Source organism: Corvus kubaryi, unplaced genomic scaffold (genome assembly GCF_017639235.1).
Source record: "Corvus kubaryi isolate FWS band 111438036 unplaced genomic scaffold, C.kubaryi_AGA036_p1.0 37398, whole genome shotgun sequence".
Classification (NCBI taxonomy): Eukaryota; Metazoa; Chordata; class Aves; order Passeriformes; family Corvidae; genus Corvus; species Corvus kubaryi.
The window spans coordinates 54,040,545-54,104,956 of record NW_024581137.1 but is presented as its reverse complement, the minus strand read 5'-3'; the positions used below and the strand labels follow the sequence as shown (position 1 = coordinate 54,104,956).

Genomic DNA, 64,412 nt, shown 5'->3' with positions numbered 1-64,412 from the left:
GAACTTTCTGATTTTAAAGTTGCTTGGAAAACTTTTTTCATTGCATGTTGTAAGGAAGCAAAAATAACAGCTGATTTCTGTTCATAACAGCTTTTTGCTATGATTATGATTTGTTTTTATTTTTATTGTGCCCAAAAGAGATGACCTCTGTTTCTGTGGTGCAGCTATCTTTAACAAAACTCAAAATCTCTCTGTGCTCCCTCTGACATGATTTCCATTCCTTGCTCTCCAGGATCTGAGACTTTGCTTTTAGGAGAGTGTTTTGGTGTCTGTGTTCATACCTCTTTGCTGTTATGTGCACAGCTGAATTTTCTGTGTTTTGTGGGATTTTCAGTGTGAACTGTGGTTTGCATTTGCTGGTTCTAATGGAGGATCATTGGCCTCGCCATGTTTGTCTCAGACTCACTTGTGGTTGGTGCTGGCTAATGGACGGTGAACGATAACCATAAACTCTGTAATTAACAGTTGTGATTTGTCTCTGTGAGAATCTTGACCTAAATTAAAACACTCAAAAAGATACTTTATATCAAATGCAACAGCATTCTTTGTCAGTGGATGACACGATCTAGTTATGGATTGTATGATCTTGTTTTGTAGGATCCATTTCTTGAAAATATGAAATATCTTTCTCAGGCTCAACTAATTTTCTTTCCAACTGTTATGGTCAAAGTTACTGGATGTTTGTAGCCTCTGAGTAAAGTGATGTTGATTTTTTCCCATTAAATTTCTGATAAATGTATTTATTTTGTCTCTGTAAAACACTTCTTTACTCAAAACTTTCTGTGCTTGTATGAATCATACATGAAGAGACTATTGAAGAGGTCAGTGTGCAAATTGCAGGATTAGATTTACAGATACATCAACTGATGACAATGACTTATTTGTTTGAAATTCTTGTTCCATTCCCTCTTCTGTCCATCTGGGATCTTGTGTCCTGCTTGTAATTTTAGCCAGTTTGAGACATAGTATCTTAATAATACACATGCATCTTGAAGGGGAATGTAGTGAAAAGGAGATTTTTGATGATCTTAATTTCAGATGTCTCACAGCAGGGGTTCCATGGTCAACGAATTATTGAGGGGAAGTCTCAGACAGGAAAAGGAAGTAAATCATGCTGAATTTGTTATATATATGTGAAATAGCTGTCTCATTCCTATAAATGGAAAAATAGGAAGAGAGACCTTGCATGAACCCTCCTCCCTCTGAGACAGAGGCATGGGTGGTGTGTCCATTATCCCACTGAACAGGAGATTTCTGGGATTGTACCACAGAGCATTTCTCAGTAGGTGGAAGCTAGTGGAAGAGGTGGCTGGATAGAATCTGAGGATAAGAGGGTCATGCAGTGTGCATGAATTGTCAGGTGCCTTGATATCTTTAATGACTGCATTTCTGATCTGTAATTTAAAGCAGTAACTAATGTTTAGAGTTATGGCACAGTTACAAGGTACATTTAATTATGCAAAAATCTGGTTTTTTCAGCTCTTGACATCTGTACCCTCTTAGTCATTAAACTAATGGTGGTGTGCTAATGCTACCAACAAGAAATGTTTGTCTTGTGCTCTGGCAATAAAAAGGAAAAATAAAAGTGCTGTACTTTTCAGTTAGTGGAGGAAACAGAGCCATGTCAAGAGCATGGTGAATAAATAAACAGTAATTTCTATAATGAATTTAATTCTAGTAATTTATATAATGAACATTATCTTTTTGTTGTTAAACTTCAGCTTTTTTATTTCCTCCATTTTCCTCCTCCTATTTCCACAGGAATAATGAATGAAAATGGGAGGAAAACTGTGTCATTACTCTGAGGCTGGTTTTCTGCCCTCTCCCCACTGTAAGAAACTGCCTTCCTAATGGGAGAAAGGAAATTTTCCACTGTAGCACGAGAAAAATAACTTGTCTAAGTGTTTTGTGGTTAGCTGCAAGTCCTAAACTGCTGGAGATAAAAAATCTTGTTCTCTGAGCTCTTGCTTTTTGGATATTAAATATTACAGTGTACGGAAGGAGTGCAATTCTTTTCGCTGTGTTGCGGTCTGTGTTTATCCCCTGTGCCCCATTTTTCACAGGGACAAATGGATGGAGAAGATACAGCAGAATAAATACATGCAGGTAGGGGTCTTTATTGCATTTAGTGGTATTAGCTGGTACAGGATTGTAAATATAGCAGTGCCTTTACAGAGTGATGGTTGAGTGATCTTTAAAATTCTGCTCTCTTAATTGAACTTGTCTTGAGAACATAATCTTGCTTTCTAGCAAAATAACTTACACTGAACTTAAAATGACTTGTTGCTGCTTGCACCACAGAACACTTAGAGTTTTATTTCTATTAAAAACATCTTCAGATGTACCTATCCAGAAAAATGTTTAATCACTGTTTGTTTCTTTGTGTGCATTAGTGCTGCCTGGCTTTTAAGGACAGCATAGTTGCTTCGGTAGAATTCTGCCAGCAAAACCCAGAGTAACTCTCTTATCATCAGGAAAGATGATAGGAAAGATTTGTGTTCTACTTAATAAAGAAAAAAATTATTTTAGACAGTAATGGGTTCTGTTGATGTAATTAAGAGGAAGAACTGTACTTAGCATTAGGGCTTACCATGATTGTGTGTGTGTTACTGTCCAATATCTGTTACTGGCAGGCTGTATGCATCACTTTTTAAAAAAATAAATATAAGTAATTTCAGATATGAGGATAAATGCTGTGATTTTCATTTTGCTCAAACAAGGTTTGTATGTGTTAATGGAAGTTATGACATAGTGTGCTACTGAATGTATTTTGGGTTCTGATCTTGTCTATAATAGATAGTATATTTGAATTTCAGATTTTGTCTGTATGAGATATAATGAACATACATCAGAGCCTGGGAATATTAAATGTAGAAATTAGGAATGAAAAATAGTAATATATACTCAAATTTCTAACCAAAAGCTTTTAATGAAAGGCAAATTTTGTGCCAATGTTTAATGCATGCCTGCATGGTTTAGAGCTTGGAATGAAATGTGAAACAGGAGACCTTTTGCTTTCTTACCATGTCACACATATATTTCCAAATGAACAAAAATCCATCTTTGCTTTTAATAAATGTAGCTATGATTTCAGCAGAAAGAAAATAATTGATTGATTTTTAGGTGATTATTCTTCAAAAGTATTGCCCAAGCACTTTTCCCTTTCTTCCAGTGTTGTTAATGAGAGCACAAAATTTCATTTACTGTTTTCAGAAAAGCAACCAAGCTCCTCCCTCCATCCCTCCCCCAGGCATCCCAATACAAGAGAAAACTTTCTGCATGGGAGCTGGCTAGGGAGAAATGATGTTGTTGGGAATGGAAAGGTAAAGGTGAGAAAATCAAGACTTTCTGTCCCCTTGGAGATAAAAGCCAGCCAACATTACCTTCAGAAATCTGTGTGAAGGCTTTTTTATTTTGAAGGGGATATTGTAAGTATTTTGGTTTTGCTAAATATTTGTACACTATGAGAAAATTCAATTGCTGATTATTTTCATTTAATTCTATGTCTATTTGATCAAAATATTTGGGAATGTATATATGTGCATGTCTATATATATAAAATATGTGCCCACATGTATTTAAGTATTAGATGTGGGTTTATTTTAGGTACAGGGAGCATCTACTTAAGAAAATCTGTCATTAATGTAGAACCACTATATTGCTGTAAACATGTAGCTCTTCCTATGATTTACATGTGTCAGTAAAACATTTTACTGCACATTGATATATTTGTCATATTATTTACTATTAATTATTGTCATATTAATTATTATCATATTAATTACTGACTGCTCTGTTTTGTTATATCACCTTATGCATAGTATTCATCAAATTGGCTGTAGTACTGCCTAATCTTAGTTACACTGAACTTGGCATACTGAAATTTCTTTAGCAACACAAATCTGGAATGTTTTTCTCACAACAAAGCTGGTGAGTGATTTTTTTCTCCAGGATGCTTCAGTAATGCACAGTCTAGCCCATTGCATATATTTCTGCTTTTGGAAGTAATGAGCATATGATATGATATGATATTGATGTTGTGAATAACTTTGTCTATTGCATGTGTTAAAAAATCAAATCAAACAGCACCAAAAAAAATCCCCAAAAAACCACCAAAACAGAAAAACCAAAAAAACCCCAACCTGAAAAACTGCACTGCTAGATATTTATCCAACCCATCCAAACACAAAACTTCTCCTTGGAATGGGGTGATGAGTGAGAAATGGAGAGTGGGGGGGACAAAGTGCTGGCCTTGTATTTAAGAAACAGCAGTGGTCCTCTAAAATGTCCAAGTTGGATTTTACTAAGGACTTAAATCTGTTAGATCTGTTCACCATCACTGGCAGTTAAATAGAAGAAAATGGTGATCAGAAACAGAAATTTTTTTTCTGCTTATTGAAACTGAATAGGTGATAGCAGAAGCTTTTGGCAAGGTACAGAACAGAAAAGAGAGAATTCCTGTCCTGTTTCATAATGTGTTGCTGTGAGCTGCTTTCTCTTTTTTTTTTCTTATTTCAGGTGAAGAGGTGAACATATCTTTATTCTTTATTCCCATGTGAAAGAATATACTAAATGCACACTAAAACAAAACTAACAGTTAGTTTACCCTTTATTTTTTCCAGATCCAGGTGGTCACAGGAAATATCAGTGGGTGGCCCTTGACAAGGGTGTTGATAGAAGTAATTTGGGACTCAGAATTGGTCATAATCCATGCTAAAACTAGATTGAAACACAAATAAGGACATTTTTATATTTATGTTCCTACTAGTCTTCCTATTTTGAGAAACTTCTCATAACTGCCCCTTACTGACTTTGATAGTATTTTACCGAGCAGTTTTATCAGTTTCAATTCTACTTTTGTGGATTGTTGGGTAAGTTACGGTCAATAGTTTGATGGCTATTACGTCGCTGCATTTAAAAGGACCTCTGTGCTTTTAGGGTTCTGAAAAGAGTTCTGAAATTCACACAAAGGGAGACAAATCAATGAGTTGTGTATAAGGCTTGAATTGGTATTTTGTTTTTCAATCTAAAAGTCTAAATTTGTTAGTTATCCTCTCTAGTGATTAGTCACTACCCCAGCAAGCATTTTGTAATCCATGTCTCTGAAACATTGCATTAATACACTCATTTTTGGCAGTTCTAGAAAATTGTCTGAAAACCCTTTGTCTTAAGAAATTTTAGTAGCAAATTGTACTTTAGCAGTTCCCAGTGCCTATTTTACTTAAAGAATCGTCGTTCATCCCTTTCTAGTACTTTACACATCATTTGTTCAGTAAATTTCATCAGTATATCTGGATATACTGATGGATATACTTGGGTTTTGACATAAAAATATTTTGTGCCATTTTCGCAGTACCCTTAAGCCAGCAAGACTAACCTCAAACAATGCCTAGCTTTGTACACTGAATGCAGTTCTCTCAAGATGAGAAAACGAAGTCATTCCCACTTTAATTTAAAATAAAAAGTTGAATTTTAAGATGTGTTTATGTATCCTTGATCCTGTAGAAAGCGGTACTTTAGTAACTGAAGGTACCAGGGCATTTGTATCTGATATTGATGGACTGGTCTCTACTACAGGACCAGAGATATGAAAACCTGTTCAACTCTTAATTGAGTTTAAATGCAAATTTCTTTCATGTGCTGCACTGGAAATTAACAGATCTGAACTGTAGCCTTGCATCTGTCTCAGCAGCATATTGACATAGTACGTATTGACATACAATTTCTTTGCACTAACTTGTAGTTACACACCCAAGTTTGTTCTGTCAGGTTCTAGAAAAAGTCTCGTGCTTAGGCTACTTCTAAGAAAACTTGTTCTGTATCTTCCCTCCCAAATTGGTTACTGGGGAAACTTCTGTGTCCCATCAAAAATTGAAATTATTTCTAAGGGTAACACTTTACCTCAGCGTCTTGCCTTGAACATTCAGCTAATTCAGCAGTATATGATGTGGTGGTTGAGTTTAGCTGAGCTTCAGGAATTCCAAGTAGTCACTCTGTCTTTTTAATATAATTTTAGTCCTTTGTATCAGAAGAATTTTTCAGTCAAATCTTCTTAGCTTCCTTTTTCCTAACCTGAGTCACAATCTATAAATACTTGGCAGTTTATCAAAGGGGAAGAAGTCTGGTGTTCCATGTGAGCACAGGTATGTTTCTGGTAGGGGTCTGCTGAAGAAATCTTCTCATTAATGTCCATGAATATTTGTCTTATTATGACTTCTGGTCACAGTTGCTGAAGGGAATGTGTTGCATCTTTTTGCTCTTGATCACTGCTTTTGTCAGATTCTTTTTTTTTAAATTCAGCTCTGAAACCCTTAGTACTAAAATGGTGTTTGTATTTGCTAAAACCATTTCGTCTGCTTCATTTCAGTCATCGTAGTTCCCTAAATGCTGAGTTTCTCTGTTGTCCTTAAAACTGCTTTGAAGATAAAATTGACCTTCTTAGAATTATTAAAAATTGAAAAAAAAATAACATCTTAATTTTCAATTTATCTTTTGAGCTTTCAATTGGAAATGGGTCTGTGTGGTTTGGCTAAGTAACAGTTCTTTGGTTATATACTTCCATTTTGTTACCATGGTAAATTCTGATCTCTGAGTTGCGGTTCCTGATCCGATCTGAACATGCTTGGGAAGTCCCAGAGGAGGAAAAAGAAACCCTCCCGAGTTCGATAAACCCCAACAAAATCATTGCATAATCATTCTTGCTTGCATATTCTTTTTAAATAAATATATCTGCATCTAAAGAAGAGAGCTGTAATTACAAGAGAGTATTGATTCTCTAACATAGTCCACATGTGAGCTCAGAAAAAGAAGTAGCACAGCCTGGACCTCAGCAGTCAAAAATGCAGACTGTCTTAAAGACTTGGCTGTGACCAAAAGTGTTTATTAAATGGGAGTAATCAGTTTTGAAATGAGGCACAAAGGACAAATCCTCCTGTAATGCGTCAAAGTTTTCTTCATCTTCTGTGGATGAGAACTGATGTCCTGTAAATTGCTGTCATCTACAGTAGTGTGGTAAATTCAGGCATTAGTAACTGAATGCTTACAGGGATTTGCCTTCAGTCACCTCAGTGCATCTCATTGCCACCCTTCCCCTTTGTCAGGGTTTTAAGCCTCAAGTAGAATAAATGAAAATGCAACTGGACACAGCCTTGAGCTGAATTCAGTGTTGGCCTTGCACAGTGGAGGGGATGGAGCTGCTGAGCCTTAGAGATGGGACATGTGGAACTAAATTCTGTTTTCAGGAAGTACAGAGGAACAGTAACTGAGGTGCAAGGCTGCTGATACTTTAATCTTCAGTAAGAAACAATTAGATGATTGTCAGGGTTCTGACAGAGATGTGATTTTGACGCTTCCAAGCTGGAAAGGCAAAGGAAAAAAGTATCTTTTCTGCAACCTGAATTGCAGAGGGTAGATCCAGATTCAGTAGTTGATCTTTATTGTGTTTGTTTTCCATTACTCTTTTTCTAAATCAATGTGCTTCTAGATGGTTTTACTTTATATCCTGGGTGCCTCAAACATAGCAGGACCAGCTGGTCAGAAGAGATGATTGTCCTGCTGTGTTCAGTGTTGGTGTGGCCTCACCTGGAGCACTGTGGGCAGTTCTGGGCCCTGCAATTTAGGAAGGATGAGAAGGTCCTTGAGTGTATCCAGAGGAGGGCAACAAAGCTGGTGAAAGGGCTGCAAGGAATGCCCTGAGAGGAGCTGTTGAGGGCTTTGGGCTTGTCTATTTTGGGGAAAAGGAGGCTGAGGGGCGACCTCATTGCTCTCTACAGCTTCCTGAGGAGAATAAGGTGCTGAGCTCTTCTCCCTGGAATCCAGTGGCAGGACATGTGGGAATGGTCCAAAGCCACACTGCAGGGGGTGTACATGGAACATGAGGAAGCGTTTCTTTGCCAAAAGGGTGCTCAAACACTGGAACAGGCTTCCTAGAGGGATGGTTGATGCCCCAGGCTTGTCAGTGTTTAAGAGGCATTTGGGCAGTGCCCAAGGCCTTAAAATGGTCAACCCTGGTCAGGCAGCTGGGCTGGATGGTCACTGTAGATTCTTTTCAATTGAAATAGTCTATTCTTATTCTACTCTATTTTAGTCTATTTTGATACGGAGTTTCGGAGAAGTAAAAAATCGTTAATAGATATTAAAGCTGGGTGTTATTTCTGGTATTTTCTAATTGTCAAGAGCTTTCTTTCTTAAGTTACCTCTAGCACTGGAAACAAACAGAAGGAAAAATGGATCCCTTGTTTTGGCCATCAGAAACTAACAGCTTCCGACGTTTCACCCCCAAGTCCTTGGCAGCAATTGAGGAAAGGATTGCCAACAAAAAAAAAGAGCAAGTCAAAGTTAAAGGAAAGGATAAGGACCAAGGAGTTGAAGAAGATAAACTTACTCCTCAACTTGATCTGAAAATCTGCAAAAAGCTGCCTTCTCTGTATGGGGACATTCCTGCAGATCTTGTTGGGGAACCCCTGGAGGATTTTGATCCATACTACAGTGATCACAAGGTTAAAGCTTCCCAAATTTTTTATTTTTGCCTGCTGAACTCTTAAGGGATAGTAAAAGCTCTATTTAGGAGATGCTGGCATTTAATGATTCTGTAGATAGACCTTTGAACTTTACTGACAGCTTTTGGGGGGAGTGCTAAGGTATGCTCTGTATTATAGAATGAAGACGTATTTTAAGTTCCAGTCAAGAATCAAAATTAGTTATGAAAACATGATACGTGATTGGTGCACTTTAATAGTAAATATATTCTGGGATAAGTGATGCTTTGTTTTCCAGAGCAGTTTCTCTGATGCCTGTGGGGCTGAACTCCCTGTTGTATAAACAGTGCCTGTTCAACAGTAGAGCATGCTGGAATGGCAGATGCTTTCACTGAATTACAAATATTATACAAATTAAGGGAGGCACATTTGAGATATTTCCAGTACTCTGTGTAGCAAATCCATGTATTTTCATTGTCTTAAATTAATTTTCTGTAACTTTATGTCTCACTGGCTTTTTTTATTGTGCCATATTTATATTGCACATACTCCATGCTATTCCAAAGTGGTTGGTGATGCTGACTATAGCAGTGTATAAAGTAAGTAAATACTTAAATTAAATGATTGCTACTGTCAAGGAGGACTTGCTCTGAAGAGCAGAAGGTTCCATCCAGTTCCAGTTCCTGTTTTAATGTATACCACAAGGTGTTGGAGTATAGTAATTTTATCAGAAAACATGCTTTAGACTTTGATCTTCCAGATATTCTTTTCTTAAAGTAATCAAAGTGATACTTTGAAGATGTAGAGAAACTAAGGTTGATTGAGTTGAAGAAATTTATATTGAAGTTAGGAATAGTGTTTAGTGTTAGGAATAGTGAATTAGTGATTTTCCTTCAAGAGATTTCATTTTTCCTGTATGGAAAAAGTGCTGAGCTGCATGGACCTTAAGGTAGCTTAGAGGCAATATACAGTGTTACTTGACAATGTAGAGATATTTCAAAATTAAAATTTTTGCTTTAACTGTCCAGGATTTTGGCAGGGCTACACAATGTGTATTTTGTAAATAATCTCTTGTAGCCTGTAAAACTGTCCAAGAGTAAGGTATTAAGACCATTTTTGCAGTGCCAGAGTAGTAATTTAATTAATTTGACTAAGTGAATATGATTACTTGCTCTTCATATTCGTTCCCATTATGGCTTCTTCCTCTCAGGCAATAAAGAACTTCTACAGAGCTGCTGTCCTTCCTTCAAAATGTGTATAATCACAGCTCCAAGTAAGAATAAAGGAAAGCTGTACTCCTAACTGTAGTTAGATATAGCTCTAGATGCAGACTTGAAAAACTGAACATTAACTTTTTGCAGAAATTTGTAATTCATTTAAATGTTTCATATACTCTGAATCCTTTTTTTTTATAGACTTTTATGGTGATAAATGAAAGGAGGACAATTTTCCGGTTTACTGCCACACCTGCCTTGTTTATATTTGATCCTTTTAATCCAGTCAGAAAAGCAGCAATTAAAATTCTGGTCCATTCATATCCTTTCACTGGTTTCCCTGATTTGAATCTTAAAATATTCTGTGCCATTTTCTGTCATTCTGTTCCTCTGTTTCTGCTTTTTCTGATTTTATTTGGAATTATTAATTAGTGGAAATAGGTCTTTTTAGGTGAACATGTCTGAACATGTTAAACATATTATGTCCCACTAGTGTCCTAACTTCCAAAACTGTCTCCACATGCAGATAATTCATTTTTATATTTAAAATATGAATTTTACCCAGCTAGGAAGGTTTGATCTTGTTGGGATTCTTAGGATGGTCCTGTGCAGGGATGGGAATTGGATTTCAGTGATCCTTCTTGGTCCCTTCCAACCCAGGATATTTTGTAATTCTGCTATAAGTTTCTTTGGAAAACACATGAAAAGTTCAGAGCATATTCAAATGAAAAGTAATTATTTGAATGCTTGTGTGGTTTTTGTGTGTGGAAATCAGCAACTTTTATGAACTTCATTTTTTATAATGTAGCAGATTTTCCTTAACTTACTATTCACATTTTTTGTTGGCATTATTACATGTACTGTGTTACTCAATTGTATGGCTATGACTGTCCCTAAGCTTCTTGAACAAGCCTACTGGACTGAGTGAGTACCTCAGGGGCCATTTGTTCACTGTTTTTCCAACGATACTAACATGCAGGCCTGAAAACTTTAAATAATGTGGTGATCTGATTCTGGGGCTTGAAAATTCTCAGATAGACCTCTGAGGAAGACTGAGGATTGTTATTATATCACAGAGTCTTTTGTGGAGCTTCAGTGCCTTTTCTTAGAGGCTCTCACCATATGCCCTTTTTTCTGTGTCGCCTAATTTTGCCATCTGGTGTAACATAGGAGGTTGGCCCATTTTTCCTTTTGAGGATTAAATCTCTTAGAGAGACTGTGCAGCAGGCTTTTAACTTAATATCTCTCATTCTACAGCAATAACCTGAATTTCTATTATAGCTGCTTCATGCAAAAGCTATAAAGGAATTAATATTCATTCTGTTCTTTCCTCCTGTTTCCTGGTAACTCTCCTAAGTCAGTTGTTCCCACGAGGAAACCATTTATTTGTAACGTCTTGCTTCCTTTTGTACTTGTGTGCTGTATCCAGTGTAACTTGAGTTAATGTTCCAGAATTAAATCTGGAAAATGTGCCTGGAGCCTCAGAAGTTCTGTAATTTAAATTCCTTTTATTTTGGGGTAAGCATGGTGATAACTTAATTTTCTGTAGGATTTCTTTCAGTTGCACTGTATTTGTCAGGATAAGTATATAAAATGTGCAAACTTTACAGGCTGAAATAAATCTTTGCTATTATCTTTCTGCCAGAATGATGAGGCTTTGAAATTTTCCAGCCTGCTTTAGAACATAAACACAGTCTTAAAAATGTTTCCTAAGGAAATGTGAGCTATCCTTCGTCCAGAAATAGCATCATATGCTCATGTGAATGTTTGTGTTTGTAGATTTACGTGGAAAATTTACTAAACTTCAGGAAGACATCTTGTCCCCATGATGCTTCTGAAAGTAATGCAACCTGTCCTATTTTGCATCACATTTTCTACCTTTATCTCCATGCAGGGACTAAATCAGAAAAAAGATAGAAATGTGCCTGAATGTGTATCAGTCTCAATAATATTTTTATTTCTGTAACTTTAATATACACTTTCCTCCTCAGATATGTTTTCAATGCCATATATACTACTGAAATATTGATAAAAATAGTAGCGAGAGGATTTGTTTGGAATGAATTTACCTTTCTTCGAGACCCATGGAACTGCTTGGATTTTTCTATTACTATTGTAATGTAAGTAAAACTCAGTTGTTCTTTTACACTCAGGGGACAAAAACACAGAGGAAATACTGTTTGGTGTTGCTGAAATTCCTTGCAGTTGTCGGCATCCTCCCTGCTAAACTGTGCTTGAATCACAATTGCATGTCTGCAATGAGAAAAACAGACTTTAAAGTAAGGCCTAAATGAAAAGCTCATGTTAGAACTGTGTGATTGTTCTCAGTTTAGTCCATATTTAAATTTTGTCAAGAGGCAATTGCATAGACAGCCCAAACCAAGCCTGCCTCTTTATGTTGTCTTAGTTGTACTCTGGGTCAGATGAAACTCATTCAAGAAGGACCCAAAATGGGTCAAAAGGTGTTGAATGACTTGGTGATAAATAACAGATGAAATCCCAGTGTCAAGTGTTGCTCAAGGAAGAACAGACCTTTCTTTACATGCAAATTAATGGGCTCTGGAATAGCTTTCACTTGTTGGGAAGATGATGTTGGAGTTTAAACAGTTTTGTAAAAGCACCACTCCAGCATGCAGTCATGGTCAGAGAAGGAGGTAGAAAATAGACATCGTGGGTAAGAAGTAAAGAAGAAGAACACACATTATTTCACTGTGTGGCCTGTATTTTAATTCAGGATTTTGTGTAGTTTTGCTCCTCACATGTCAAAACATGTCAGAATTAAAAAAGATGCAGTGAAGATGTATATCTGTAATTCCACATAACAAAAATCTAAATAGAGTAAAACTCACATGAAAGAACAATTGCAGAGCAGGAACACAGCTGAAGTGTATGGCACAAAGCCAAAAAGAGAATAAATAATATATTTTTCCTACAATGAGAGCTAAAGGCACCAAATGAAGTTGTCAGGTGGCAGAATAAAAAAAGGGAGTAGTTTGTAACACTACATGTAGGTTTTTCCTCATTTGTAAATAATAGGTTATGTACACAGGTGTCAGCACACACATCTATGTGTAGATGAACAATTATTCTTATGGGTAATGATGAACTGCTTAGGAGCTTGAATATTGTTGATCATCAGCAACTATCACTACATAGTTACTGATAGTTACAACTATCACAAGACAATTCAACAAGTGCATGAAAAATTTCATTTGGGGTCCTTCTTCCCTAGCTGCACCTCTAATTAATTTGTGTTCACCTTAACGATATAGTACCTCCACCTGTTTGTTTCCATGTCTTACAGTACAACAAAGAAAACTATTTGGAAATGAGCTCGACTGCTAACTCAAGTGTAATTATTTAGTTATTACTGAGTTGTAACTGAGGTGCTTGAGAATTATTCAATCTTACAAACCAGGCAAAGCCAATGTGCTCTGATCTGCTGCTGACAAAGTCATGCTCTGAGGGGGAGGTTGCCTTTCCAACCATTGTCTTGAATTTTGTTATTGAGACTATTTATTTTATGGAATTCTGTTACCAGTTACGACCTTGTCATGAGATGGGGCACAATTCATGTCCTTTCTGACATGAAAGAAATCTTAGAAAATATGGGGTAACCTGTTAAAGTGCAATGCTTTAAAATACTGATTTTCTGAAATTTTCTAATTGTTGAAATGCTAAAAGTGAAACCAGGTGCAATACTCAAGTTGTCACTGATTGTTAAATGTTAGAAAGACCTATGTGGTACAGAATAGATGTGTTATAAATCTGCTGTTGCTCAGCTTCCTTCTCCTGAAGTGTGTGTTTAGTTTTGAGATAGCTGCAACATATACTTTCATGAGAGAAGCCTCAGTGTGAGAGTGTGGTTATGACATTAAGGTTTTATATTTATTTGACATTTTGATGGATAAACTCTTCCAAAGTTAAAGCATCCAAATCCACACTAAGTAGGAGCTTACTGTATTTCTTTTCAGAGGCACTGCTCCAAAGCCCCATTACTTTATATCCATACCTAGAAATGGACTTAGAGTCCTAATTTTAGGTATATATCTTAGAAAATATTTGACCTATTTATTTTCTCCAGTGTATTCATTACTGCCTGCTCCATAAGGAAGTGCTCTGAAAAGCTCCATCTTTGTCATTCATTTCAGTGTGGGTTAATTTTCCAGGTACATTACTGCATTTCACAGAGTTGGCAATGTTTCAGTTCTTCGAACTTTCAGAGTACTGAGGACTTTGAAAGCTATTTCAGTAATACCAGGTAAGGAACAACACGTCTGTAGAGGGTTGGTACATAGCTGATGGATAGGCCAGCTTAAACCATGACAACACCTTACTGATATTTGCTCTGCTTAACCAGGATGCAAATTCTAATTCCACTTCTGTTCTTTTCTTCCAGTTCTCTGGTCACTTTTTGTGACCCCAAGGAATCCCAAGGTGTGACTGTTTTGCACCCTCAGCAGCATCCTAACAATTTTTTAAATCATCTTTCCTTCAAATGGTTTTGACAAAGGCAAATTTATTTTCTGCATTTTTTTAATACTATCACTGGTGTTCATTTTTATTTAGCCCAGTGCCTTTATCTCTATAATTTGTCTCCCTGGAGCAGCCCACCGTATGCTGATATTTGAACCACCATATTTCTGGTTTCGTGTTCTACCTCATTAGCTTAACCTTCTCTGGTTTGTTTCCCAGAAAGCTGATTTCACAATTTGAGAGATTTTCATTCATTTCCTTACTGACCACAGCCACTGTCTGGATTGTGTGTAATACTTTCAACAGTATGTTGCATACGCCATCCAGATATTCAATATTTTTGTAAGTCGTGTCCTTAATTAGGATACCAAAGTATGATTTCAGAGTCCAGCTGCAAAAATTCACTTGAAAAATCTATAAATTACTATGTATCTCATGGTTGTTATAGATATTAACTTTACCATTTCCATGCAATTGCAAATAGATTTTTGATTTTGCTCTGGAATTATAGCAGGAATTAAACATTGAAGTTGTTTAATTTTAGTATCAAAGCCGCACATCAATACTTTTCCTTTGTCATTAACAAACTTGGAACTGTCGTGTCTTGTCATACAGGAACATCATTGCATTCCTTTTCTCACTTTCCATGTTATTGGATCTTATTTTCCTAGGTCTGAAAGTCATCGTAAATTCACTTGTTGAGTCTGTTAAGAAACTCGGGGATGTGTTGATCCTGACTGTATTTTGCTTGAGTATATTTGCACTAATAGGCCTCCAGCTTTTTATGGGAAATTTAAAATCCAAATGTGTCCTCAATAAAACTCTGTACAATGATTCATTATGTAAGGATCCCAAGATATATGTACCAAATGATGAAGGTAAATGTTTTTCTTTTCTCCCTTTACATAATCTGTGTATCTTCCTATGTATGTCTTGATTTTTCACAGAGATGTTAAAATATAGTTTGCATGTATTCCTGCCAAGAGGGTTTGTCCTTCCATTTGCACAAATAGTAGTATGAAGTCTCTGGGAGAACTGAATTTGAGATTAGTGAATCTTGAATTTGGAGAAAGATCAGCAGTCTGTGGGGTAGAAGAGACTGAGTTTTCTACAAGCATTTTCTTTTTTATCTGTGCATTGGACAGGGATCCTAATTTTAGGGGTACTGCAGAGAGAATTATTTTTTCCATCACTTATTCTGTATTTCATGGATTTTGCCCACTTCTCATAGAGATTCTTTTTTTTTGCCAAAGATAAATAAAATCTTACATTGTTAGTTGTGCAGCAAATTGTTACTATATATTTTAAATTGTCAGACGGATCAGCTGAGAATCAGTCCCATATGCACTTCATTGGGAATGGATCTTTCACAGAGTTTTGATCCATCAGAGTGTTTATAATGTGAAGTAATGTTTGGTTTACTGTCAGAAAGTAGAAACTGACAACTTCTGATTTTATGATTCCTTGATTTTATTTTTTTTTATTAGAACTCTGCTACAGACAGAATGACTCTCCTGAAATACTGCTCTGTGGGTACAGTGTAAATCCCAAGTAAGTGAACAAAGCAGTTTTAGTACTTTCTTAATTTTTTCCTCCAGGTGTAACTCTGGTTTTATTTTTGGTGTAAAGGAACGGTGATGATTTTTCAGGAGGAAGAAATGGGTTGGTGGGTGTGTTATTAAATTAAAAGCCAGATATTTCATACCAGAGAAAGAATGAAGTACAAGGATGCAGACAATTTTATATGTACTCTGTTGCTAACCACTGGGAGTATAATGGTAAGGCAGAATGATATAAATGAGAAGGGGCACAGATCAGTAAAGACTTTTTAGATATTTATAAACTCTCCTCTCCTCATCTTGGTGAATTATCTAAAAGTAAAGGTATTTCCATTGTTCCCCTCTCTGTGTATTTGTTTGGACATATCCTACATCAGTGAGAGTTTTTGTCTAGTCCCAAACAAATGTTTCTGTCTAGTTTTTTTACTAGACAAATGGATTTCTGAGATGGTCAGATATCAATCAGCCCTTCTGGCAGGAATATTTTGGGGAATATGAAGCATAACTTCAGACAAACTGAGCAAATCTTTATTTGTTGCTGTGTATTGGATGCTTTCAGGTACAGTTGAATCTCCACATAAGTGTTGTTTAACATTTCTTTTGTGGTTAGTCATGAGTGTCCAGAAAACTACACCTGTGAGAAGATTGGGAATAATCCTGACTTTGGTTATACAAGTTTTGACCATTTTGGCTGGGCCTTCCTCTCTGTGTTCCGTCTGATGACCCAGGACAGCTGGGAGCGTCTCTACAGACAAGTGGGTACTTTGTTTACCTGCTGGAATGACTTCAGACGGGCAGTTCAGAGCTTTATGTCCACTAGAAAAATCTGTACTGGTTTTAACATTACTGACACCAATTTTATTTTAAAATCAATGTAAGTATTAAGGAAGTAGAGTCAAGTGACTGACAAGTAATGCCTTCTGCAAGTGATGTTGGATAGGAGCAGTCCTGCCATGAATGCTCATAGTTTTGTTGGAGAACACACTCGGGTTAGTGGTTAAAAGCTAAATAAGAGTTAAATACTTGTATGCAACCACCCAAGGATTGGGATATGGAGCAGATCCAGCCAAGGGGCTCCCTGCTACTGCAGGGAATATGAGGATTTGTCACGTCGTCTGTTTGTCTTCCTTTTAAGTGCTGACTCTTCACCAAACCTTTTGGCTCAAAATACTTTCATTTTTGGCAACATGGTACTAAAAAAATTGGAGCCTTTATGTTTTGATTCAGAGAGTTGAATGTAACTTTTCAATTTGGTGGTTTTTTTAAAAAAATGAGGTAAAAATGCCTGTAGAGAACTCTCTGGATCCCTTATGTCTATACAGTGCTTTTGCTAGATGGGAACAATACTCTCTGCCTTGTTCTGTACCTTTCATATTGGTCCATTTTAACTCTTTTTTCCATCAGCCTTTATTAACTGTGACTTTTTAAATGGATGCAACTTCTTTTGCCATTTGAAGGTCATGTGATTTTTAGTTTTTAATGTCTCAAAACCTAATTTTTAACCATCTCCTCTGCTACCATTTTAAAAAAGTATAAGATAATCAGTCTAAATATTGCCTCTGATTCTGTAATTAAAACATCTTTCATGTTTGTATAGATAATCCTAGCTTTCACCTTGATTACCGAGTTTCATTAATTTCTTCCACAGTCACCTTTTTATATCTTAACAGATGAAGTTATCTTCTCATAGCTTAAACTTGGAGGATCATTTGCCTGATTTGCTGGAAGATATTCATGTTAATTTTAAGGATGGATTTTGTTAATTCTTCTCTGCAGCACGTGACATTGTTATGTATAACTTATACCAGAAGCAGATCCTACTGTTGTTCATTGAAAACACTGCAGTACATTAACTTTTTGCATTGTGTAGGAAAATAAATTGTTTAAAGTTATTTTGAAATCGCTTTGTAAATGTTAGTTTGTTAAGAATTTATTACCACCTTTGCCTTTTCCTCACAGACCATCCGTACATCTGGAGTGTCCTGCATCTTTTTTTTCATGGTGGTCATCTTCTTCTGCTCATTTTATCTCTTCAATCTGATCTTGGCTGTGGTAACTATGGCATATGAAGAGGAAAATAGAGCTACTCGTGCTGAAACAGAGGCAAAAGAAAAACTACTTCAGGATGCCAGAAAAATTATAGAGAAAGAACAGGTTTGTAAATTATCATATATAATCTGTAGTTCCTTTTGTTTTCTTCTGTTTGTGAATTAGGGAAAAAATGTTTTGACTTAAACATGGGCTTCTTACAATACTTTCTGAGAAATGAGAAAGTATTAAATTTCTCTTTATATCTTTACAAATGCATGTATGCATGTATATATATATGTTTAAATACATAAACATTCCTGTGATACAAGAAACATCATGAATCCAAGTTAAAACATACTAAGTTTTAGGATTTGCAGACCTGACATTGTATAAGAATGCTTTTTGGCAAGTAAGTAACTTGTATGGTATTGCATGGGTGCTGCACTCCATGTTCTTGTACAGCACCATTATTGCTGTGCCCAAAAATTCCTTTCTCTGGGTATCCCTACTTGATATTACTGCATGAAGGAAGTATGAGTGGATAAATTTTATCTTCTACCTTTAATAAAAGATAGCCCTGATTTATTGCCAGCTGTAAGAAAAGTCAGACTTGTAAGAGATCAAACAAAGATTCCCTAGCAACTATCAAATTTTATCATTAAAGTGTGAGGCACCACCAACCAATTTACCGAGTTCCTCCTCAACAGTTGTTGACAGGTTTGTAATGTTTCTCTGCCTGACATTCCAGCTTGCCAGGCTTTGCTTAGGCTTTTCTTCCTTCTGTTTTTCTTTTTTCTTCCTTCTATTTTTCTTTCAACAGGATTAGTATTTAGGAAAGTTTAACATCTTAGGATTTAGCTTGAGCCTTTAGTCTTCTGCTCTCTTGGATTCAGTGTCCTTTTCAAAGCAAGAAAAGGAAAGTAAAAGAATAAACCGTAATATTTTGTAAATCAGATGCAAAATACAATATTTAAAGTGACGAGGGCAGACTTTAATTACAATAGCTCACAGATAACTCTGCTTTGTCTTTCAGAATTGTGAATAGCATTTGGTACTCCTGTCTTTTTATGGCAGTTTAACATTTGAAACCTAGGAATTGTCAGTGCAAATCTTTCAGACAACATAATAATTACATGTATGTGATCCTAGTCCATTTGCCTTGAATTAACAGACAGACCTTTTGCTTTTCCTGTTGCAGATGCTGGCTGCAGAAGAAAGCAGTAAGGCCTTGCATGCTGGATCTGAAATGTCAGTTGCTGACTTGAAAAATTCAGAAGGAAAAGAAAATAATAAAGAAACACCTACTTCAAGGCAAAAACTAATTTTAGATGACCAAGAAAATGAGGAGCAAATATTTCGTTCACAGCCTGGTCGCTGCCACAAGAAGCTTGTAAGTATTTGAAATAGACAATACATTCATTAGATTTGCATGTGATATGACAATTCAAGGATGAGATTTTGGGACCACAGGGAGCCAGCATTACCTGCACCTGAAAGGGAAGTTGGAAGTGTCTGTCAGTAGTACACTTATGGCAAATCATAGACCTGTGCTCTGAGAGCTGTGGTAAGATCTGTCAGCATCTTGGTTGTGCTGCAGAAATAAATGTAGAGAATTCTTAAGTTTTAGTGTTTCCCTAAAGACCTAACTATTTTTTTTTAATTTTATTTTTTAATTATTATTCTTTTCTACAGACAGCTAATTCTCTGTTCTAAATATTTAGGATAGGGTTTAGTTCAGTATGAAGACTTCTGATGTTAGGGGCATGATTCACTTCCAGACTTTAAGCATCTAGCACCAGTTTAGATGCTCTTGCATATGTTGGATGTTCTAGATATCTTTGATATCTTTGGCATATCTTCCAGCACTTTGTGGGTATCTCATAAACATTACAGCATCTCAAATGTTGCTAAATTCCTAGATTTAGGCAACTGGATTGTGTCCAGGGTTTGAATTTTTTGAGGTTTCGTAGGTTTCTACAAGTATCTTAGGTTCTAAACTCCCAGAGTCAAGAGGAGATTTAAATTTTTAGGTCACAAATTGATACCTAGGGACATTAGAGCTTTTCTAGTGTCTTACTTGGCTTTCACTTCCTCTATGGAAGGGCACAGATGTTATGTGCCATGTCTGAGACTGTGGATGTCTCAGCTACCAAATGTCTCAATAGACCATCTCAAATGGCTTCAGAAACATTTATTTATGTGAATCAAACTTATCAGAGACATACGTGTCCCATATAATGGGATTTTTAAATGAATTGCACACATGGATAAATTAAACATGGATATCTAAATGTTAGGCTGAATCTCTCACATGTTGTTTCACATCTTGTTTACAGCAGTGATTTCTGGCTCTTCTGCTGATCACTCATTTTTAAATCCATTAAGAAACTTCTGTTAAGACTTGTATTCTTCCTTTGCATAATTTTGGAGATTTTTTCCACAGTACCTTTGCCACTGACAAAATACTGTATCTTCTAGAAGACTGTCCCAACTTTAATCTTTCTCTATCTTCATTTAGATACCTTTATTTAGATACTTTAATCTTGAGCTGAATCTTTCAAAATAATTCTCAGGCAATTATCCATATTACTTAATTGTTTTCAACAATATCTAAAAAGAAAGCTTCTAATGCCCTTATACTGGTTTCATCACGTGACAGATTCTCTTTTACTTCTGGGAGAACAACAGAATTGTTTTACCCATCTCACTGAAAATGGTATTTTTCCCATAGCAGAGCTAAAAGAAATAATGTTCCAATTTACATATGTTTGAAAAGTATCCTTGTAGGGGAGTCTTTCTCAGACACATAATCCTAGCTAAAATTGATTAAATTCTCATTCTGGCAGTCAGCACAGGCAGAATTTCTTCTAAATTCCATAATCCTAGCTGTAATAAGTTAAATATTTGAGCTGAAGGAGTCCAAATCACCCACTTGGCAGCAACTGCCACCTGTCATCTCCTTTAGTAAAGTATTTGTTTATTGTAGTGTCATTAATGTTTCCCCTGCTGTGTTAAGAATATACTTCAATTTTGTGAACTAGTTTGGTTCTTCTGCACGTAAAGGAAATGCTGTGTCACAGTCCATGGTAGTGTCTTATTGTACCTATTCAGAAAACAAAAAGGTCTTTTCATAACAGGTGTCATATCTTCTGCAAGTATAAAAGTCATTTCTTATGGCTGATTACCCCTACTTAACTTTATTCTTCTAAGTCTGTCACTGTTGCAGGAGATGTCTGAGACACGAGATAAATTTGGATCGTGTGCTAGACCTTACTTCTTCAAGGCTACAAAGTCTGCAAAGATGGATGCCAAATGTAATCTGGATTTTTATATCTCAGAAATAACATCTTCAGACCTTTCCAAGGTCCCCTCCCCTCTCTGTGTCCAGGGAATGACAAAGTTCTGATACCTCTAGGAAAACCTAGAGCATGATCCAATCAGTGTGAGCTGCTCCAATGTAGACTTTTACCTTTAGCCAAATAAGTATAATCTGCAACAAACATGGCTGTTTATTTCATGTTATAGCAACTACTGGTAGTACAAGCTCTGCTGCAACTGAGGACTCCTCAAACGATGTCCTCTCTACTTTCATCATAAAAAGAGGCTAAAGGTGCTAAGTCAAAGAAAAAAAGCACATTGGATAGAAGCTTTTTGGCAGGACAGAATGAGTTTATAAACACTCGACTATTTCTTTAGGGCACATCCCTATTTTAAATCAGAGGACTTCTCATCCCCAGTTATTTCCTTCAGCTAAAGATCAATGAGCAGCAGTAACCAGTTCAGTGCTGGTGAATGTCCTTGTCCTTTCCAAAAACACAACTCTGAAGGTTCCTTAACAGCTGTGAATTTCAACAAGAAGACTGAGAACTTTAGTCAGGCTGGCACACAAATTTTTCTAGGTTTCTGTTTTCTGAGACACCAAATCTTAGAGAAAAGAGTGAAAGGGTGATTTGCACTGGCCATGATTAGAATAGTCTAGTTGAGCCTTTTAGACGCAGAAAAAAAACAGAGGGGAAAATGAGCATTTTAGCACTGTATTATAAATTCATTTTATAGGTCTGTTCTCTGACAGTTCTGTCAGCTAAGTTTTGCTTAGATTTTCATTAAAATATCAGGGTGACAAAGAGAAATAATTATTATTAAACCTCTAAAGCCAAGGATATCAGTGTCATTCCCTGAATAACAGTTTTACAGAATATGTTCATAAAAATCATAATATCATAAGCGTTTGAAGTAACATTATGATATATTTTTATTCATTTATCCTTCCCAAAGAAGAAAATTATGAAAATCCAGTTGTGCTGAGAGGGAATACTGAAGTACAGTGCATTGTGATGTGGTCAGTCTGTCCACTCCCAGTCTGTCAGGTTCCCTGTCATCTGGTAGTTCTAATGAAAACAAAAGTAGTCCCATTCCTAGTTTTAGGGATTTCAATATTAGTTAGATCTTGATAGGCTTAATAGGACTAAAAAACCCAATAATTTGTATTAACTGTGTGGCTATTTTTCACATTAATACATGATTATTTATTAATAATCAATAATTCATAGTTAAATAGCCAATAGTTTATTCAAACTGATGGTCAGTGTTCTTTTTGTCTGTTGTTTTTATCCTTCACTGGAAAGATAGAATGAGTCTTTCCCCTTGCCCCCTGTTAATGTTTCTATCCTTCTTATATAATGGCATTATAACTGCTAATTAAATATCTTCAGAAGGAAACAACTTCTTGGAAAATTGCACTGGTTTTGATGAAATGTCCTTTGCCTTCAAACACCTGATAGTGTTAATTTTTTTCTGTTTTATGTTCTTTCAGCAAGTTAAAGCTTCACTGTAATGTGTGTTTGAAAAGGCATATTTATCTCATGCTGGATATAATTTTTGTATTGTGATTTGTATTCTAATTATTGTACCTTCATGTTCTCGTGTTGTATTATCTTCTGCTGTCTTTCTGACCAAAGAGGCAGATCCTGCTGTCCTATGAGGTGTCAATGGATGCTCTCAATGATCCTGTCCGCAGACAGAGGTTAATGAGTGCAGCCACAATTCTTACTGATAATTCAAGTAAGTCATTCTTTCCTCTTTTTCCAGTGGTGATTGTGTAACTCAACCTAAGAGATCAAACTGTCACAAACAGCATTATTTTAAAAGCCACTAGGCGAAATTATGCTGCAAAATGTAAATTTCAGTAAAATTAAGATTCTCATATCTCATGTAACTCGCAATTACCAAGGGCAAGTTTTGCCTGACCTTTATTAGTCTGTGATTAGTTTGTGCAGAATGAGCTAAATAATTTTTTTCAATTATGCCATTCTGCTCATGTGAGATTGACTTTTCTTTTCCATCTTTTCAATGACTGATTGTCTTTTTCTTTGGTTAGTTATATTCTACAAAGGATTATTCATATGTCACTTTCCTTTGTCTGCCAGAGTCAAAACTGAACTGTCCTACATTTTGGAAAAATTTCCCTCAGAAGTATCTAATTTGGAATTGTTGTCCATTCTGGAGAGCAGTCAAAGAGAAGATGAAATTAATAATTTTGAATCCATTTGTTGATCTCTTAATCATGGTCTGCATTATCTTGAATACCTTATTCCTGGCTATGGAGTACCCTGGCATGGAACCAGATTACCAACAGCTGATTTCTCTAAGTGACCAGGTAAGTTAGGTCTATGTTAGAGTGAAAATGGAGTTATAACCCTGTATTTATACTGGGACACTCCCATAAGGACACAGACTTTTTCAGTGACTTTTTTTCTGAATCTCATTTTTGTCCTTCCAGGTCTTCACCCTGATTTTTACTGTAGAAATGATCTTGAAAATCATTGCTCTAGATCCTTACTACTATTTCCAGCACAAGTGGAATGTTTTTGATAGCGTGGTTGTTTTGATTGGCCTAGCGAGCTTTGGAACAAATCTGTCACCTTTCAGGCTGGTAATTATTTATTATTTCTTAAAAGTACATGTGTTGTATAGTGAAATACCCTCATATTATGTTACTGATGAGTATGTTAAATCTGTTTTCTTTGTTGGTAAATAGTAAGACAACATGAGCTTTTAACTGGAGTGATTTTAATGGCATCAAAACAATCAAAAGGTTTTCTTCAGGGAAAAAATGATGATATTACTGCAGTAAAGACATGATAAATGCAGGGTCTGATTTTCATGTGTGCTCTGCTACCTAGGCTCTTTTTAACTTTTTTTTTTTTTCCTTGTGTTTTATTTACAGCTCAGGATCTTCAAATTGGCAAAGTCCTGGCCAGCCTTAAGTACTCTTATGAAAATAATTCTTAACTCATTTGGTGCGCTGAGTAACCTCACTCTGGTTTTGGCAATCACTGTATTTATTTTTGCTATAGTAGGAATGCAGATTTTGGGTACTGATTATGACACAAAATACTATAAAATAAACACCAGTAAAAATTTACGCTGGCATATGAAGGATTTTAGTCATTCAATCCTGATTGTATTCCGAATATTATGTGGAGAATGGATTGAAACTATGTGGGAATGCATGGAAGTGGCTGGAGAAAGGAAATGTCTCATCATTTTCTTGCTTGTCCTGGTGCTAGGAAACCTGGTGGTGAGTTTCAAGTCAATTTTCAGTCCCTACTGAATGCATACAGTTACTTTGGTTTTTTTGGAGGCAAACTTTACTGTTTGAAAAGTATTCACTTGGTTCTCTTTTCTGGGTGTCACTTGACATCTGGTTTTGTTCTGTCTCCTTTTTTCCCTTTTCCCCTGTCTTTCTCTTTCTCACACCAGACACAGAAGCAAAATAAAATTATTCCTTCTAGCCAGGGTATAGAAGTGCAGAGCTTATGATAATTTGGTGTCAGATGTCTTCTTCTTTTTTATTGATGGGACCAAATAACCAAACTGTTCAGTGCTTTTAATGCTTAACAAGTTGCCCTCATGTTATCAAAATTTTACAATACCCAGATTTTTGGGTTTACACTAGATCATTCGAATGTAAATATACAGGGAGACAAAATCTTTTTCATCTGCTTGCTTTGTTGGTTTATACCAGATCCTTTTTGATGGTGATGTAATTAAAATTCATCTTTGCCTGCTGTTTTGCTACATGTCTGCCTCCTCATACACTATGGACATCAGAGCATGTGAAAATAGATTTGATATACCCAAACTTTCCCTTCCTTCCTTTTTTTTCTCCTGCCATTCCTTCCAGGAGGAGCCATCTCAAGCTATAACAATAGTCCAGCATGATAGTAAATAATTTCATTGTAGTGGTTAATGAAAGCAAGTCTGAGGGTCTCTGAAGTGTCTTTTCTGTTAGCAATAGTGTCTCCAACTTACTTTAACTATTTTAAGGTGCTCAACCTGTTCATTGCCTTGCTGCTGAGTTCGTTCAACACTGATGACCAAGAGGGGCCTGGAGAAGGGACTAAATATCAGATTGCCATTGCACAAATTTGCAAGAGCCTGAAGGCTGTGAAAGACAGAATTTGGGATTACTGCTGCAAAAGAATGAGAGGAAGCCTCAGAAGAAGAGACAAAAAGAAGACTTTGGCAGAAGTTTCTGGGAAAGGCATAGAGGTTACTAATTATGCCATGACAGATGTCAGAAAATATATAGACAACAGCTGCTTTGACATAGAGTGTTACCATGTGGAAGACAGTTCCTCAGTAGCAAGGAAATATGAAGAAATTTTGACTAGCCACAGTACCTGTGTTCCCATTACAGCAGCAGAGACTTACACCAACGAAGGTGATAATGGGCACATTTTACCCACAGCTGTAGAATACAGAAAACAGGTAAGGAATATTGATATTTGAAAAATTATTATGACTTGCATCTGTAAATACAATCTCAAAGGCTTAACAGTAAATATTATACTTTCTGTCATTTCTGCAGTTTTACTTTCTTTGTTCTTCTAGTATAAGGGATACAAAACAGTCTTGGTTATTCAATGTTATGTTGAATATTCACTTTTTCATCATTCTCCTCAATGATATCCATAATTCTGCTCTTGACTGTTTTGTTTCCATTTACTAGTGTCAATTGAGAAATTAAGTTTGATCAAGACAGACATTCTTTCTTTTTGTCTCTGCCTTACACCTGGATTTTTTGGAAGGCAGGCCTCTTGTGTTGATTATATGTTGCTTCTCAGTTGCACGGAATCCAAAGGGAATGTAAACAGAAGCTACAACTTAAAAAAATAAATTCTTAGGATTGTTTGTTTTTTTTAATCACCTGTTCACCTCCATGGTACTTTTGACTCCCCTTTATATCTCTTGATTTTGTTGTGTTGGGCAGGATAAAGCTCAAGTCTTTCTGCGTGTGAGCGAGGTGTTTTTACTGCCATGACAGCTGTACAGAGGCATTTAGGGATACTGGAGATATTTCAGGTGTCTGTCACACCCACACGAGATGGTCAAATAAGGCCCAGGAGCTATAGTAACTCTTTTCACAGAATCACAGAATTGTTAGGATTGGAGGGATCTCTTTTTGGATGGATTAGCACAGGGTCAGTGTCTAGGTGGACTGCTAGGATCCATTTTGTATAGTTTTGGTTCTATTAGGAAGCATCATCAGTGGAATATCTTCGGACAAGTTCTCAAAGAGGCAAAAAATTGCTGATGACCTTAGAATCATCTGTGGCTATTTCAAATATCTTGCCTGTGAGCATTTGATGACAGAAATTCATTCCCTGCTGCAGTGGAATCTGGTATTTCTTGGAATTTGTAGTGGCAAAAGGACTGAGAACTGATTCTGATCACTTAGAACTTCTGCCTATAACTGGAAGCATCATTCTTTTACAAGGATTTTAGGAAAACCGTTCAATTTTTTACAAAAATAAAAACTTGCTAGTGAAAGATTCTCTGCCCATGGCAAAGGGGTTGAAGTTACATGATCTTTAAGGTCCCTTCCAACCCAAACACCCAAGTCATTCTGTGATTATATGGGTCTAAACTTCAAGGATGTCTTACATTCTATTAAATCATTTTGCCTTTTAAGAATGACTATTAGGAAAAAAAAGTGGAAAATCAACTGATTTACATTATTTCGTGCAGGGAGACAGATTAAGACACAGAGAACAGTGGCAGAATTCAAACAGCTTCAATCAGAGTTCTGGGACTTCTGAAAATGTAAATGTTTTCACAGTAACACCCCCAAAGAAAGAGCAACAAAAGGTAATTACAACTTTTATCATTTTATGGAATATGCTGGGCCCTCCCATTTTCAAGACTTTAGAGACATGGTTTGTATCTCTAAAAATAGATTGACCTGATGAAATCAAGAGTTTTCTCTAAAATTGTAGCATAATATAACCTTTTCTAAACATTTCCCTTCCTGCAAATCCAGCATAGATGACTAAAAGGAACCAAGAAACTTGTTAAATTAAATCAATGGAAGCAAGGGTAGGGATTGGCTTTTTCTGTCCTATTCTTTGTAACTTATTTTGGTAGTTCAGCAACATGAAGATAATTTATACACAGCAAATTTCTTTTGGTGGGGGAGAGGAGATGATAATTTTCATTTCTTTTAGGTTTGGTAACCTTATTAATGAAAAGCAAATAAATTCTTTTCTTTCTCCTTCTCCTGTCCAGAAATATCATGGTGTCCGTAGCTTTTCTGAAGCCAGCACTGTGGATCCAGTTGTTCTTCTGGAAATGTTTTCCCAAACTAAAAACGTACAGCTGCCTAAGGACTGCTTTGCAGAAAGTAGGAATCTTTATTTTTTTGATGTTGCACTAATGCCAAATGAACCAGTGTTCACAGATATCCATTTGGAACATGTCCAGATTAGCAGGAACTGTTTGCCTGCTCATCCCAGTGTGGATATCTGCCTTTGATTATCTGAACATCTCCTTATACTCTGTTGACTCTCATGGTTCAATCCTGCTGCCTTTACAGATTGATGAAGAGTATTTCTGGTGCAGAGCAGTGAACAGAGAGTCCAGTTGTAATGTCTCTGCAATGCAATAAAGTGAATCAGTAAAAATAATAATTTACCTAGCTACTAGTTAGGTAGTATCTATCTCTTTTCAAAATAAAAGAAAAGAAAAAAAAGCAGAAATAAACACATTTTTAAAGAAGAAAAGGCTTCTTTTGTGCCCACAAGCCTCACTGCAGCAGGGCACAAGAAGTTGTCTGTTATTCCATGTATGTGCTTTATTAAAAGAGATTATTTTGGCATAAAAATTTTGTCTTTTCTTTGGCTTCAGATCATTTCAACAACAGCATCACCTCATAGATAAAAGAGCACATTCTTCCTATAATCTGTAAAAGCCCTTTTTTAGATGTTTTGTACTTTCTAGATCCATATCTCAACATTTTCCATTGAACCAATATGCTGTTCTCTCTCTTTTCAGGTTGTGTTCAGAGTTTCCCATGTTGTGTAGTGGATGTCACAAAGTTTCCAGGCAGAACTTGGTGGAACTTTAGGAAAACCTGCTACAGAATCGTTAACCATAGTGGTTTTGAATATTTTATGGTTTTTATGATAGTATTGAGCAGCGCAGCACTGGTAAATTTCATTTAATTTTTCCACTTTTGAATTAATTTTTGTCAGTAAAGGAACAGTATTGGATTGATTTCTTCTGCTATGACATTCCTTTCCCCAGTGAGAGACAAGAGTGTAATAAATGTAACCCTTAGAAGTCATAATACTTTCCTCCACTTGGATTAAACACATGGATTTAAATATATGGAATCATAGTTCTTCATTGAACATAGTTCTTTACATTTTGTGTTAATTACAAGGCTAAACCAGAGTCTGAAATTACTTAGGAAGGCTTGAAAAAAATAAGAGCACTTCTAAATTTGTAAAGCAAGCTGGCTGCTCAGTAAAAATGTAAATTGAAAATCATCCAAACATTATGATCAGAAGCTAAAAGTGAAGGTGGCTGTGAACTGGTAGTGAGGTAATGTTTCATTACTACTCTCATCATATCCATTTCTCCTGAAGAATAAGGGAAGATTTATTTGATTTGAAAGCATATTCACTGTCTACTGAAAGTAACTTGTTAAATAAAACATTTTATAGTGCAGAAGGAACATAACCAAATAGTCTGAAGGTGGTCTATGTGGTAGATGTCAGAATTTCCAGATAAAGTCAGGTCTGTGAATATTACATTCAGATTGTTCTCTGAACCATAGATTTGAACTGTCTGCTTGAAAATTCCCCTGACAAAACCTCCAGGGGAACTCCCTGGGATTCCAGTGAGGGCTCCTCTGTGTTCATAGGGAACCAAACTGAAGTAAGGAAGGAAACTGAGTTATTTTTAATGTATTGTATGATCCAACTAAGTTGAACAAAAAGTTAATTGGGTACGCAGGTGCAAAATAACAAAACAGTAACAATTTCTTGACAGCAAAGATGTCTTGCAGTGTTGATAACTTTCCCATTTCTAAGATACACTTGTCCTCTTGCAAAAAGGGACTTGTCCATTTTTTGCTTGTTTATAAATTTTAATGATATGAAATTTTCTGAACCAGCTAAAATGAAGGGGCACCAGACCATCACTCATGTCCATGGCTTGTAGTGAAATTAAATGAGATGGTGATCACAGAAAGAATGCTCAGAAAAGCAGGGGAGAAGTGGATGAAAGATAAAATACAGACATTTGGAAAGGGTTGGTGAGGAAATAATGAGAGGTGTTAAAAGGAATTTGGAATAGATTGGCAGGATAAAAACTTTAAAATAAATTAGCAAGGCAGCAAATACTTTAAACATAAGCAAGCACTGATGTGAACAACAGCAATCAATGAAACATTTTCCTAAAACCTTAAGGTCAAGGTTTAGGTGAAAAAACATGCAACTCCAGGATTGAGCAGTTGCAGATGAGGTGTTTGTCAAATTTTTCCATACCTGTATTACAACTCTGCAGGCTGGCTCAAGATGACTCATTTGGAAGGTCAGAGTCTGACAGACACTGGTCAATGGATTCAAGTCAATATTTTTTTGTGAATAATTTTAGATCAGCCCCTTCAAAATTATCAACTATCTTGAGAAGCCAAAATTTTTTAGCCACAATTGACCCTCGTCAGACATTTTTTGAAGTGTTGAACATAAAAACCTGAAAGTATGGGATTTTTCCAGTGTGAAAATGAGATTGTACTTATTTAAAAAAATTAGTTTTCTGCTTTTAAGTATAAAACTAAGTGATGGTTGTCCATAATTTAATATGAAATGGTTATAATAAGCCATACTGTGTATTCTTGTACAATTAAAAAATAATCTTCTGTAAAATTACTGACTTGTTTTAAAACTGAACTCTGAAATTCCAGGCATTTGAAGATATTTACTTGCAGAAGAGGAAAAAAGTGAAAATTATCCTAGATTATGCAGATAAGATATTTACCTACACCTTTTTTATGGAGATGCTTCTGAAATGGGTAGCTTTTGGTTTGCACAGTTATTTCACAAATTCCTGGTGTTTGCTTGACTTCGTCATTGTGTGTGTAAGTATTATACTCAGCTTGACGTACATTTTGATTTTTGATATTTTCTATCTAGAGAACTACATGTAATTTCTGATTATGAATAATACAAGTGTAAAAGACAGTTTCCAAAAGCTGAAAAACCTTCAACTCAAAGAGGCTTTAGGACAAATTTAAGTGGAAATTCTCAGCAATATTCAAGAAGTTGCTGAAGAAACTTTTATTAGGTATCACTATCATTGAGAATCTTGATGGCTCTAAAAACCTTTTCAATTGTAGAGAGAGAGTTCAATTAGTGATCAGAAATAAAATTAGAATAAATTGATTAAGACAATAGAGAATGCAAAGCTACTGACTGTTCTGGCCTAGATGATCTGAAAGGCCCCTTCCAACCCAAACCATTATATGATTCTGTGATTTTGGTATTTAGAAACAGAAAAAAGAAAGAGTTGCTTCCTTGAAGGAGAAGAAATTTAGATGATAAAGGCAGTTGAAAAGTATGGTTGGAAAAATCATTTACCAGTGAGTTAAAGATAGGGAAATACTTTGTACAGCCCTACAGAGAAATGCTGGAATCACCAAGAGATAAGTGCAGTGTTCAATACATATACATTTACTCTGAATGTAGAAAATGTTAAATATTATCATCTTGCTGTATAAAAATGAAACATTTTTGCTGGTCAACATCACACTGGGACAGTTCTGAAGTTCAATATTTTTAAATAAGGAAATCTAAACAGGTGACTTGTAGGATCAGAGTGGCTTTTGATAGCCTCAGGGTAGTCAGAATTGAAAGTTGTATTGAAAGAATTGAAAGTATTAGGAAATTTCAACACAGACATCTAATATTATGACTATTTGTAAAGAACATACAGCATGACTTCAGCAGTTACAGTTTTCTAATATAAATAACAGTCCAAAACAGAGGATAAGCATGGAAATATCCAATGGCTGAACAATGAGATGACAAATTTAAATAGGGGACGAGACAAATCATGAACAGTGAAAAAAAATCTTTATTATTGAAACAACTTCTTAATGTTTTCATTTAATTTTCTCTCTTAAAAAAACTTAAAATGAACCAGAAGTCTTTTTACAAATATTTTTTTGTTTCCACATCACCATCCTAAGTTATGATAACAAATTACTGTATGCACTGTTGAGAATAACTATGTAGAAAATGGGAATATTTTATTTGGAAAAACTGTTCTGGTCTGGTAATGTATGAAAGTATCACAGTTACCAATTTGATTGTAATACTAGTATTAAAAAAATTTATATGAACTGTTTAAAAAAAATCAGAATTAATTCCATTTTTTTAATATATATTAGAAAAGAATGAAGTAAAATTATATTGTGATAATTTTGAATGTGTATTTTCCTAATTTGACTTAGTGGTGAAAGATACTGTAATCTTAGGATTGTCTACTAATATAAATAAAACAAAATTTTGTATGCCATTTAATGATCCCAGTTCCAATTCAATGAACACAGCTGTCCTTTGTTTCCTGGGGACGAAATTCTGTTTCTGAAGACTCATCATCTTGTTCCTCTGGGACCACCCTGAAATCTCTCAGGACTTTTAGAGCACTGAGGCCTCTCCGAGCTCTGTCAAGATTTGAAGGGATAAAGGTAAAGATATTGGGAGTCTGGGTGAATATTTTATAATAGCTGCTTTTGAAATTTCTGTGAAAATTAAAACTTGAGTGTCTGTTTTGGGACTTGATGGCATTAAGATGCTTCAGAATTACCGACTTACATCTTATGGTTGTTATTTTGAAATAACACCTAAGAAATTCACAGAAATTTATCAATACGAATAAATTAAAGAAATAAAATGATTATGTTCTACCAGAACATTATTACATATAATGATGTGAATAATGGAAGATTTTTCCATATTCCTGATTTCAGTGTAAAGGGCAGAACAAACCAAACAAGAATTCCAATAGACTTGTAGCTTTCTGAAACCTGTTCTTGTTTTATTTTAGACATGGAAAAATTTCATCCAGTGTATTTGGAAAATTCTTCTGAATAAATAAATAAATGTGCTTGAAATAATAGGAACTATTTTTAATTACTTGTGAATAGATAAGAATCTATATACAGATTATTACAGAAAACAAACTGTAATATGGGAGAGAAAGCTGTACTGTGAAAGTTGTAGCTTATCAGTCTTCATGACATAACAAATGTAATGACCACGTTGTCCTTAATTTTTTTTCATTTTCTGAGGCAAGAAATTGGAAACTGGGAAAATGGATTAATTAAATCATGGCTTCAGTGGAAATTATTCACTTATGAAACATCTTCTTGTAATTCCTGTTATTCAGACTGCTATGCTTATGTCAACTCACCTGACACATTGCTAGACAGGCTCATGTGCCACATTTGGGGTTCTCCAAGGTGGATCTGAAAGATAATAAACCTTTAAAACTACTAATAGCAGAGGAGCTTCTTTTAACTCCATTTTAAAAACTGCTCTGAGTGAACTGTCTATAATCTTTAAAGTCAGTGGGGAGAATTAAAAAATAGTATAGTGCAAATCATCTGATCTGTGTTACATCACAGAATGTGAGGAGACACCGACTTCAGGCACTGGGAGGGACATAGAGAAAAACCTCCTGAAAGCCGGACTCAGTTAGAAAGAAAGACTCAGTTAGAAACAGCCAGAGTGAAGTTAGGAAGAGCATTTTTTACCTTTCAAACCTGATTATTTTTTATTATGAAATGGATGAGGGAGGGAAGAGCCATCTGTGGTCTCAGATACTGGTTATTCCTGGTTTGGATAGGTGAACTAGGAGCTAGGGAGGAATTTGCGGAAGTGCCAGGTCCAGTGTGCAGAGACCATCAGGATGAAGTTCAACTGGCAGCTGCCTATTGGTGGCTCAGAGGTAATTTCTGGGACAAATGTTACTTAATGGCTTAATTAACAACCGGGAGAATGTGGTAGAAATTGGCCCCAGCAAGTTCCCAGATGATGTGAAGTTGGGGCTGAGCAGATAATTAATAGACTGGGAGCAAGGCTGCTCAGCAATGAAAGCTGGACAGACTGGAGATATGGTCTGCAGAAACCTCAGGAAGTTCAGCAAAAGCAAAATCTTCCGCCTGAGCCAGAATGACCACAGGTGACTGTGGGACTCTCAGTGAGCAGCTTTGCAGAGAAGACCCGGAGGTGGACGGCAGGTTAAACATTTGTCACCAGAACAACAAAGATCTGCCACATCTTGGGCACGTTAAGGCAATTCTCGCGCTGATGTTTTTGCCACCTGTGAGACTGAATGTAGAGTCTTGTATTTATTTTGGGGGTCTCCAGGGTAAGGCAGATATTAACAAAGTGGAGAGTGTCCGGCAAAGGGCCACCAAGATGACCAGGGGACTGAAGAGGAGAAACTGAGAGAGCTTGTTGTCTGGATAAGAGAAGGGTAAAGAAAGGATTGTTGTCCTCATACAAAACCCATCCAAAATAAAGGAATGGGTTATTTATGACATTGTTGTAAATGCAGATCATGCAACCCATTCTGCTGTATCTGATTCTTAGGTCCCTTAGCTACTACAGACTCATAATCTTATGTATTTCTTTCACTCAAGGAGAATTCTGGTTGCCCTCTGTTTTACTTCCTCAAAAAAGGCAAGGCAAATACAAAAAAATTACCTGTTAAGACAAGCATGAGTTTGGGCCAAGGGCTGGTTGTACCTTTGTCATCTATTAGTCATTATATGGATGAAAATTCTCAATAGATACAGAAGCAGAAAAAATCAGTGGCTTTCTGGGGAAAGTGATCTATTGAATGCAAATAATTAATTACCTTCATTCATTTCATTCAGGTTGTTGTGAATGCCCTCTTCGGAGCCATCCCCTCAATCTTCAACGTTCTGCTCGTCTGTGTTGTCTTTTGGCTCCTCTTTAACGTTCTAGGAGTAAAATGGCTCGGAAACAGATTTTGGAAATGCATACTCAAAAAAGGAAATATTACTCTCATTAATAACAAAACTGATTGTATTTCCTACAATGGGACATGGACAAATAATGTTGTAAATTTTGACAATGTTGGCATGGGATACTTGGCTCTTCTCCAAGTGGTAAGTTCTACAAAAACATGCTTGTTTTTGTTTTCTCCAAGGAATGAGTTGAGCAGCCCAACCAAGGGACACTGCTATGCTTCTGTTTATCTCACTGAAATGTGGGATTTTTTAGCTTCCATGAATATTTTCCTTATCTACGAGCTGCTCAGTTCCTCCTAAAGAACTCTGGGACATATGCAGCCTTGTGTTAAAATCGAGAACTCTGCTTCACAGCTTTTCAATTTTGTTTTAAATTACAATTTTGTTTCAATTTTGATTAAGAAACTAAGCCTGAAATAGTCTGCGTGTTACTGTATTCGGAGTCGTTCTTGTTCTCTCTGGTTCAGAGTAGATAAGAAAGAAAACTCATGGACCAATTTATTTAGAATTCTATGTTTTCTTTTGTTGTAAGCATCCTGAAGTGTTGGGATGCTAATTCACTAAGCTTCCTAATACCACAACAAAGGAGAGAAAGGCATTTTTTAAAAGTCTCTGTTATCCCTGTATCTTTTCTAGATGAAGGTCTTTGCTCTGGATCCTCCAAAGTGTTCGTTCTATGTTGAATAAAAATTTCAGAATGGAACCATCTGCTGTTCTCTTAGAAATTGTTTTTATGGTTTTAGGTTATATTTGCTAATTAAGCTGAAACTTTTTAGTGTTCCTTGGTTTTTTTTACAAAAATTTCAATTTAACAAGAGTAAGCTTTAAGACACATTTGACATGAATCACCTTTTTTTGTTTTCTTTTCAGGATTTTTTTTTTTTCTCTTTATTAAACTCCAGTGAATCATACTTCCAAGAATATGTTTAGAATTGATGCATATTTTTTATAGCACATTGCTCATTTTTTCCACAACTATTAACACATTTATATCAGCAACAGCTATTTTTTTTTCTTAGTGATTATAAACTGCATTTTTTTTCCAGGCAACTTTTAAAGGTTGGATGGATATTATGTATGCAGCAGTAGATTCACGTGAGGTATGTCACAAAAATGAAATTTTAGTTATTTTCCCTTTCCTTCTTCCCTTTTCTATCTGTACAATTAATTTTTCAGCTTTGTTTGCAACATCAGGTCAAAAATACAAGTGGATGAGTGCATCAAACTACAAGGTGAAACAATAATCCTTGGAGTACCAAGTATCTGAAACTTAGATAAAAGAAACTGATCACAGTAGAGTGACACCAAACAAAAAGAGGGCAAGATAATATAAAATTTTGCATAGGTCTGATGTGGAAACAGAATATGACTGTGCCTATGAAGCAAATTTTCTTCCTTTTAAAATATATGCAGTAGAATTGAAACAGCTTGCAGCTTTAGCAGTTATTTCAGAAGGTTTTCTTGCCTACATTTGACATCCTCACCATTTCTTCCCCATTTGCATGTGCTGTTTCTCACTCTCATACTAGTAACAATGTGTTTTAACTCTTCTATGTTTAGTTGACTTTGCATTTTTTCTCACTCATTCCATCGCTGTACTCTTGACTGTAGTTAAATAGCTGCTAACTAACAATATTGTTCCTTGTATGGCTGGTTTAAACTGCTTCTTGCCTGGGATAGCATTCCAAAGGATGGAAGTTCACCATTAGGTACAGTCTGAGCTGTTTTTCTAATCATGGAATTCACAGGGTCCCTTCTGATTGGAACTGTTTATTTATTACTAAAAAATTTGCTAGAGCAGGATTTGTCTTTGTTTATATATTATCTTTACAAACCTTAACAAGATAGAACAATACAGTTCTACTTGTACATCTAGATAAAGATTAAATGTGTGGAAGTAATTTATCTCTCATTACAGTAAAAAGACCTATAATAAATTGGAAATTATAAAGCTGTGATTATCTCATTTTTACCAACATTATTTTTCTGGTCTGATTTGTTTTTTAACAGATTGATCAACAGCCATTGTTTGAAGAACGCTTATCCATGTATGTGTTCTTTGTGGTTTTCATTATTTTTGGATCTTTCTTCATGCTGAACCTTTTCATTGGAGTGGTTATCAGCAATTTTAACCATCAAAGGAAAAAGATAAGTACTACATGAGCTAACTCAGAGTCTCTTGTAATCCCACTTTGATTAAGCGAATGCTGGTTTAACATCTAGATGTCTAACATTTTGAAACAACTATTTAGCTAGATAAATTTAAAATAATAACATTTCAAACCAAGTTTTGAAAACAGGAATCCCCTTTTCCTCAAGGCTTTTACCTGTAAATTCTGTTTTCCTGCTAAGTCCTTAATTTGTTCTAAGTAGAGAATGAGGAGGAAGGAGAGAGTAGCTTTAGAAATGAGAAGTCAAAAAAGTTACCTAGACTTTGCTACAGGAGAGTGGAATTCTTTTCTTCAGCTTTGAAGATTTGCTTTGGGAAACAGAATAACCCTTTTGCTGCGACTAAACACCTCACAAATGTGAGCGGGGTAATCAAGAGACACTCATGGAAGGACTAACCTCTGCTTTCCTGGTAAAGAACCTTGAAAAGGTCTTGTCAATCAGAACTTCTTCTAAAACTAGCTACATTTTAAAAAGTTCTTAATCTATAAAATAAACCTACAGATCAATTTACTGGGGTTTTGAAAAAATTCTGCATTGGGATCCAAGCCATGACCTCAGGAGGAGGTTGTGTAGAAATTTAAAGGCTGCTTAAAGCCCAAGAAGCACTGACTGCTTCCACTTTTCTCCTCATAGTTGTTATATTCCCTGTTCTTGTTATTCAGTAAGAAATGGAAAGCAAAATTTTGGAATGGAAAATGCAGCAAAGAAAAGCAATAATCATGCCTCCCTGGAATACTTCACCTTCCTTGTACCAAGCTTATTTATCAATTGAGTTCTGTCCTGGCTCATTTAAGGGCTTAAAGTATCCAGAGTATCAAGGGAAATTGTGTCTATTAATCCACTTGGATGTCTTACAACAAATAAGCATCTTGCTCCTTGAAAAAATACCAAAAAAGCAGACCCCAACAGGAGGTTTACAATTTCAATGTTCCCCTTTGGAAGACAGAATCTCTACAGGAGCCATTTAGTATTTCCATAGGCTGACTTATACACCAAATGTCAAAGCATTACTGCCTTTGGCAGAGAAAGATAGAAATAAAACCCACAAGAAATTCTTCTGTTCTCTGCATTTGGACAGAGAAAGGATGTGTAGGGATTGAGGAAAAGCAGTCCAACTTCACTGTAAGAATTTCCTTTTATAACAAAGTCCCAGTTACAATAATCCCAACAGATAAAAGGTTAAGTAGTTTATAAGCTTGAACATTTGCTAGAAGTTTATGTGGATGTAACACTTTTTTCTTTTCTTAGTACATGCTGTAACTGACTTTTTTTTTTTTAAATTTTTCTCTTTCATTTCTTTTCTTCTTTGGGATTTCCACTAATATTCCATATATTGAAGTTAAGTGGAATTTTTAAAGGTCTTGATGAAGTGACGCACATGGTGGATGCCCTGCTGAACGTTGTAGCAATTTTGTTGTACAAAATGCTGATCACTTAATGCTTTTATGATTAATGCCTTCTGAATACTGGGTTCCAACTGATTGCTCAGTAATACAGGTGGTGTGGATGGTAAAAAGAAATTCATTGCCAGGAACCCCCTGTAGAACATGGTCCCAAAGTGCTTATTCATCCTCCTCCATTTACTTGCTAGTCCAGCAATGGACTTCTGCTTCTACCTTTCCCAAAATTATAAAATATTTTACTTCTTGATGAATCGTATATAATTTTGAAAATAGGAAATAGATTTGCAAAACTTCAGAAAGGCTCTCACACTTGTCAGAACTGAATTGGGATCACTGCCTGGATTTGACTTTCATGATCAAATCCAGATCAGATGAAAGATCAAGGGCAAAAGGAGAAATGGTGAAGACACATTTGGTCTCTGTGCTCTCTTAGGTCCTGCTTGTGACAGCTGTAAATTACTCTTTTTTACGTAAATTTGCTCGTATTTATTTAGTTGATTTCAGCTGAGCAACATTATTCTTTCTCTTTACTTAGGTGGAAAAGATTTATTTTTGACTGAGGAACAGAAAAAGTACTATAATGCCCTAAAAAAACTTGGATCCAAGAAACCCCAAAAACCCATCCCAAGACCATCGGTGAGACCACCTTAAGTAGAACATGACAGAGGATATAAAGATGATGATATTTCAACTCAGCAGGCAGGCATTGGGAAATAAATTTTGCATTAGAGCCCCTCATCTTCCTCATTCAATATAGTATTTAGATTTTACTCTCTTTTGTTTAAAAATTCCATCTAACACAGTCATCTTTGAGGGTATTAATTAAGGAAATTTACAACCTATTTATCAGCTACTCAAATGTACAAACTTTTCAAACCAGGTCATATTAAGTATTTGATATTCATAACATGATCTGGGTTATTTAAGTTGCATGATGTTGCTTGTGCAACTAGATGGATTATTGCAGGTGAGAATGAATACAGAGTAGTACATGCCCCACGGCTGCTATTTGCTTTTAAATAATCTTATGCTTTATTTCTTAGGTTTTCTTAAATTTAATTCCAGGCTTGGCTTCGCATAGTAACTACAAAGAGTTTTTCCTGCTTATGACATTTTAATTAGAATTGCTTATCTTAAAATATCTGCATCCATAAGTATTTCTATTAAAAGAGCAATCACAATGTACTCTGAATGTTTTCCTGCTATATATTTTTTTCTAAGCCAATGTGCTTGCACAATGCCTGAAAATACTGAAAGTACTGTGACCTTTCTTTGAGGGTGTAAAGAAAACCCCTAAAAATGCTTCTAGTAGTTTATTGTTAAATTTATGTTATCTTGAATTCCTTTTCTAAGCACAAATTACTGATTATTATTTGAATTCAGGCTGGGTCTCAGAAGTGGCATTAAGCAGTTCTCATTCTCCCTACAGAATGCATTCCTAGGATTGTTGTTTGACATTGTATCTCACAAAGCTTTTGACATCACCATTGTGATTTTCATCTGTCTAAATATGATCGTTATGATGGCAGAAAACAACCAGAAGGGAACCAAGGATGTTCTTAATAAAATCAACTATTTTTTTGTGGCTGTATTCACTGCAGAATGTGTCATAAAAATACTGGCCTTAAGGCAGTACTACTTTGGAAGCGGCTGGAATGTGTTTGATTTCAGTGTTGTGGTCCTTTCAATAGTGAGTAAGTATCAATCATTAGGTCAGGTAATGTGTTGTACCAATATGTTGGGAAATGGTTAGAGGATCAGGGACATGGATCATTGATAGAATTATGGGATCAATAAAAGAACTGTACAAGCAATAGGCCTGCAAGCAAAGGTTAGTGTGAGAAACTGTCTCCATGAGAAAATCCCTGTGTGAGAAATAGGCCTGGGAACAAGAAGGGAGTTTGAAGATTTGCAGCTGTGCAGATGAAACCCAGAGAGGGGAGGGTTCACCCAGAGGGTGAACTCTGAATTCTTTTAATCATAACATAACTGTAGAAGCTTGCCAATGTAGTCTAATTATGTAGAAGCAGAAATGTGCTTGGATAGTTTTAAGCCACTTAAGAGTTAACAAGCTGGGATACTATATAAGTGTCTCTAGATTGCTAATAAACAGAGCTTGCTTTATCAACCATATTGGCTGGACTGCAATTTCTTCCTCCCCCTGCTGGAGTCCACGGACCTTTTTCCAACACCAATATTAAGCCAAATTCCAGTATGAAGTTACCACCTACATATGTTTGATAAACAAATTCTAGATCCATTTTACTTCTTCAAACTATCTGCTGAGTGATTCCTTCTAAAAGGCTGTATTTTTGCTTTCCCTTATATTTTTGCAGAGTACTAAAAGGTAAACAGAGTTTTCCAATTTTTTAAAGTATGATTTTTATTGAGGAATTAACAGAATATTAATTTAATTCAGTAACGTCTTTTCTAAGTTATTGTACTCAAACTGTTGTCTAACTTTTTATGCTTTCAATTTACGTGTTGTCACGTTAGCTGTTGTTTTCACAGTAAAAGAAAATTTAGGTTACAAATACATTTGCATCAAAAATGGGGATTAATTTAATTTTTCCAGGACTTCCTCTTAAGAAGGCAGAGCCCAATTGCAGATTTAGAAAGCTCAGGAAAACTTGGTTGCTCAATGCCAATCTATTTGTGTCACTATTTGTGACTGAAAAAAATTATTAAAACTGGCTTGTCTTTTCTTGGCTCTTTAAATAAGACTAGATGCTTATAATTTATTCTGAAAAGGGTCATACATAGCTCTAGTTTCTCATCCAGTTTATTTTGTCTGTTCTTCCTACTCAGGCTCAGGTCATATCATATAATAAAGGATGGGAAAGAAAAACTGCTCTGAGTTCTCTGCTTCTTGCCTAAGCATGGTAGCCTTTTGCCATCCTGTACAACCCAGAAAAATGATGACTTCTTAACTCATCTGTTTGTAATCATTTTCATTGCTACTGTGTCATTACTCTGTAGGGTCATACAATGAGCTGTTATGGGGAATAAACACTGAGAGACCATTTTCCTTTATTTTCTTCTTGCTCTTCTCTGATCTCATTTGAGTACTAAGCATTAGTCAAAGTCTCACATTTAGGCTTAGGCCTGCAGAAGAAGCAGCACTCAGACAGCGGCTCAGAGACAGCCCCAGAGCTTCCAGCACAGGACCTGAATGGATTTTAAAGGATTTTTTAGGTACTTGAGCAATGAATGCATAAATTCACCTCCCAAATTAGAGAAACTTGGGAGAATGCAGCTTCCAAACTATGCAAAAATCTTGATAAATCTTTAATATTGAAAGATATTACAATTTTTTTTCTTTACCTAAGCTTTTTTCCTAAGCAGTTTCAGAATTGATGATGTTTGTATTGAGAGCAGTGTAATATGATCAGCGTTACTTCCAACACCTAAAGCACAGAATATAACAAAACAGACATTAATTTGACTAACTTGACCTGACAACATTTTGTTTTCTTTTTCCTTTCAAAGGTCTTGGAGTTTCTGAAGTCTTTCGAACTTTCTTCTCCCCTACGGTTTTGAGAACTCTTCGTTTGGCGCGAATTGGCCGAATCCTGAGAATAGTTCGCCAAGCCAAAGGAATTCGAACTCTTCTTTTTGCACTGCTGATGTCTCTTCCTGCACTGGTCAACATTGGCCTTTTGCTCTTCCTGATTATGTTCATATATGCCATCGTGGGCATGGCAAACTTTGCCTGTCTCCGCTTGGAGGATGGGATTGATAACATTTTCAACTTCCAAACCTTTTGTGGTAGCATTCTCTGCCTCTTCCAAATTACAACATCAGCTGGCTGGGATAGTCTTCTGGCCCCTGTGCTAAAACAATCTGATGCGTGTGCTCCCAAATTAAATTTAACAGGGACAGAGAAAAGTAATTGTGTAAATAGGGGCTTTGGTATTTTATATTTTGTAAGCTATGTCATTATATCATTTCTCATTGTTGTAAATATGTACATAGCTGTCATTTTAGAGAATTTCAGTGTTGCCACTGAGGAAAGCACAGATCCTCTTTGTGAGGATGACTTTGATATGTTTTATGAGACATGGGCGAAGTTTGATCCTCTGGCAACGCAGTTCATAGATTATTCTGCTCTTTCAGACTTTGCAGATGCACTGGCAGACCCCTTGCGCATCCCAAAGCCCAATAAAATCCAACTCATATCCATGGACATCCCTATAGTTAGTGGAGATAAGATCCACTGCTTGGATATCTTGCTGGCTCTCACTAAAAGGGTCTTGGGAGAATCTGGAGATCTGGATAATCTTGAATTAAACATGGAAGAAAAGCTCGTAGCTGCCAATCCACCTAAAAGTAGTTATAGCCCAATCTCTTCTACCCTTAGAAGAAAACAAGAGGAAGTGTCAGCTCTTATTATTCAAAGGGCCTTCAGGAGACATTTGAGACAACGTTCTCTTGAAAATTTATCCTTAAAGCATTGTAAACATAACAGTGCTGTCTTTGAATGAGATCTACAGGACAAGCAAAGTCTTCTTGCATCACTGCTTAATGAAAATAATGGTAGGAAGATGGATAAATTACATCCTGCTTCTTCCATATCCCTCCCTTTATTTTATGATGGCTTTGCTGAGACAGACAGCAATAGGTTTGACACATAAGGTTGCCCCAGGCTGCAGTATTTCCAATTAAACCAATGTCACTTATTTTCAGATGGAGACAATACTTTGATCCCAGAGCATAATACCCTAAATTTAGAATAATTATGGCAGCCTTTAAGTATTGTAATTGTTAGGATTTGCAAATGCACCTTAAAGCAATTAAGACTTGAACAACTATGTCATAAATATTAGAGGAAAATCAAACCATGGAATTTTTTTTGTCAGCTACCGGAGTTGGTGAGTTAATTCTTTCAGCTGTCATTTTTATATTAGTTCATGTTTTTACTGAAGAAATCTGTAAAAGATCAGTTGTAAGCACGTATTTATAAACACAGAAGGATATAGAATAATGTATATCTCTTTAGGGAGATCCAATTTTTCCAAACAGGCTTTATTGTAGCAAAATTAAGTAATTACTGCAGTTCTGTAAAAGAGCTCGCTCAAGGCACTTCAGTATAATCAGCCTCTAATTTTGATGGTTTTGGGACCATCCTCCTCCTAATATCTTTGAATGGATTTCTTTATGCCTAAGAATTTTTGGGGTGTCTTTACACAAACACCTAAAGAGATTGAGCAGATCATCCTCAGTTGCCTGTGCCTGAAAGTTGTACATCATTTGTTCTTTGTATCATTCAGTGTATGAAAATTGTTGTAATCATAGTTACCAAAGTCAAAGGACATTATGCAAGAGGTATTGTTTCCAGAAAAGAATAATTGTACCTAAAATTCCATCATTATACTTCATCCCTAGAAAGCACTACTTAGTAATCTGAAATGAAGTTAATCTTATGAGATGACATTTATTAAAGTTAGAAAAAGCATTTATTTCATTGATTCTGAAAAAAAAAAGTATGAACAATGCGTACTAATATTTTACTGATTTTTTTTTTGCAGTTTGGAATATGACCAGTTTAGATTCTTCAATAAATACTTCAGATGCTTAACATGTTTTTGTCTGTTTTGTAAGAAGTATCTTTAATTTCTTTTATTACAAGACGTAATCTGTTATCAGAGAGGTAGAACAACAGTAATATAATTTTTCCAAAGTAGCTACCTATTAGCACAAGAAAACGGAATATATTTTGCTTTTCACTGGAAGTCAGAAAAGATTTAGTATTTTCAGGCCAAGAATAGCAAGAGCAATAGGGTAATGAATTTTTACTGTCATTTACCATGTTAATGACTATTAAAATATGACCAATATAGTCAAAACGAAGCTATTTTCAGGACAAATAAAGGCACAGGAAAGCTAAAAGTTAAAGAGCTCGGATACAGGATAGTTTGAATTAGATTTATTATGGTTAAACATTGGAACAGCCTCCCCAGGGAAGTGGTGGAGTCCCCAGCCCTGGAAGTGTTCAAAAAATGAGTGGATGTGGCACTTGGTGCTCGGGCTTAGTGGTGATGCTCAGTCAAAGGGTGGACTTGGTGACCTTGGGGGTCTTTTCTAACCTTAGGGATTCTAAGATTACTTCCAGAACCAGCTTCTGTTTAGATAAAAACACTGTTGAAGAGGGTCTGCAGAGCTCTCAGGAGAACTCAGGGGTCAGCAGCCCTGGGCAGTGGGATGCAGAGATGCTGGGTGGGCCTGTCTCCTGTCCAGCTTGGACAGTTTCATGCACAGTGATGCTCCTCACTTAAAACTATAAATTTTGTTTGGTGTGAGCTGGAATGAGCTCTGGAGTGAACCAACAGCTTTTGTTCAATGATCATGTTCCATTAGATGGCAGCATTTACTGTGGTTTAGGATGTGGCCCGTCTTCAGTGAAACAGGTGAATATTGCACACTTCAGTGTAGAGGTACTAAATTAACTGTGAATTGTTTAGAAAAAAGTGTCACAACTCTCTTTTTTCTATTCTGGCCTTTCAAGTTAGCCACAGTTCTCAGTAAGTGCTTGTTTTCTTACTGTTCTGGTGTCTGATAGACCTTAATGGTTGTGAAAAGAAATAAAATTGTTCTCCTGTGTGCTTGGACTTTCCAGAGGGGTATTTTCAAGCATTTCTCTATAGCATTGTAAAAGGAAATGTTTCTTAGAGAAGAGGTAAGACTGATTTGTTCTTGCATACTGGAAAAGAAGGAAAGACTGGAAAAGCCGTGTAAGAGAATTTAAAACATTAATCAGTCTGATCTTTTCAATTAAAAATAATCTGTTTGAATGCAACATCAGGTTCTCTGTCCAAAACTAGAAACACTTTGAAGAGGAGCACTTTATTTCCATTGCAGGGGCAGCAATTTTGGACAAAATCACACATCTGGCTCACTCACATCCTGAGTGATTATATTACTTCAGCAAAATATAAAATCACCTGAATTCACCGTGGGGCTAATTTAAAAGTCTGACCAATTTTTTAGTATTGCTTAAGCATTAAAATTGCCTTAGCAGGCTGTTGCAGGGTTGAAAGGAGAATGGTGATATCCAGCTGTTGCAGCTTCTTCCTGCTGTAGTTGTCCAAAAGCCAATTCAGCTGCTGAGGAGATGTAGAGTTCTTTAGAAGTCTGTAAATGTTGATGAGGTAAAGCAGTGAACAGCGGGGAGCTTTTGACAATTCTGTTCATCTGGAACTGTGAATTTCTCCAGGTAAAACTGCCTGGATTTATGTGAACTCCATGAAAAATTCAGGCATGTTTGGAACACAGTGGATGAATATTCCTTTCTGTTTGTGAAGTTTGATACTTAAATCACAGAACAGCAGAAACAAAGGAATATCAGATCCCTCCAGTCAAGAAACACTGTGAATGTAGAGCTCCCAGAGAATTTCTGAGGGCCAGCAGTTGAGTACAAACCAGCATTGCCTCTTTAGTGGTGGTGCAGACCTCTGTTGTACATGTCCACATGTCACTGTTCCTGTGTAGAAATAGAGTGAAACAGACCTCTGGGAAGTAAGAGTTTTTTCCTACTTTTGTGGTAGCACTGTATTCCTCAGCACAGGCTCCTCAAAGGTTTTGTGGAAATTGTCCTTTTACTTTCTGGAGTTCCTTGGTTACTGCTCACCTTGCAATGTTTGCACTGTCCAGTGTTTCCTCAGGACTTAAAAGAGACCCCATGTGTTATTTGAAAAGAAGTAACCTCTAGTGGAATGTTCCCTGCCCAAGGCAGGGAGGTGGGAACTGGATGATCTTTAAAGTCCCTTCCAACCCAAATCATTCTGTGATGCTATGAAAGGTACAGAAAGAGAATCTCATCATTTCGTTTTACCGCTGAACCTACCAGAGGTTGTTGTGCTTGACAAGTGTGTCATCTGCAGTGTCACTTTCAGTGTCACTCAGCTAAACATTTTCTCTCAGTATGCGAAATCCTCACAACTTAAGTGGTGCAGGAAGACATCCCAAAATGTGCTTTTATAACTCATATTTAGAGTGATGTTTCCATAAGAAAAGCACACCCAGCAGCTGCAGCAGATTGAGGCAGAGGTCAGGATTATGGCTAGAAGTGATGGAGAAGAGATCTGTTGTGTTGGAGCCAAGTAGAACAAATTATTCAATACTTATGGTAAAAGTTTCAAAGATGCAGGAACTGTGTTTAAATACTTTCGTTAACAACCACCAGCTAAAAGCAAGCCCGGCAGCAGCCACATGCTTTTCAAACTTAAATATTATGGCTAAACAGACACTTTAATCAACAGCCTGGGAGTCTATCAATTGATACTGTTTTGGATATGCACTTCTAGTCCCTAGTCTAGAGCAATTAACAAGAGATTTCTCACCTGCCCACCCCTGGGAACCAAATTATGACTTCCACAGCATCATGTCAGTTTTCTTTCTGCAAGTTTCTTCAGCACCCTCATGCATTAGATATATTTGGATGAAGGTACTGAGCTAAATGTCAGAGCTGAATGTGGTGGCACAAGTTTTGACTCTTTGCTCTGCCAGTTCCAGGGAAAATATGTGAAGGCATCAACTTAGTAAGTGGTTTTATGGATCTTCAGAGACTTTTGAAAGAGCGATAGAGATGTTTTGGCAACTCCTCAGGAAAATATAGCTGTTTGGGCAACTCTGTTGCAGTTGTCTGCTTTGTGGTTCCATGGAGTTAAGGTAAGACAGGCCAAGCTGATTTTAATGATCGTCATTACCTTAATGCAGAGCTGTTCGAGTTCTGAGAGCAATTGAAGTTTCCTCTCCAGGTTCCAGGGAAGTTGGGTTTATGCAGGAGCATTCCAAAGTCAGATATTCATAAGTCAGATTTCAGACAACATCCACCCTACCTTGCTGTCCAAATACTGGGTAGAACTTGTCCCCAGAGACAATTTAAAGTGATCACCAGAAAAATTCACTCTTTTCTAAGTTTTCTTTTATATATTCATACCTTTCTTGAAATGAAGAGGGTAGAACTGGAGGCAGTATTTCAGTAATACTACCAGTCTCAGCAGTCTCTGCAGAATTTATCAGCAGAGATTTCATACCAGTACTTCAATTATCTATTTTTTGTGCTTGTGGTTGAAGTAATAACACAGACATGATGAGGCAAATAAAAAGTCATCCTTGTGTTCTTCACTTGGTGCATTGTAGCCAGAAATCTGTGTTTGCATGAGAAGACAGATTCTCCAACATCTGTGCACAGAAATTCACTAAAATATTTCCAGCTGTTTCTTCAACCCCATCCCATCCTGAACAGAGTGTACAGAAAATTTCTCCCCCTTTCAATAAGATAGCAAAAGTTTTAATGAAAGCAGCAGCAACAGGACTCCACCACAGCATCTTTAGAGAATGACATTTCCTTCCTAAACATGCATGGTGCCCATCACTCATTTATCAGGCTCTCTGACATCCCATTCAATAAAACACTTGTGCTTATGTCCATTATGTCCATTGCACTTATCTTCAGCTTCCTCCTATAAATCGTTTTGTCTGCCAGCTCTGCACAAGACAGAAGATTCATGGCTGCCAGAACATAAAATATGATGGGGAGTAGTTCATGTCCTTTACTTTCCTGAATGGGGGGCTCACCCCTTAACAAATAGCCAGTAATACAGACTGCAGACCTGCCAAAAATCCAGATGGGAAAGAGTAGTAATGTACAAGGATGGGTAAAATCAGTGCAAGCTGCACTTTGTGATACACTTGGGAATCCACCAACAAGAGGGCAATGGAGCTCACACGGGTGTTGTGATTGAAATCTTATGTCCCTGTATTTTGCTAAGTGTAACCTTAAGTTTGTGCTGTGATTTTGTCACAAATGAGTGTTTTAGGTTGCTCAAAGAATCGCTGGCAAAAGCAGGCTTAATATGAAAGTGTGATGAGGTTCACTCTGCTACTTACTTGATGGTTAAAGCACACAGAGAAAAATCGGGCTAAAATCTAAAATCAATCAGTCTAAAACTAAAATCAAGATAAAATTACCGATTTGGAGGCTGGGGATGGAAAAGAGTAAGGTTGGGAAAGCATAAGGATGAAAAGGAGTAAGGGAGATCCTCCCACTGGGTCACGAGGTTCACAGTGGATCATCCTGCCAAACTTAGCCCTGGACTTGACCTGCAGTTTAGGCCTAAAGGTTTTAACAACATTTGAACTTAACAGCATTTAACTGATAGCCAAATTTAAACACTTTAACAAAAGTTTCTATGGAATTTACTCTAACCACAACAGTAACTCACTAAAACCCCTACTCAGGACTCTAGTGAATCCAAGAAAACATTTCTGGTACATTTGCTATAGAATATTCACACTCACACACCTAAAGGACCTAAAGGAGTCTGTACAAGGTGAAAATTTCCACTCTGGTTCAGTGCAGTGCTCAGGGCAGATGTGTTTGCATCTTCTCAGCACGTGAGATGTTGAGCCCTGGGGAGTGTCAGCCCAGGCCCCATCATCAGCTTTTGGAAGCAACCCTCCGAGCACAGCAACCTTGAGAGTTCACGAGCTCCAGAGGTCCCACTCAGAGGGAGATTCTGGTCACAGCCCTCTGCATTTCAGGAGAGCTCAAAGGGTCTCACTTTGGACCACTACTTACAGGGTCGCAAGAGAGTTGGCTTTAGTCATAATAATTTTCCATCCTGGACTCAATTTGGGTTGGTAACTTCCGTTGAAAGTTCAATAACAAAAATGTTGTTCCACTTGGGCTGTTATTTAGGTAAGAAAAAGAAGTTTCCAAGGCTGTTGGTTAAAAACCAGGAGCTCATTAGACAGCCCAAGTTCCTGGGAGCCCAACAGCATTCCTGATAAGCTCAGCCCAGGAGCTGTTCATCAAGGCTGAGGCCTAACGAGCATTTCTGAGATGTCAGTGCAGCCTGAGGGAGTGGGAGGGGAACAATTGTACCACCACGGATTTCAGCATATTATGTATCATTCTGCTGAATCAAAATCCCATGTAAAATCAAATATATTGAAATAAATAAATCTGACGTTAAACATCTCGTGTTCCATGCTTGGAACTGCTAAAAGAATCTGCTTGGATTATTGGACTCTGAGAACCAGACATGGCTGTTCCTCTTTCTGAAATTATCCAGGGTCAAGAATACAAATGAGCAAACATTTAGAGGAAAGCTTTTCTGTTTGTTAAAGATGGGTCAATGGTAAAAGCAAAAATTATTATTTTAGAGCCTATTTGCTCACATCAATGATGCAGAAACTGTGACAATAATCATCTTCATTTTACGTTTTAAATTTTGCATGTTTCCCTATGTACACAGAAACAGGTATTTTAATTGCAGTGCAATTAAATTAACTCCATAATGTTTCATAGTATGCCATGAATAATATATAAGAAGTAAATTGAAATCTGTCTCCATATTTCCAGGTTTGGTGATGTGAATTAATGGATTCGAATGCTACACTCAGCTGTAGTAAGGGGGAAAGAATGGGCTGGGGTGGCAAAGGCTTTCATTTCCAGGTGCTACCTCAGTGCCCCACTCATCTCATGCCAGTGCTCAGTGCTCAGAGGGCCATTCCTCACTGGAAAATCCACATTTGCAAACCTGGATTTGTGGCCACTTCCTCCACAGTGCCCATCACTCATGGGTTAAAGAGGGGATCACTGTAAATGTCTGGGGAGTAAAAAGCCATTTTCTCACAAAACACTTCCTGGCTCTCTGAAGGTGACTTGGTAAACCTGCTTCTCTGCATAACCAAATTTCATTCCATCCTTCTTGCAAGGCTTTTGTCTAGTTCCATCTTTCTATGGTGTGGAAGAGCATAGAGGTATTTACTGGGTTTATAAGGTTGGTTCCCTTTACCTGGTGCCAACTCTGCTAAATTCAATGCTGAATTTTCAAGTCCTTTACCTCAGTAGAGAGGAAAGGCTTTCACTGGCCTCAGGTTCCAGGCAGCAAAGTAAATCCCCAGGAACCGTGTAAAGTCTGCCCTTCCCAAACACTCAGGAATCACTTGATTATATATCAGGTACCCCATGTATATGTCCCCCAAAAAATGAATAAAGAGAGTCCTAAGGTTGTCCAGTGCTGTAAGTGAAAAGTGGGAGCATGTTCCCATAAATCCCCAAAGTTGTGAGATTTTTGGATGTAATCAAACCCAACTATTAACACTGTTCCTTTAGCTTCTGCTTGAATTTTAAACCAAAGACTGTTGATGGACCAAACACCTCACAAACAAATGATTTTAATGTACCAACATGGCTGTAAAGATTCCTATAGACACTTTTTTGTGTGTCTGTGTGGAAAACGCCAGATTTTGCTACCTTAAAAGTAATTCCTGCCCAGTGCACCAGCTCTGGTATTGTGAACTGATGATTTTTTTTTTTTTTTGCAAAGGAAAGGATTCTTTATGTCAAAACCCAACCTCCCACCCAGAGAAAAAGAAACTGAATCCAGTTTCAGCAGAACTGAGTAGGCTCAGTAACTGAGCAGGATGTTGTGTGAAGCTTGTGGTTAAATACAAGCATTTCCTTCCTTTTCCCTCCCACCTTTTTCCATCTTTTCCCCTTTTTAACTTCAATTTCTTTATATTTTATGTGTTGCAAAAAATTGCATGATGGAAACATGATAAGATATGAGAATTAAACCAGCCCCTACAAATCTTTTGTTGAATGTGTTTCATGTCTGGCACCCAGCAAATGCTTGTATTCTCGTAAGTAGAGAAGAATGAAAATGTTTATAACATAAAAGTGTGGTCCCAGCTACACAACCTTTGATTTACTTGGGAAGAAAACTCCCAATTTTGGCATTTATAGGTGTAAATATGCTCATGTGTTCATGGTATATTACACCAGGTGCCAACAACGAGAGGCAGATTGCGTGAACTTCCTCTTTTGTAGGACAGTGGAGCTCACACATTGCAAGAAATATTAGGATGACTTACATAGATGAGACACTGATGTCATTTCAGATTATTACTTCCTCTGGGTTTTATATTATTTTGACCCAAAAACACTTGTGGCAGGTGCTTTGAACATTACACATTTCACAGCAGGAGAAAATCCCTTTGACCTTCCAGTCACGTGTTCCTGTTGCCACAGATTCAAAGCTCCAGTTTTGGCTTGAAAAGATGAGGGTGAGATGAGTGATGAAACAAATCCTAGACATTTTTTCCCATTCTGTTTGCTGAATTTGATAGACTTTTAAAGCCTGGCTTCTGAGAGGCAATTTCAGACACTTCTCTTAGCATCATTCAATTATGCATTGGCTGCAGCTCACTGCATCTATCAAAGTGTCACGGGTGCTTTCATGTAGGCAATATATTGCTTTTTCAGACCCAAGAGAGGGGAAAAATCAGGCACCCCAGCATCTTCTCCTTAAGTAGGTGTTGAGCAAATTAGCCCCATTACAATCCAGCATGCATTAGTCCATTAAAGAGCTGGAGGAAGATTCCTTTGTGTAAATGACTGGATGGTTTCTTTGTATATTTGTATTAGTCATTTCCTGCTGTTCTTTAAAGAAAGTTCTTGATCACCGATGTCTAAAAGGCCTTAATTTCCACATAAGCATAACTTAAAAAAAAAAGAAGAAGAAGAAAGAAAACATTATCATCTATTTAAAAAGGTAATTAATTATTTTTTTAATATCATAAATTAAATTTCTTCTTGGCTCAAAGGACAAAACAGTTTCTTGATTTGCAAATACCCACAGAGTTATCCTATGATTAAGGTGGCTTCTCGTACACAAAATTTCTGATCCTTTCCCAAACCACTTATGCTGCTCTTCCCAGAATCTGGGCCCTCGTTTAGAGGATTTATGCATCCCACCTGGAATGAGCCTGCTGAATTCAAACTGGGCCTCTTGAGCTCTTTTGAGACACTGGATTATAAAGCCTTGTGGTAATGAACTGATGCCTTGGCCATGAATTTGGCCTTTTTTCACACTCCTCTTACACAAGAAGTTTAAAGACCGACTGAAAATGTACAAAAATTGGGGAAAAAATACTATTAAAAATACATATACTCACTTCTGTTGTACCACAGACTACAAGAGGCAGCAAGGTCATCATCAGACAGGAAACCACAAAAACAGAGGTGGAGATGCTGACAAAAACCCTCACAGAAGCATGTCATAAGTGCAGAATTACGATATCAAGATTTCCAAGGAAAAAGTGAAAATTCCTGCAGAAAACTGTTGAAGAGAGCAGGCAGGGAGAAACTCCTCTGTTTCAGGTAAGGTGGAAAGAATAAAGGGTGCAGTTCCCAGTGCATCACCTGGCACACAGATCTGTTGGGGATTGTGCAGTTTAGATCTGCCTTTGCAATTATTTTGTGTTGTAAAAGAGGGCCTCCTTTTCTAGACAGTGCCTGACACTCGTTTTTTTTCAGTTATTCCCATCTGATAAATAATACACTCTCTAAATAACCACACTCTGCCAAACAGATGCTTTAGTCAATCATCTTATTATGTATTAAATAGCACATCCACTCTGCTCTGTGTTTAGGTCCTTAAAATGTGCCTCTCCTGAAGGCTGAGGTTTATTCTGACCCATCTGGACCTTAATTCCAGGGCGTGATATCTTCAGCTACCTAAAGCTGCCTCTGGTTCACCTCAGATAAGAAAATTGTTGTGTATTGCTTCTTCATAAAAGTAAAGATACAATGGATAAAAAAAAAAGAAGGTCTCACAACATGTAAATATCCAGTGTCTGGAACAATGAGGGAAATTTCTAGATACACCTAATGCTCCTTGATGAAGCGATATTAGGAATTTTAATACTACAACTTTATTTCATTCACTACTCTAATTCCCTTAGTCTTATTCTGATAGGCCACTGAGGAGAGACAGAAGAGCAATCCATATTTTTCCATTTGAGTAGATGATAAGCAAATTTTCCTGATGGAAATGTGCATTGGACCATTTAGCGAGCTGGAGATTACTGTATGTAAGAGAATGATTTTAATACACACTTACAGAGAAAGCAATTTCCTGTTACTGTGTAATAACAATTATGCATTCAAAAGAGTCTGAATTTTACATCATCATTTTTTTAAAATATAATTTAATTCTCTGATAAAAGGAGATGAGATTCCTTTATTCTAGGTCTTAATTTTGACAAAAATGTCAATTAGCTGCTTTATACCATTTAAGACTTCACTATTATGTGGATCAGAAAATGGCTTCAGCTATTCTTTTAAAGCAAAGCAGCAATATGATATATGGTGAAAGCTATTCTAATCTGTGTGCAGTAAACAGCCTTCATAAATCACTGGAAGCTCTCTGCAGCATCATTCCCTCAGTTTCACACTGGGCCACAAATCCCACATATGTTAATACTCATCCCATAAACAGCAATTTATGAGGATTTCCCCTCATGGCCAGAAGGTCTCAATTTCCCTTGTGTTATAAAAAATCCCAAAACACTGAAAAGCTTCAACATGAATAGGTGAACATAACTCCTGAGCTGACAGGCAGCATTTGGGAGGTGAGTTTTCATACCATAATTTCATTAACCAAATAAAATCAACAATACATCTCCAAGAAATGGGAAATTTGTTATATAAACCTCAACCTAGAGAGGGAAAAAGAATTATAAGATGGGTGGTATGCTCTTTATCTTATCTGTGTAAAACTGTGTCAGTTGAGCAATTCTAAATTTATTTTAATTTTTGTACTGAAATATTAATTGCACCAAAGTTGCAAAATAATTTGTTCCAGTCTGTGCTGGTTGGCATTAGAAATTACAGTGGTTTCAATTGAAAAGCTGTAGTTTACTTTCTTTAGTTAGAGGTGAGCTGTTCAGAATGTGTCAGGTTCCTTTTGGTTAATGACTGCATAATTCTGCATTGCATATCCCAAATCTGTCACAGAATTATAACATGAAATAGTCAACAGTGAAGGAAAGACATCACAGTGCTGATATTTTTCCTTTTCCAGATGGCAAATTCAGATCTATTTTTATAAATTAGACATTAACACTTCCTATTTGGTTTTCATCTCCTTTCCCCCACATCATGCAGTTGAAATGGTTCTGATTGGTGAACCCTTATGACATGAAAAATGAGGATCAGTCACCAAACAAAACCCCACACTGTATCCTTAAAAGAAGGTGATTGTGAAATGCAAAAGGAATTTACAGCAGAGATTTCCAAATCATATCTAACTTCTTAGGAAAAGCCAGAAATAATTCTTTACCAAATCTGGTGATGTTGTGAGAGCCTGGAAATATATTAGAAAGGGATTGCACTCGTGAAACTCATCCTCCTTCTCCCAATTAAAGCTGCCATTGTATTCACCATTGTGTTTCTGTTATTATACTGATGAAATCTATGTAGAAACCTGGAGAGATACTGAGTGCTGCATATCACATATAATTTTTCACAATCTGCCTTCCATTCCTGACTTCCTAAATGGCCATAAAACAGCACCATTTATCATGACAGATAGGTGTGTACACACATATCAATTACAGCATCGTCAGGAATCACAGAGAAATAAGTCAGTAGTAGATATTTTTAAAAGAACCAAGAAATGAAGTTATTTTGTACTGGTTTTGAGTAACCATTTCCTACCTCAAAGTCATTTCTAAGCTGTGGAGGGTAAAACTGAAGGGCAATTTGACTCTCACTTAAAGCTGACCAGCTTTATTTTAGATTAAACTGCTTTATATTTAATGAATATTCTTTTCTAATAGCAAACATACATTACATGATAGTTTCACTTGTCTTTATTAATTTTTCTTAAGTTCAAATATCCATTAATATCAAATATTTGCCTTCTTCCATTAAGCCATTTCTGTATCATTTTTGAATGCAGATATCGCTGAGCTCTTTAAATACCTCTCCACATTTTCCCTCTAAACACCTTAATTTTTTTATAGACTATTTCCATATTTATTCTTTACAAAGGGAAAATGCTTTTTGGATTTTCTTCTTCATTTAGCAAGGTTTAGATTTTGTGATGGCAGCATTTACTCTTCTACTTTTTAAAGTTTCTTTGAACTTGAGGTTTATCTCCCTCCGGCTGCTCTCATTGACTTGAATTTGCTGAGGGTGGAGGTTCTTTGCTTTCCTCCTGATGGGGTAGAAGGGACTCAAACAGCTTTGCTCTGAGTCCAGTGGGAAAAAATGAGGATTTAATTTTTGACAGGGAAGGAAAAGTCAATGCCAAAGGTTCCTCATCCTTCCCTGTCCAGCAGGGATTGTCTATTTTCTCCCCACATATTTAAAGGAGGTGGGACACATCTAAATTCCTGTCTATATATCCAGAGGAGATTCCATCAGCACAGCCAGGGGAGCCCAGAGAGCTGCTTCTCTCACCTGCACCTAAATATGTATTTTTTCAGCTACTGCAATTCAGCAATTCCACGTTTTTCATGCATTTGCTGGCTTTTGCAGGGAGCTGTGACCCAAAGCTACTTAACCCTGCAGAGAACATGAAACACCTGCTTTTTCAAGCAGTTCCTGGGATAAACCAGGCTGACTGCCAGAAAGGATTCAGTGACCTCTTCACCATGAGCAGTCAGCAGGCTTGGATGCCCCAGTGCACACAGGGATATACCTGGAAAGGAACCTGTAAAAGAAAGTTCCCCTTGAAAACACCCTGGGATGTTTGTAATTATTGAGAGCTAATCTTATCTCTCATTCAGTCTGGGCCATCTCAAGGTTAGCACAAGGACCTGGGGAAGCCAGAGATAAACAGGAGATGCCTTCCTGCTTTCTTCACACATAGATGACAATAATTCCTTCTTGCCTCTAGAAACTGCAGGTTATATTTTCCCCTTAAGTAGAGGAGAATAACTAATAGGGAGGAGGCCAACACCAGCTGCTGCTTCAAGTCTGCTTTTCATCTCTAACTTTGGATGATGTGTGAGTAACTTTGGGTGAAACCTCTAACTTTGGGTTAAATGTAATTTGAAATTAGCACTGGAGATGGATAGGAAAGCTGTCTATGTAACTGCTGCTACAGACCCTTTATAGTGGCATTCTTAAGAGTGTTTAGGAGCTTAAGTCACATTGATTGCAATGCCATTCTCACTGAAAATCCAGTTTGGCATCTATATATTTCTTAGGGGGGCATAAACATATTTTAAAATCTACCCTTATTATTTGTCTGTTCTTTTCTTATGAACGGAAGGTGCAGATACTTGTACAGAGGAGGTGAATTTTACCCACCTTCATTGATACCTAAGCTTCAAACAGCTCAAGCTTCATAAAATTAATGTCAGATGGTTTAAAAGCTGTATTGGATCTATGACAGACAGATAGCTTGAAGGGAACAAGAGATAATATGAATTGAATTTGTTCTGTACCTGATATTACGTTGAAGTGGGGGAGTGGTGACAATTCTGAAGTCAGAGGGATTAATAAACCTTTTATCTCTTTAACCTGCCATGAAATTTCCTAATTTCATTTGTGGATAGTCTTCCTCACCATCACACACATGCATCTTCCAGTGAAATCAAACTTTCTGTGCAGTGCCCTGTCCAAAGCATCCAAGACAGAGTTTAACTTTTTACAGCAACATTCATGACATTTAGAGCCTAATGAAGCAAATCTCTGGAAAAAAGACAGCAATTTTTCACCAACACATCAAAGGAAGAGATCTGGTGTTCCACCATGACTTCTCTCCCTCGTTCCTCACAGCCCTGCATGCTCTGAAAGAAGCATGCTTTAAAAATAGAAGGAGGTTGGCAACAAACACTAATGCAACAGAAAATAAAACAGAATTTTTCTCAGAATATTGCAGGGCTACTTCCCTTAAAAGTTTCTCTTCTACCTCAACGTGTACCTCAAAGCTGCCAAGGGCTAAATGCAGATGGGGTAACAAATTATTTTATCAATCCTGACAATATTTAGTCCCTATAAGGATCCAGCACCCAGATCTTTTCTGTCAAAACAGTGCTCCCATTTTTAATGTGTTCTCTTGCTGGAGAGGCACCATCTCATATTCAACCCAGGGGTCAGTTGGCTTTTCTTCCTTTGATTTATCTCATTTTAACTAGTGCAGTATTAGACCTCCTGAAAGTGAAGTATTATCTGTAATGATTGTATCATTCTTAACTTCTCTCTTTCGTGTCTGATAATTAATCCTTTTCCTGTGCAGCCAATGCTTAATGTAGAGACGACATCTTCCTTCTGTCTTACAAAGTTTATCAGCCAAGGTAATTTAGGAATACTGCTCCTTTGGACCAGACTAATAATAAGATTACACTCTCTGTCCCCAAGCAAACCACATGGAGAAATGAGAAGAGAAACCCTGGTTTCCCTGTAGGAGAGGAAGGATCCTCTAAAATTGCAGGAGTTCCTCCTTAGGGAGGTGGGCTTTCCCTCCCTGTTTTTGAAGGGTAAGAAAACTTATTTTTATGGGCAGAAGTTTACTATGCTATTTAGCTTCAGGGCCAGGGAATGAGCCTGGTCCTATTTTTCTAGGAGTACAGACAGAGCTGCAAGACAAAGATCTCTCCCATCCCACCCACAGTGGCTTCAACCAGGGAGGAATTGAGGGTCTCAGGAGTGAGTGAATTCTCCCAGGCTTCTGATCTACTTCTTGCCTATATCATCATCTGTATAAAATTAATATGAATCTCAGAATCATAGAATGGTTTGGTTTGGAAGGGACCTTAGAGATCACCCAGTTCCAACTCCCTGCCATGGGCAGGGACACCTCCCACTAGACCAGGTTCCTCAGAGCCCCATCCAATCTGGCCTTGGACACTTCCAGGCATGGTGGAGCCACAGCTTCTCTGGATAATCTGTTCCAGTTCTTTATCATCCTCACAGTAAAGAATTTCATCCTAGTATCTCACCTAAACCTTCCCCCTTTCAGTTTGAAGCCATTTCCCCTTGTCCCATCACTCCAGGCCCTTGTCCCACCACTCCAGGCCCTTGTCCCAGGTCCCTCTCCAGCTCTCTTGGAGCCCCTTTAGAGAGGCTCTAAATCTCCCTGGAGTCTTCTCTTCTCCAGGCTGAGCAACCCTGGAACAACCACGTACATACCCTGAACAACGCATACATATAAATCCTACACATACACTGACATTTTATTTGTATATGTGTGTGTATACCTGCACACAGACACATACATTTACACACGCACACACATGGAGAGAGGTAACAGCCACCAGTTTTCCAGTCTTCCACTCAGCTTCAGTTGTAGTTCTCTAGTTCACTTTACACATTCACCCTCGTGTTTTTGGACTGTATTAAAGCAGATAATTGAAACTGAGATAATCAAAGAAAATATAAAGGCCAACACCTTTTATAAACAATCTGTTATAGTGCAGAAATCTCACACTGTGAGGTTGACACATTTTCCTCTGTGTTTCCCATCCACTTTGTTCAGCTTCACTCCTGATTGTCTGCGAAAGACGCTCAGAAATCCAGGGATGAAACAAGCTCACGGAGAAATGCTCATCTTGGAGCCTCCCCAGCTGAGGTTTCTGCCTTTCCCAGGAGACCCTGTGTAATCACATCAGCTCCTTCCATGGCTCACACAGACACCTCCCTCAACACCCCCATGTACAAATAGCACAGTTCCTGGAGGAACAGCATCTCCAGAGTGGTGAGGGATTGCTGGAAGGGGACACAGAGATGATCAAGGCAGTGAGGACGTTTTTCCATCTCTTTCTTGGGAGACAACTGGATTGAGATAATGCTTCTCTTGCACAGAAAGAAGTGACTCCTTGAACCTTCACTTAGAGGGATGGAAAATAATGTAAGTCCTGTGGTTTACTGCACTTGCTCTTCTTAGAAAAAAAGGTGGTTTGTGGTAGATTCTTCTATAGGATTCAGTGACCTTTTATTTGCCTAAAAATCATTAAAAAACCTGAGCAGAAAATTTTTTTTCCTGAGTGGCATGAAAAAAAATGGAAGGGGGAGGAGTGAGTATTTATTTATTCCTTTACACAGGAGCTTCCCCAGTGTTTTTGACTTGTTATTTTGCTGAAATAAATTAGCTGTGGTCAAAAATGGAATCTTAGAGGAGTGAATAGGCATATAAGGAAGTTTTTTTTTCTGTGCATGAAAATTGCAGATATATCTATTTTATATAAAAAGTTCATCTTTTTTAGTTATAATGTTTAATTCAAAACAAAGACAGAAAAGATTAAATAGCCATAAGTTTTATAAGATTACTCTCTCTTACATAGGTTTATGCTTAGTAATATTGTTTTGATACAGACTAACATTTAGTTTTTGAGATCTAAGAATGGATCTTAAAAAGATTTTTTTTGTGAATAAGGCATAATTAAATCTGTTTTATTTGTCGAATATGCTGTACTGTGCTGGGTGAATGCTTTTATCGTGATATACTGTGGGCAAAGACAGGGAAGTAAACTAACAAATGAAGAGAACGTAAATTTTACTCTTGGGTGGTGAATTGGCAATAGAAAGGATGACAGACTTTTTGCAACTCACAGAAACAGGTGGGTTTGCTTTGATGAAGCAGAAGAGATTAAACATTTCAGGTTTGCTCTTGCAGCTGCAATAGTTTTCGTGGGCTGCGAGCAGCTTAGGTGTGTTCAGCTCACCACAGAGACAGCAGATAAACTCTAAAGAAATGGTTTTAACTGGAATTGGGCTGGTGTTTAAGCTGGTGAAAGTCCAATACAAAGCTGTTTTATTAGGGTGATAAGCTGTGGAGAAAACCAGTACAGAGACCTAAGAGAACCGGATGCTCTGGAGGTTCCTCACATGGTACAAGTGCTGCTCCTTTTCCATGTCTCAGAGGTTTAATTTTTTGTTGTACGACGTTTTGGTTTTCTTTGTAATTGTTTGACTTGATTGGAGATTATTTTCCATATCCATGAAGAAAAGTTTTTTGAAATTTCAATTTTCAAAATTTGAAAAGGACAAACAGTGAGTTTAATGAAGAAAAGTGAGGAACCTAATGACATTATGTATGTCCTTATTGAGTGACACTATTAAATGGCACTATTAAATGACATACCTAATGCAAAAGGTTTGTTCAGAACTAACTTCCAGTTAGATATATTTTTATTTGTTTCGAAAACTGTGTCAGACAAAAGACCACGTAATTTGAAAATTTCATTAAATTATGGAACTACTAAACCTTTGGGAATCCAAGTTAAAATTTAGACTGTGCATTCAAGTTAAGTTTTTCCAAAACTTATAGTTAGAAGTTTTTTTCACTGTGTTGTATTGACGGGTGAGGGGTTTTCTTTCAGGTTTTATTTAATGGACCAGCTGAATTTTGTTATGGTCTTGGGAGAAATATTTCTCTTGCATTTCATCCTAAGTTTTGTCCTCCATATATTTAGCTGCTGAGAGACCTTTCTGTCTCAAAATGTACACAATGAAAGGAATCTTCAGAATGACAAAATGGCACATCTGTGATACTTTTGGTACATTTAATATTTTCTGTTAATGGTAACAGTCCAAAATCCAAACCATGAGTTTCTAAAGCTTTTGTTTGTTGTAATCAAATCATGTTAATGAGTTAAAATTTTATAGAGCCATTAATCACATTAACCACTTTTGAAACACTGCCTACATCTGGAAAGACAAAAAATATGATGTATTGTCAGCCTGACCTTTAAAACCCTAAATCTCAAATGGAAAAACCCACAAGTTAACAACTGCAGCAATTCCTACATGGATGTCCTTAAGCTCTTGGATATTAGAGGCAGTGAGAGCATAGCTCTTATTCCTTAGTGAAGACAATTCAGATTCCCCCTGTTTGCTTCAGAGCTTGAATCTGCAGAGGGTTCAGTACAGAATTATAGAAAATACAGGGTTAAAAATCACAACTTGTCCCTCTCCTGGCAGCCAAGTGTAACCTGCATCCAGTGCTGCTTCCTTCCACTGTTGTCCCTTTGGCCTGCCTGCCAAGCTGGTGAAACAAATGAATTTCCCTTTCTACTCCATTTCCTTCTCCTCTTCCCAAATTCAGAGTGATGAAAAATGAGCAATTCACACTGTCTGGCCATGCTTCTTAAAGCTGCCCCCAGACCAGCTGATATCTCTTGGTATGGCACTTCTAAATTGAGATATATTCCATTTCTCATTCAAGTTAGGAGAGGGCTGTGTCCTGACCTGTCTCCTCTTCTTTTTGTAAAACCCCACACCCGAGGTTTATTGCCCTGTCATCTGACCAGCATCTGATCCATCTTTTTGGTAACAGCAGAGGAAAGAGATTGTTATCTCAGGTCTCTGTGCAGCTGCCACCATATAAGACCACAGTGTGGCGGATCAATGGTATCATCACACTTTAATCACAAATACATGCAATTTTTAAAGTCACATGACTTTCCTGTAAGGCAGCTCCAGCCATGCCATGCCTAGTCCTGAGCTGTGGGGGTTCCTTGGGGTCTTCTCTACTCCCTGGGCTCCTCAGAGGTTGGAGAGATGATTCTGCATCCTGCTGTTGGCTCAAGGAGTTTCCAACCAATCTTTCCTTGTCTTTGGGCTACACCCGCTGTCCTTAGGAACAGGGATGGGCAGGGAATGCTTGGATGATGTTTACTCAGCTCAAACCACATTGTCACATTTGCTGTTGGCTTTTACAATCTTGTTCTGGTCACTTTTGAAAGCTTTTGGGCTTCTTGATCACCAAAAGGTTGTTTCCATGCTTTGGCTGTTTCCTTGGGGACACCAAAGCTACCAGTTAAAGTTTGTGGGCTGATGTTAATAACCAGGTGATTACATCTAACTCATCCTAACTCCAGCAGCAATGGACTCATCCATGGTCATTAAAAGCTTTTCGACTGTTTCCTCTCAGGTCCATTCCTTTGCTGCCACAGAGTTTCTGTGCTTCCTCAGTGCTTGCAACTGGCCATTTGACAACTTGTCAATTGACTGCTCAAGCACTTACAGAAAGTGATCTCTGCACAGATTTAAATTATTTATGATGGCAAAGTAGCTGAAAATTAGTGCCCCCTTACCAGGCAAAAGAAAATGTGACTTAACGCTTCACTAATTGCTAAGAAGGCTTGTGCTGGAAGCAGTCATTAATGAGACTATTCAATATTAGGCAATCACAGAATTTTGATGTGTTCACAGTCTGCTGGTGACTAATGAGGTTTGCCCAGTCCTGCCACTGACTGTAGAATCACCAATCTTTGGAAGTTTAGCAGTTGTCCATTAGTAGGGGCAGCGAGTAGAGTAGGTGTAATGGATGCAAAGAGTTGAATTTATCTGGTCTCACTTGACAAATCTCGGGTCATAAATTGTAGTCAACTGGCATTTCATCCTGAAATAAATGTGAAAAGGGGTCTCAGCACGCAGCTTGGGAGTTCATGAAGATGTAGTTGAGTAACTCCAAGATGTCTGAACTGAGGTGAGATGAATCCCACCCAGAGGGGCTTTCTGGATGAATGCTAACCGGCTTTATCAGGTCTTTGTGAATTATTTTGTGAATCTCCACGCTTTTTGCTACCTTAACTCCCCAGCACTGAGAACTGTAAAATGTAAACCCCAGTTTGAAGAGAGGATTTATCTCACACTAATGAGAAAAATCTGTTGCTTTTTTTTTTTTGTACTCTTCATGTGTCTATGTTATCTCTGTGTTTACTCATCATTATCTGCTCTGCATTCACGCTTTTGTTGATTGCCAGGAGGGTGTAGGGTCTGCCTCTCATGGCAACCTCAGTGGAGCTGCACAGGGTGGTGTTAATCAGACCTGGGAGAGGTTCCTTGTAGGCTGCTATAGAGGAGTAACTAAATGGGCTGTGGAAGGTGTAGTAAGGGCTCTCCTTACATAGAGGCGTTTTGGGGAGTTCCCTTTTACCTTTCTATTAATAACAGGCTGAGAGCTGGAGTTATTCAGCCTGGAGAAGTAAAGGCTTCAGGGAGACATTACAGCCCCTTCCAGTGCCTAAAGGGGCTCCAGGACAGCTGGAGAGGGACTTTGGACAAGAGCATGGAGTGACTGGACAATGGCTTTATACTGAGAGAGAGGAGATTTAAACTGAATATTAGGAAAAAATCCTTCCCTGTGAGGGTGGGGAGGCCCTGGCACAGGATGCACAGAGAAGTTGTGGCTGCCCCATGCCTGGGAATGTTCAAGGCCGAGCTGGATGGAGCTTGGAGCAACCTGGGATAGCGGAAGGTGTCCCTGCCTACTGCACAGCAGGGAGATTGGAACTGGATGATCCTGAGGATCCCTTCCAACCCAAACCATTAAATTATTCGATGAATGCAATATTTTCTTTCTTTTTTATTGTTACAGTTTTGTGTAGTGGGAAGACAAGAGGCAAGGGGCATAAATTAAAACAAGGGGGAGCCAAATGGGTTGAGAGAGTCAAGTACTGGAACAGGTTGCTCAGAGAGGTTGTGCTGACTCTGTCCTTGGAGATTTGTCTGGATAAAACCCTGACTTCATGACTGACCCATTTTGAGGAACTTCCTAAGTTCCCTTTCAACTCAATTTAGTCTCTGATTAAAAAGTTGCACATGTTAATATACAAGTGCTATTTTAATATGTATCTTAAGAGCCATTAAGAAAATGTCAGTTTGGTTTGATTAAATCATCTGTCTCAAAACAGAAACATTTTTGGGGAAGGAGTAGAACAGTTCTACAGAAACTTTGATCTGCTATTACTTACATCTGTTTTTATTTCGTTCTAGAAAAATTTGACTTCTCCTCTGGAAATTCAGGTGTAGAAAGATGCAACGCAGCCCAAGTGTAGCATAGTAACAACCTCCCGAGCTAAAGAAACAAACAAACAAAAAGAAATAAGGTAATCCTGGCCACTCTGATCATACTAATTACTTTGGTCATGCTGAACACAGTAATAGTCAACATTTTTCACCTCTTTTTACAACAGATGATGAAGCCGTAAAAGCAAATAATTGAGAACAATTTTATTCATTAACTGGGATTGAATTGGGGTGATTGTTATAGCAATAAAAGGAGTGAAAATATCTTTGACAATAACCTTGTTTCCTGCTCTGTTCACAATGAGTATTCCTGAAGAGTCAAACACATTGGGAAGAAGGCTTACTTTGGATATCTATCCAGCAAGACATTTTGGTATTTGAGAAAAAATTCAAAGAAAATATGTTTGAACTGATAGAACAAATCATCAATGCTTTTTTGTTTGTTTATTTGTGATTTTTAATTTAAATCATTATTCTCTGATCATGGTGATTTCATTATCAGTGTCTGATCTTCAGGAATTCCAAGGAAAAGAAAAATCTTAATTTTCAAGAGATATTAAATATCACACTGTTTTGTAGGTATTTGAAGTCTCAAGAAAAGGCCAAAATGGTACTTTGTTTCTTCATAATGGGGAAAAATGGTTTTGCATTAACATTTTTTTCTTCTTTAGGTCCAGTTGCTTCATCAATACCTGGTCACATAAAAGCTAAATACATCTCAACTGTCTTTTGTGTGCTATCCTCCCTGGGACTCTGAGTAACAGAAATTATTTTGGGGATATTTTTAAAGATGCTTGAATGAATTAAGAATATTTTTTCCTGGATTACTCGACTTCTAATAATTTATTTCAGCATTAGGTAGAGTGGCCCAGAATGGCCCATGGATGAAAAGTGTAGTTTAGCCTTTTGCTCCATGGCTTGCAGCTGTTCTCATGGAAATTTTGCTGCTGACATGTGAGACAGCAAGCTCAAGCCTTGATTTCCTTCCCCTAATGTTTGAAAATCTGATTTTTCCATAATTGTTTGAAGCAATTTATAAAACCACCAGGAAAATATCCCTGCCTGCTGTCCAGCTCTGGCAAAGGACTCCAGGCTCTATGTGCCCTCATGCTTCCTTCTAATTCCCCATCCTTGGCTTTAGCCAGCAACCTCTTGTTTTCCTAGAATC

General features: G+C 37.1%; 1 protein-coding gene and 1 long non-coding RNA gene across 2 annotated transcripts; one reads left to right on the top strand and one right to left on the bottom strand.

Moving 5' to 3' along the window:
- Positions 1 to 7,740: 7,740 nt before the first annotated feature.
- Positions 7,741 to 43,261, top strand: LOC121671823 (sodium channel protein type 5 subunit alpha-like). Its single transcript, XM_042044050.1, is given in 26 exon segments — positions 7,741 to 8,498; positions 9,893 to 10,011; positions 10,526 to 10,615; positions 11,683 to 11,811; positions 13,861 to 13,952; positions 14,839 to 15,045; positions 15,655 to 15,718; positions 16,337 to 16,481; positions 17,686 to 17,880; positions 18,956 to 19,147; positions 22,716 to 22,818; positions 23,184 to 23,413; positions 23,537 to 23,689; positions 23,984 to 24,337; positions 25,087 to 25,530; positions 26,791 to 26,910; positions 27,328 to 27,442; positions 28,093 to 28,247; positions 30,011 to 30,184; positions 31,658 to 31,795; positions 33,992 to 34,246; positions 35,155 to 35,208; positions 36,119 to 36,260; positions 38,219 to 38,319; positions 39,113 to 39,377; positions 41,173 to 43,261. Coding segments are annotated over 26 exon segments (5,454 nt in total). The 5' UTR covers positions 7,741 to 8,225; the 3' UTR covers positions 42,318 to 43,261.
- LOC121671824 lies at positions 17,133 to 19,244 on the bottom strand. The gene is made up of 2 exons (XR_006018630.1): positions 18,447 to 19,244; positions 17,133 to 17,818 (listed from the first exon to the last, which is right to left on the bottom strand). It is a non-coding gene; the product is annotated as an uncharacterized LOC121671824 (long non-coding RNA).
- Positions 43,262 to 64,412: the final 21,151 nt, after the last annotated feature.